Source organism: Puma concolor, chromosome D1 (genome assembly GCF_028749965.1).
Source record: "Puma concolor isolate L17-30 chromosome D1, mPumCon1.1.hap2, whole genome shotgun sequence".
In the NCBI taxonomy this organism is placed as follows: domain Eukaryota; kingdom Metazoa; phylum Chordata; class Mammalia; order Carnivora; family Felidae; genus Puma; species Puma concolor.
The window spans coordinates 53,728,679-53,800,767 of NC_141676.1; the positions used below are offsets into that span (position 1 = coordinate 53,728,679).

At 35.9% G+C, this 72,089-nt stretch overlaps 5 protein-coding genes across 5 annotated transcripts; all 5 read right to left on the reverse strand.

The window, feature by feature from the left end:
- Window positions 1-8,475: 8,475 nt before the first annotated feature.
- LOC112865403 (olfactory receptor 52N4-like) lies at window positions 8,476-9,441 on the reverse strand. The gene has a single exon (XM_025928483.2). It carries the CDS (start codon window positions 9,439-9,441, stop codon window positions 8,476-8,478), a length of 966 nt encoding a protein of 321 aa, XP_025784268.2.
- A 21,627-nt stretch (window positions 9,442-31,068) lies between these two features.
- On the reverse strand, window positions 31,069-32,034 carry LOC112865685 (olfactory receptor 52N4-like). The gene has a single exon (XM_025928766.1). It carries the CDS (start codon window positions 32,032-32,034, stop codon window positions 31,069-31,071), a length of 966 nt encoding a protein of 321 aa, XP_025784551.1.
- A 10,882-nt stretch (window positions 32,035-42,916) lies between these two features.
- On the reverse strand, window positions 42,917-43,882 carry LOC112865399 (olfactory receptor 52N4). Its single transcript, XM_025928480.1, has one exon. The coding sequence runs from the start codon at window positions 43,880-43,882 to the stop codon at window positions 42,917-42,919; it is 966 nt and encodes a 321-aa protein (XP_025784265.1).
- Window positions 43,883-53,883: 10,001 nt separating this feature from the next.
- Window positions 53,884-55,051, reverse strand: LOC147576698 (olfactory receptor 56B1-like). The gene has a single exon (XM_086676410.1). The coding sequence runs from the start codon at window positions 54,865-54,867 to the stop codon at window positions 53,884-53,886; it is 984 nt and encodes a 327-aa protein (XP_086532536.1). The 5' UTR covers window positions 54,868-55,051.
- A 12,742-nt stretch (window positions 55,052-67,793) lies between these two features.
- Window positions 67,794-68,777, reverse strand: LOC112865686 (olfactory receptor 56B1-like). Its single transcript, XM_025928767.2, has one exon. It carries the CDS (start codon window positions 68,775-68,777, stop codon window positions 67,794-67,796), a length of 984 nt encoding a protein of 327 aa, XP_025784552.2.
- Between the last annotated feature and the right edge of the window lie 3,312 nt (window positions 68,778-72,089).

The window sequence follows — 72,089 nt, forward strand, 5'->3', positions numbered from 1 at the left end:
CAGGTCACGATCTCGCGGTCCGTGAGTTGGAGCCCCGCCAGGCTCTGGGCTGATGGCTGGGAGCCTGGAGCCTGTTTCGGATTCTGTGTCTCCCTCTCTCTCTGCCCCTCCCCCGTTCATGCTCTGTCTCTCTCTGTCCCAAAAATAAATACAACGTTGAAAAAATAAATAAATAAAAAAAAGAACTTTTGTAATATGGTAAGTATTGTCTAACAAAGATCATTTATTTAATCAACAGGACAGAGATGCCCACTATCTCAGTTCACATTCATTAATATATTAGAGATCGAAAGGCTAATGTGTTAGTAAAACACAAAAAATTACTTTGAAGAAAAACTGAGTAATGTATTCTTTTTTTTTTTTTTTTTGCATTTGCATTGGCTTGGTGGGTTTAAGTTTTTATTTTAATTCCAGTTAGTGAACACACAGTGTAATGTGTTCTTACCGTGGATTATGTTTATTTATTTACTGACTTGTGCTAAAACTTAATATTTCTGGCCAGACATTTAAGAATAGCTGAGTGTCTTTTCAGTTACAGGGCTTCCTACTGAAAGCTACACACCCGAATGTATTGTTCTTAGAGTTCAGAAAACCTTCAAATATTTTGAGTGAAATGTAGCTCTATGTGGCCCCAATGAACTTGGAAAATTACCTTAGCCTCTAGGATCCTCTCTTCTAACCATGAAATAAGATAATTCATTTCTAGCTCCTGGGTTTGTATTAACAATTAAATTCTGTTAAAATCCTTGCAAAATAGAAGTAGAATTAATATTTATGAGGTCAGTTTAAATGAGGCCGTTGGATGGCTCTTTCCTTACTCAGGACAGTAGCCATCAAGGCTTAATACCATGATTATTAGGAGACTGAAAGCTAAGAGAAACAGGAGTATAAATATGTTACAGAAACCCAAAGGAAAGTGATGACTTCTGATACAGCCAACTAAATCTTGAGTTTGGAAAATTTTCTGAAGAATCGTAAGATACATAACATCTAATAAAAGAAAATTGACAAAACAGTGAATATGATTCTAAACAATGTCAGTACTAATATACTATATTTTTTTTAACATATTACAGCATAGTGGTTATGGAAATTCCATCATTTTGTCGTATCAAGTTTGGTTAAATTTCCCAGGATTTATGTTAATTTGGCACCAAGTGATTTCATGATTTCTATAGAATCACTGGAGATTATTATACAGTTATGCTTATCACAGATGGGTCCTTCTTTTCTATAGAAGACATCCCCATATCTCTGCAGAAGATGAAAAGATTGGCTTTGTCCCCAACTATGTACTTACTGTGGGTGTGCTGTATTTGACTTATCTTAAGTAATGGCCTTCAGGATAACCAGAGATGGGATACCAGTACTGAAGATGAACTTCAGGGTTTTATGATCAGTGGAGAGAAACTCAGTGGCCTGTTCTGTGGCGAGAAAGCCAATTCCCTAGGGCTGGTAAGTCCCAAGTCAGTCTGAAGTCAGTCAAATCCAGCAATGTAATTAGGAACAAGTATTGAAATCACATCATTTAACCAACACCCTAATCTGGGTTTGATGCAGCTAAGCTTTTATTACATACAGGCATAAATGTATTTAAATATCTACATTTTAGCATAGCTTTCTCTTTAAAGGAAGCCTTTTGTAAGTTTTTTTTCCTTCATGCAAGCCAGTATCAGAACTACTTTATCTATTTCACAAAAAAAATAGCAAACACTTGTCTAGTACTTCTTGTATGCCATAAGATATTCTAAACATGTTACATATATTAAAAAATTAATTCTCGGGGCGCCTGGGTGGCGCAGTCGGTTGAGCGTCCGACTTCAGCCAGGTCACGATCTCGTGGTCCGTGAGTTCGAGCCCCGCATCGGGCTCTGGGCTGATGGCTCAGAGCCTGGAGCCTGTTTCCGATTCTGTGTCTCCCTCTCTCTCTGCCCCTCCCCCGTTCATGCTCTGTCTCTCTCTGTCCCAAAAAAAAAAAAAAAAAAAAAAAAAATTAATTCTCGGGGGCGCCTGGGTGGCGCAGTCAGTTAAGCGGCCGACTTCAGCCAGGTCAGGATCTCGCGGTCCGTGAGTTCGAGCCCCGCGTCAGGCTCTGGGCTGATGGCTCAGAGCCTGGAGCCTGTTTCCGATTCTGGGTCTCCCTCTCTCTCTGCCCCTCCCCTGTTCATGCTCTTTTTCTCTCTGTCCCAAAAATAAAATAAACGTTGAAAAAAAAAATTTTTAAAAAAATTAATTCTCATAAGACCTCCATGAAGTTCATTACTATTATTTGCCCACTGTATACATGAGTAAACTGATGTGCATAAATGTGAAGAAACTGGCCTGTCGTCATACAGTTAGAATGTGGTGGAACTAAACTTGGAATCCAAGTGCTCATTACTTCCCATTCATCCTGTATACACAAAAAACAACCCCAACACTAGATTAAAATCTCTATTAGTCATTTTCACCTATTCTCAGGCCTATTCCAAATTCTATTTCTATATCAAAATGTTTCTTTAACCACGAGCATATTTCCCTTCTTTACAAAACCAGCAGTACTAAATTTTAAGACATTTCCCCCTTTATTATCAGCGCATCCTCTTCATAGTTGTACAATTTCTGAGTACAAATCCTCCTCTTATCCAAATCTGTGCCTTGAATATGGAGCCAGATATGTGCTACTTTGTAGATTTTGACTTTATAGGTTTTCAAAAAAGTCCATGTGCTCTTGCAAAATTGAATATTCTATTGTTGTGATTATGTATAAAATGTAAGTATAGACGATCCATTCATTTACTTACAAAAGTACCCACATTTAATGAGTATTTAGAAACTTTAACCATGTTCAGACATTTTCATTTGCTGGAAATTTTAAGCAATGAACCAAAGATCTTGAGTTTGAAGAAATTATTGTCTATCAAATGTGAAAGTCACATTATTAATATAGTATAATAATATAATAACCTATATAACACAACACAATTAATATAGTATTATGTACATTTCTGTATCATAAAAGAGCATGGAGAAGCAAGCAATTATAGAAGCCTCAATTATACATGTGATAAATAATAAAAAAGGCAGAATACATAAATTTTGAGGTGGACTTTGGAGGATGAGCAGGAGCACTCCAAAAAGGTAAAAGAGAAAAATAAGCATATTTCAAACACAAGGAATTGCGTATTCAGGAAGTAGGGTAAGATACACAGTGGTGATATGCAACTTTGGTTAAGACACAGGGGAACTTTAAAATTAAGTTTCTGGGCAAGATGTTAGTTTTATTTTCTCGAGATGATACCAGTTAAGAGTTAAATTAAAAAAAAAAACTAATAAGTATATAAGATGATGAGAAGAATGCTACATTTTAGAAGGTGTTCTACAAATAAACCAGAGGGTGAGAGGAGAGAAAGAAGAAGATAACATTTTCTGTAAATTAAACTGACTTCTTACCGAAGTCACAAGCACGGCCCGTTTTTCACCCCTCTCCACCAGTCAGCCTGCCCTAGCGGAAGAGATTGCTCCTCTTCCTGCTATTGCCTCCAGATGTGCTCCTGGTCTCAGATACTTATCTCAGTATCTCAGATACTCACTTTTTATTGTTTATTTTTTGCCTTTGGGGGTCTGCATTTCAACTTTTACTGCTTTCTCCCTCAAACATTTAAATATGTTTAATTCTCAATCATTAGGAAGAAACTAATAGTCTCATTTGCTTCATAGATAATATTTTTATAAGTGTTGTTTTCTTCTCTTTGCACCTATTGTTAATTCTACTGTAATACAGCTTCTTGTCATTAAACTTCCTTACTAATGAAATCCTCATAGAGACCGCAGCTAATGGTCTGTCAATATTCACACTCTTAGACCTATAAATTTGTACAGTCTCCTGTCTAATATCTTGGGCTCTCTTGCTTTGGTCAATGGGACAGTAGAAAACTAGATATAATTATAGGCTTGCAAAAATGCATATACTTTTCACCTCCTCTCTTGGAACCTGACCAGTAACATGTTACAAATGAAGGAGCTTTCCAGCTTGAAAGGATTTATGACCCATGTGGTAGAAGTGAGTCTCAAATGAGGCTGTCCCCCAGTCTCAACTCATCCAGCCAGCTGACTGCTGGATACATGAACAAACCCAGCTAGGATCAGCAAGATAATTCTAATGTAAATTAACACAAGTCTCCAGGTGAGTCCTTGGCTCATGGACAAAACTAATTTTTTATTGTGTGCCTCTGAAGTTTTATGGTTGCTTGTTATACAATTTTACTGTGACAAACTATATTTGACTCAGTCCTTCATCAGGAAACACTGCCTTCTTGGGAAGGCAGTTGGTGGCTTCCCTGGGTGTCTCAGTCGGTTAGCAACCGATTAGGCTGAGATTATGATCTCGCAGTCTGTGAGTTCGAGCCCCATGTTGGGCTCTGTGCTAACAGTTAGGAGCCTGGACCCTGTTTCTGATTCTGTGTCTCCCTCTCTCTCTTCCCCTACCCTACTCGTGTTCTGTCTCTCTGTCTCTCAAAAGTAAATAAACATTAAAAAAAAAGAAAGAAAGAAAACACTGCCTTCCTTTACTCAGAGCTGTTATACACCAATAATTCTTTTCACATCCCTATTCATTCCTTTCAAGAAAGTTGGATGGTCTTTTATTCTAATGCCCACTCTTTAAGTATTATTGTTCTTCAGAATTTGGACTGAAGTTTCTTTTCCTAAATTCCCTTTTGATAATCTCATCAATGCATTTATTTCTTTATTCAACTAATATGTTTTGAATGTTGTGTGTATGCACTTGCACCTGAGCCATGCTTATAGTTACTGTGCTGAATAAGAAGAACAATGTTCCTGCCCTCACGAACAATTTGGGTAGAGAAAAAAATCAATTTTAAAAAAGCATATATATAAGAACTTTTATGGATTTCGATGATATAGTAACTGGAGAAACCCCTTTACTAACATTGGAGCTTAAACCTGACACATATGAATAAAAAAGCCATGAATAACATGATTAACAAGTATGAACAAAGAAGAGATACAGAACCCTACAACAAAGAGAAAACACACATCTATTAACGAGACCACAAGATATGTACACATAAATCAACATATATTGGGTTCCAATGTCTCAGTCCTCTCAAAATTGACATCAATAAAAATATTATCTGACTATAACAGAAGAAAACTAGAACTTAATAAGAGAGGACAGTTTGGGGGCGCCTGGGTGGCTCAGTCGGTTAAGCGTCGACTTCAGCTCAGGTCACGATCTCGCGGTCCCGTGACTTCGAGCCCGGCGTCAGGCTCTGGGCTGATGGCCCAGAGCCTGGAGCCGGCTTCCCGTTCTGTGTCTCCCTCTCTCTCTGCCCCTCCCCCGTTCATGCTCTGTCTCTCTCTGTCTCAAAAATAAATAAACGTTAAAAAAAATTTTTTTAAAAAAAAAGAGAGGACAGTTTGGCCAGAATCTAAAATATATGCTACTTAATATCTTGTAGGGAGAAAAAGAAATTTCATAAAAACAAATTATATTTAAAGAATTTCATGATAAAATGTGGATGACATATGTAAAAACTATATCCAAATAAGTTCCCCTTTTTTTATTTTTAACCTCTATCAAAAAGAAAAAAAAAACATTTTAACCATAACAAATCAGATATTTTATACAGAAATACAGATGAAGAACAAGTGAATTAAGCCAAAAACTAAAATAATCAGGACAGGACAGAATTTAATGCAAGAAAAACAGGAAAAAAACTATAAAAAATATTGAAGATTAATGAAAAAAACTTATTCTAAAAATATTATTAATATAGATACATTTCATATATATCTGAGTGAGAGAAAAAATTATCAGTAAGATGCAAAGAAACCAAACTTGGGCCCCTAAAAGCATAAGAACCAAATAGTATGCACTCTTTAAAAACTTTTTACATTTTAAGCACTATATGCTAACATATTTGAAAAAAAAATAACAGAAGAGAACTAAAAAATTAAACAGGGCAAAATTAAAGACAATTAATACCATATTCAAACCCTTTCAATCCACTCCATTCCCCCCAACAAGTAAATAATGCTGTAGGCCCAGATTGTTTCTGTTCACAGCAGAAGAGCAAATTTCAAGTGATAGATAATTTTTTAATTATGCAAAGTATACCAGAAAATGGTAAAATAAGAAAAGATATATAATTCAATTTGCCAAGCACTTACAATGTTAATTTCAAAGACATGTACTTTATAGAGATGATATGAAGAAACAAAATTATAGGCACAGTTTCTTCATGATTTATAACAAAAATTGTAAGTAAAAGTTTAACCAATAATAGTGTATTAAAACTATGTAATAAACAAGAAATGTTTATCTCAGTGATACATAAGTGATTTGATGCAGCTAATTGATATACCTCACCATATTAAAAAAGAAACAAAGATCATATAATTATCTTAATATTTGTAGAAGTTATAGAAAGTGATTTTTATGGTTCTATACCAGTTTATCATAAAAACAGTAAAAAAAAAAAAAAAAAGAAAAAAAAGAAAACTTCCTGGCTTAACGAAAGATGCATACAAACAACCCCAGCTTGTATCATATTCAACAGAGACTCCATGCTACTAACATCAAGAACTACTACTGAGTTTTCACATCAGCAAATACGAATAAGGTATTTTATCAATTTCAGTAAACTCAGTCATCTGGAACACATTTCTTGTAGTGTGATGTTTCATTTGTGACCTGTGGTAATAAAATAAGCACTCTGTTTGTATGGAAAAAAAAAGAGCAAGGCAAAGATATCCTATGTCACCCCATGAAACTAGCAGTTGTAAAGAGTGTTCAGCAAAAGTGGAGAAAAACATGACATTTTTAATGATTCTGAAATTAAAAATATATACATATTTCAAAACAGCAGGAATAAATAAATTAAATATATATATATTTTTGGGAGGTAAATGAGAATTTATATGGGACCAAAGAATTGCAATTCAGGGAGCACAGATTCAGGTAGAAACCCAAATAGTGTTCCTGCTTGTAGAGTAAAAGCAAGAAGGTTTTTATGGGGGAAAAAAAGGGAGCAAATACATGAATTGAAGAACAGAAAGAAAAGCTTTTCCAAGGGTGTGAACAAGTTAAGCTACTCTGGGGTATACACATACAATATTTCTGAGAGGTAATGTTAAATGAGATTACAGAATGACCTATTCAATTTACTTTGGAAGGCAATGATAAAATCACCAAAACTAATTCCAGGTGATGGTTAGAAAGACAAACTATAGGGAAAGTGGTTTTGAGAAGAGAAAGTAAATGTTGACAATTTCTTTTATAGAAGGCTTGCTGTTACAGTGAGAAGTGAAAAGATGATACATGGAGAATAATTATATTTTGAGGGGTGGGGCAGATGTTTTGCAGGATTTTATAATGGGAGCAGTATAGGAAACTTGACATAATAAAACTTAATGAGTACCCCTAAATTGAATCACTGGAAGAAATGTGTATTCTTGTTACTTGGATAGGGAGAAATTAAATTAATGAATTTACTCTGCATTATATTTAATTGGCATTATTTCTGTGAAATTCATGTAAAATTACTACTTTTTGGTCTATCCGCTAGTTATTAATTTGTAAGAACATGAAGATGAAAAACAGTGTGAATTTTATTTCACGAATTTCATTCTTGAATGGAAAGAAGACAAAATAAGTACCTTTTGTTCTTTCCTAATCCTGTGCTCATAAAATAATGCATACCATTAGCCTTCTTAATTTGGCTAACAGGTATTTCCACCTCTCCACACTATTATTGAAGCCCATTTTGAAAAGAACTGCATATCCCACCAGTCTGTAAGGAAACAGTTTTGTTTGGGACACGCTAGGAGAGATGTGGTTAGGTGCCTAACTTATTTCCAAATTAAAAATGTAGAGGCTGAAACCTCATTAAACTAATGACCTTATGAACATTTCATAGATTCTCTGTCAGGAAAACAACATTGAGAAAATAGAGGAATTTTGGTAATGATGACAAAAATACAGCAATTCATTTAAAATATAGCAAATAAAGTAACAATATATTTTCAAACTGGAAATTCCAATCACTATTTGGAAATTGGACAAACTGGCATCTGGTTGTAGATGATTGCCTTCCATCAAACATCCATCAAAGCTGATTTCGTGTCCCTCAGTTGTCTCATTATGTTTTTGTTTGTGGAAACCTGATTAATGATGAGACCAGTCCTTCACAGAGGAAGATGAAAACACACAGAAAATGTTGTGGGCATGACAGTGATATTAGGATTCTGAAGACACTGAGTGAGAATGAGATACTCAACACCCTCCGTTTTCTTGGCCCAAATGGTACTTTCAGGAAGGCATTCTTAGATCCTGACAAAACAACCAGCAGAAGTATTTCTTTTATTCTATTTCCTCCTGTAGACTCCCTTCCCTTTCTCTTCTCTTCCTTTTTTCCCCCCTTTGCTTCTCTTCTACTTCACTCCTCCTTCCTTCCCTTACAAATATCCCTTTCATATGCTGTGGGATTTGATGTCCTTAGAACTTGAAAAGATCCTTATGACACAGTCTCGTATCTGTTTGGTTTTCACTCCATAGACAATAGGGTTCATAGTGGGAGGCAGGAGCAGATAAATATTGGCCACAATGATGTGGCAAGATGGAGGGATTGTGTGGCCCCCAAAGCGGTGGGAAAAGAAACAGAAGAAGGCTGGACTGTAGGAGAAAACGATGGCACAGATGTGGGCAGTGCAGGTGCTGAAGGCCTTCTGCCGAGCATCTGCTGAGGAGAGGCTGACTACTGCCCGGAGGATCATGGTGTAGGAGATTGTTATGCACAGGATGTCAAAGCCCCCAATCAGGAGGGCAACCATCAGACCATAGATGACATTGACCTTGATATTTCCACAGGATAACTTGGCTACAGACATATGGTCACAGTAGGTATGGTGTAGTATATTCCCTCTACAGTAGGGTAGCCTCTTGATGATGAAAGTCAAAGGAATGACAAGCAGCACCACTCTCAGGAAAGTGGCAAGCCCAACCTTTGCAATGACAGGATTGGTAAGGATAGTTGAGTAGCGCAGAGGGTAGCAGATGGCCACATAACGGTCCAGCGCCATAAGCATGAGTACCCCAGATTCCATCCCTGTTGAGGTATAGATGAAGAACATCTGGACTAGGCATTCATTAAAACTGATTTCCTTAAGGTGGAACCAGAAGATGCAGAGAGCTTTAGGGATTGTAGTAGTGCACATGACAAGATCAGTTAGGGAAAGCATAGCCAAGAAATAGTACATGGTCCTGTGCAGGGAGTCCTCATAGCGGATGAGGTAGAGGAGCCCACAATTCCCTACCACTGCCACAGCATACATGGAGCAGAATGGGAAGGAAATCCACATATGCACATCCTCCAGTCCTGGGATCCCATTAAGAATGAATGAGGCTGGGGTCAGGTCTGTTTGGTTTAACATTAGCATGATCACGTTACTGTAATCATTAAACAGCTTATAGATTTTTGTGCGTTTCTGTTTTTTTTTGTTTGCTGATCCTCCAAGATAGGGGAAAAATTCTTTTAAAAAAGAAGAGAAATTTTAGCCATACTTTCTCTCTCACTCTCCCTTTCTCTTTCTGTCAAGTGTGCATTTTAATATCAACCAAATATTGCCAACATGAGAGAATACTGAAACATAGTTCAAACCCAGAGTGTGTTTATCATTAATTCATTAATTTAATGATACATTCAAAATGAATATTTAGCACTCACTGGTTTCCAGATTTTGTGACATATATTGTGTCTTCACTATTTTGAAACAAAAAGGAATAGAGTCAATATTCATAAATTCAATACTCAAATTTATAATGAATGATAATTATATTATGATCTTTCTCATGATGTTTTGTTAGCATATGTTATTTAAATGTTAATTACTATGCATATCTCCCTTTGAGTGTTTTCTTAGGGAGAAGTTCATTGATCATTTCTCCAATGAACTAACAGATATGGTAACAATGTTTTTGTTGTTGTCATTACCCTTATTGGTTATATTTATCCTATACTAAATACTATTCCAAGAACTTCACAAATATTAACTCATTTAATCCTCACTACAAGTCCAGGATGTATTTTTATTAATCTGCACTTTACAGTTGAATACATTGAGGCACTATTTAGATGATGCTTCTTCATGTCTGAGTTGCTGGCATGCAATATCAAATTCCTTTTGATAATACTTTATTGTCTACGGCCATACCACCCTGAATATGCCCAATCTCGTCTGATAATACTTTATTTTTGTTAGTATTTGATGTAGATATCTCAAAAATTTTAACTTATTTTCAGAATTGTAAAACATTTTACTATCATTACTTGATAGTTAAACACTATCAATGTTAGTTCATCCCACACCATCTGTCTGTTTCTGGGAAGTCTTTGTCCTGCTTCACTGAAATAGTTTTTTTCTCAGTTAGCCACATAATTCTCATCTAGAAATTCCTCTTCACCTACTGTTTGTGTCATATTGCTATTTGTAAATCTGATTTTTCTTCTTTCTATTTCCTGGACTGCATGAAAAACTTTTTTGGAGGAGTATCAATGTCTGACTATGGTTTAGTCTATTCATCATTTTGCTGGATTTAAAATTGAATTAGGGGCGCCTGGGTGGCGCAGTCGGTTAAGCATCCGACTTCAGCCAGGTCACGATCTCGCGGTCCGGGAGTTCGAGCCCCGCGTCAGGCTCTGGGCTGATGGCTCGGAGCCTGGAGCCTGTTTCCGATTCTGTGTCTCCCTCTCTCTCTGCCCCTCCCCCGTTCATGCTCTGTCTCTCTCTGTCCAAAAATAAATAAATGTTGAAAAAAAAAATTTAAAATTGAATTAAATGCTATTTCCCCCCACCCCGTTTTTCTAAAAACATTTCTATATGGATCTCCTAGCTTCTAGTGAGATATTAAGAGGTGCATTCCAGTTCTTGATCTTGTACATGAACTATTTCCCGCTGGCATTTTTTAAAAATTATTTTTATGTTTTGGGGCCCTGAATTACTTAAGAACATATACATTTTTTGTGCTTTGAAGTTAAATGGTGATGATAGAAGGGTATTGTGCTTGTGTATGTCTAATTGTCGAGGCATTTAATGGGTTTCTGACACTGGAAATCTAACACCTTTGACTTTTGAAATTTACTTAACTTCTAATAATTTATTCCCAATATTTTTTCCTGTTATTTTCTACACATTTTTTAGTCAGATATTGGTTCTTCTGAATTTATTCTTTTTTTTCTTTTTTTTTCTTTTTTTGCTAATTAAAATTGTTCAGGCTGAATCTACTTAATCCACTTTCTAAAAGTGTTCTGGAAGTGTTATATAGCCCAAATATATTGTTTTGGTTGTTGTTGTATAATATTACAAATTTCCAACTTCTTATTTTTCTCTGATTAGTGTGAATGTATAAAAATTATGTACATATATATACATAAACATATGTATACTTACATATATTAAAATTATATATGTATACAGATATATGCATATTTATTTTACTTCTCATCTATTATTTCTGTAACCTTTAAGTTTAATAAATTATTTTTATAGCCTACTTCATTTTTTATCTTTCATTTTGGAAGTGTTTCTCAATTGTCTTAAATTTTGACTTAATTCACACTTAATATGGAGTCTTTAGAAAGCTGATTTGAAACTCCAGGTGATAATTGAGTGTCAGAAATTGGTAATATTTATTTTGAATCTTATGTAAGGACCTCTTTGCTTCATTGTTGACATCCTTAGTTGTCATTGTTTATAGGTCTTTTCTCAGGGGCTTGTAATATTTCTAAAAGAATCTATCAATCTACTTCCTGGAATGAAAATTTTATTGTTTGCCAGCGTTCTTGGAGTTGAATAGGACACTGCAGATGTCACACTTAAAGATGAATGTTGGATTAAACCCTCACATATTTTATAATGCTGCAGCCTTGGACTTCATCACACCTCACATATATGCATTGATAGGACTTGTTATTTTCTTCCCAGAATAAACTTCCAGTCATCCTAAAAGGATAGCTAACACTCCTTAGTATAGTGGATAAATCAGAGATATCAAGTTGTTCCTTATTCTGTTTTTCTACCTACACCCCTGTTTAATCTTTATTTATTCACACTGAATGATGAGAGATTAGGTACTGCAAAAAGGAACTTCCTTTTTTAGAAATAGCAAAGCAATCTAGGATGAGTATGTTATTGAGTGTTTTACCTCATTTGATTATTATAGATATAAGATAACCTTTATATATATAGATGATATAGATATATGTTTTTATTTAAACTCCAGGTAGTTAGCATATAATGTAATATTAGTTTGAGTAGAATTTGGTGATTCATCACTTACATACAATACCCAGTGCTCATCACAAGTACCCTCCGTAGTACCCATTACCTGTTTAACTCATCCCCCCGGCCCCTTCCCTTCTGGTATCCATCTATAGTTAAGAGTCTGTTTCTTGGTTTTCCTCTCTCTTCCGCCCTACCGTGTTCATCTGTTTTGTTTCTTAAATTCCACATATGAGTGAAATCATATTGTATTTGTCTTCCTCAGACTGACTTATTTCACTTATTTGACCAGTATATGTCAAATTATCACAAGCTGTTGAAAAATAAGATCACTACTTGTTTATTCATCTAATACATTTGAACAGTAAACTCTTAATTCTATGTATACATGCAGTAGAAGCAAGTAGAAAATTTAGGGAAAGCACACATACCCATAAACTGGGAATAGGAATTATATCTCAGAGATCATTTGTGCTCTATTTTTAAGAATATATAGGGGCGCCTGGGTGGCACAGTCGGTTAGGCGTCCGACTTCAGCCAGGTCACAATCTCGCGGTCCATGAGTTCGAGCCCCGCGTCGGGCTCTGGGCTGATGGCTCAGAGCCTGGAGGCTGCTTCAGATTCTGTGTCTCCCTCTCTCTCTGCCCCTCCCCCGTTCATGCTCTGTCTCTCTCTGTCCCAAAAATAAATAAACGTTGAAAAAAAAAATTAAAAAAAAAAAAAAAGAACATATATCCTAAATATGAGGTAAATACCATATTTATGGCCCTTGTGTTTCCTTTTTATAACTCTAGTGTCAATGAATAAAACTAGCTTTATTATTACATGAGAAGTTAGGGTACTATCTTCTACACATTTGCAAAACTCTGAAAGATCCATCAAGTTTTTGCCAAGTAATGGTATTAACCACAAATTAAATTACTTCTCCCAAATAAATTTAACATTATTTTCATACATTATAACTTAATTTTTCTGAAAGGAAAATGGGCTCCTATTATGCTATAGATGGGCAGGTTATACTGAAGTAGTAACATCAACACAAGAATATTGCCACTTGTAAAGTACATTTTTATATCATCTGTTGCCTATTTTCATTCCCCAAACCCATAGATAATAAATTAATTCCCTCACTATACTTTTCTCAATTTAAATAAAACAAGTTTTTCTCTCAATATGATGGAGGGTTCCTCCAAATATGTTTTTCTATCTGGGATGGAAGAACCATAATTACAAGTAAATCTCTTTAAAAATGAAGCAAGGAAATTAGGATCTCATTCTGAGAACAAGGGGAGGGCAGGTAAACAGCAAGAGTGTTCTGACCATGGATGAGAACTGTTCTCTTACTCTCTGCCATTTCTTCTTGTCATGGGGGTGATTCATACCTGAAGAGGACCAGTGATCCCTATTTGGTGAGGAAGATAACACAGATATTCATAATCGTGATGGAAAGTTACACTGAATTGCAACCTGAGAAATGGAGAAATAAACATTTTTCCAAGAAAACCTAATCTTTCACAACATTTCTGCCTTCAGATGGGTAGATGGAATCAAACCTGTGTTTCTGAGAGTATAATAATCAATTGTTATATATGTAAAGACTCTCTCTTCTTTATTGTACTGCCTATAAAATAAAAAATCCTGTCTCTAGTCCCACTTTTGTATGTTCTTTAATACCTGGTTTCTGACAGCAAAGCAATAACCTGCATGCAGTCTGTTCCAGGTGTTCTGGATGTTGGTCACAAAACATCACTATTCTACAATATATGTACACGTATAGCCCTTAACCTCTAAATCCCTTGATGTCTATAATATTTAACTGAGCATTTAAAGAATCATTGCATTTTTCTCAAAGGGAGAAAATTATGTATATCTCCAGAGGATATTTTAGAACGTTAAAGACACAGGTGCAGGTATAATGATCATGCTTAGCCCTTCGGGAGGATGAAAGACAGTGGAATATTTTCATGTTTACTAACTATATAATATTACACAAATAAGTGAATAATTTCATATGTTGTGTGTTTGTGAGTGTGTATATATGGGAGGAAACGAGAATAACATAAACTTTTAAAAATGAATATTAGTGATTTTAATATTTGTTGCAAAGCTGTTTCTTTCTATGTAGAATCTTGTAGGACACAAGTTGAAACCACTTAAGATCAGAATGTTTCAGTCATTCACACATCCATCCACTTCTTTTATTTGTTTATATTTTTGTGTGTCTAATTGAATAGCATCATTGAATATTTAGCACTCCCCAAGTCAGGCTAACAGCTATGAAAAAAGAATCGGAGACGATCTGCCCTAGGTTTTTTTTTTTTTTTTTTTGGTTTATTTATTTATTTGAGAGAGGGAGAGAGAGTGGGCAGGGAAAGGGCAGAGAGAGAGAGGGAGAGAGAGAATCCCAAGCAGACTCTGCACTGTCAGCACAGAACCCGATCCAGGGCTTGAACCCACAACCCATGAAATCATGACCTAAGCCCAAACCAAGAGTCGGACACAACCGACTGAGCCACCCAGATGCCCCAGATGTGCCCTAGTTTTAAAGAAATTTACTTCCTCCTAACATAGATGATGAATATTATGGCATTGGAGAAAGTTCAGGCTTGTTAGGCATACATATTACGTTAGGAATAATTAGACGCTGGGGAGGAACTAAGATGGCAGAATAGTAGGAAGACCCTATGCTTGCTTGCTTTATTCCTCAAACACAGCTAGATAAATATCAAATCATTCTCAATACCCAAGAAGTCAATCTGAGGACTGACAGAACAAACTGCACAACTAGACGGAAAGAAAAGGACACATCATGGAAGGTAGGATATGCACAGCTGTGATTTGGAGGAGAAACAGGTCATAGGTGTTGTAGAGGAGAGGAAGCCCTTGTCACAGAGAAAGGAAGAGAGAGAGAGACAGAGAGAGAGAGAGAGAGAGAGAGAGAGGAAGAGAACCACACAGGGGATCACACAAGGAAAACTCTTCCCCAAAGACATTGACTGGGAAAACTAGAGGGCCTGAGTTTCTTGAGATTTTACAACCAGTGGGACTCAAAGACTGGAGTTGTAGTGATCCATGGCATGGCTGGTGTGGAGTCCAGGGGACACTGCAGTGCTCCTGTGGAGAAGGATGCAGAAAGCCTGGGAGCAGATGGCATGATATGAGGATCCCCTGGGACACATTGAGAGAGATGGTTTCCCCTTTTTTGGAGTACATTTGAGAGGGGTGGCATTGCCTCTCTGGGACAAAAGAGCTGGCAGGTGCCATTACCCTCCCCTGCACCTCAGCATTGGAGCAACTAAAGTCAGCTAACCTGGACACTGGCAGGTTTACTCTTTGCTGCAATTTTCTCCAAACTCCACACACCTGTGCTTTTGTGCCACTGCCCTTCTTGGACAAACCTGCATCAGTCCCAGTGTGGCAAGACCCTCTCCAGAGGACCAGCACAAGTCCCTACCATGCCAAGTCCCTAAAGTTTGGAATTTTAAAACTCAGCCAGCTTTCCTGGAATAGAACACAGGTGCATTATATTGCTAGGTGGACAGACAGCCTGGACACAGGGTGAAGGCAGGGATCTGAGTGATGCCTGGGACACACGAGGGGAGATTGTTCACTCTTCTGAGAGAGCTTCCAGGACAATGGCAGACATGAACTCCCTTCTCTGGGGACGAGGGAGGGGGCTGGTACCATTCCTTTCCCCTGTCCCTTAGGATAAACTAACTTCAGTAAGCAGCACAGTGCCAACATTGATGACCTGAACTGCTGAAACCAACTCTGCCACCCTGTGCTCTGCAGTGCTTCTTTATTAGGGCAAGTGTACCTGAGAACCAGAGCAGTGGGCCCCTCCCCCAAAACACTAACACAGTCACCCTCCCCACTGCATTGCACCAAGTCTACTGATCATAGAGTGCTACAAAGCTTTAGATCTAGGAATAGTATTGGGCCTCTTTTAACAAGTAGACCAGAGCACATCTAGTTAAAACTCACCACTGAACAAGTTCCAAACACTCCACTGTAGGCAAGGAGAAACTCTGCAGAGGACTGACCTGAGAAAAAGAACAGCTAAAACAAAGCAGCAGAATGCACACAACATACACCAGAAACACTTCCTGAAGTGCCAGGCTCTAGACAGTATATGACCCCTTCTTAATAAAACCATCACTTTCAGGACCAGGAAATATAACAATATAACAGAGACCTAGACAAAAGGCCAAAATGGAGGAATTCATCCCAAAAGAAGGGACAAGAAAAGGTCACAGACAGGGATCTAATAAATCAATTATAAATAATATGCCTCACTAGAATTTAAAGCAACAATCATAAGGATACCAGCTAGGCTTGAGAAAACCAAAGGGAGTCCTTTACCACAGAGATTTTTGAAAAAACCTAAAAACTCGTCAGGCCAAAATGAAAAGTGCAATAACCAAGATTCAAACTGAATGGTTATAATGACCACAGGATGGAAGACACAGAGGAACAAATAAGTGATATGAAAGATTAAATTATGGAAAAGAGTGAAGCTTAAAAGAAGAGGGAAAGAAAAATATTAGATCATGCATGTAGACTTAGGGTACTCATTTACTCCATAAAGTGTAATAACATTTGTATCATAGGAGTTCCAGGATGAAGAAGAGAGGGAAAAGGGGACAGAAGTTTTATTTGAAGAAATTCTAGCTGAAAACTTGCCTAATCTGGGGAAATAAATAGATATCCAAATCCAGGAGGCATAGAAAACTCCCATCAAAATAAGCAAAATCAGGCCCAGACCAAGACATATTGTGATATGCAATATGCATATCTTAAATTTGGAAAATATAGAGATAAGAAAAAAATCCTAAACACAGCAAGACACAAGAAGTCCCTAGCTTGCAAGGGAAGAAAAATAAGGTTACCAGCAAATGACTCACAGAAACTTGGCAGGCCAGAAGAGAGTGGCATGATTCAATGTACTGAATGGGAAAACTATATCCAGCAAGGTTATTATTCAGGATAGAAGGAAAGATAAAGACTTTCCCAGACAAAGTTCATGAACACTAAACCAGCCCTGCAAAAAATATTAAATGTAACTCTTAGAATAGAAAAGAAAGACCAAAAGCAACACAGACTAGAAAGGAACAGAAACAATCTCCAGAAACAATGACTTTATGGGAAATACAATGGTACTAAATTCATATCTATCAATAATCACTCCAAATGAAAATAGACTAAATGCTCCAGTAAAAAGACATAGGTTGTCAGAATGGATAAAAAAAACCAAGACCCATCTATATGCTGCCTACAAGAAACTCTTCTTAGACCTAAAGACAGTTGCAGATTGAAAGTGAGGGGATGAAGAATGATTTATCATGAAAATGAACATCAAAAGAAAACCATAGTAGCCATACTTATATTAGACAAACTAGATTTTAAACCAAAGAATGTAACAACAGATGAAGAAAGGCACTATATCATAATAAATGGATCAATCCACAAGAAGATCTAACAATTATAAATATTTATGCCCCAACTAGGAACACTCAAATATGTGAAACAATGGATAACAAACATAAAGGAGCTTATTGATAACAACACAATAATGGTAAGGAACTTTAACACCCTATTTATATCAATGAACATATCATCTAAACAGAAAATCAACAAGGAAAGAATGGCTTTGAATGATACACTGGACTAGATGGACTTAACAGATATGTTCAGAACATTTCATCATAATGCAGCAGAGTACACATTCTTTTTTTTTTCTTTTAGAGAGAGAGAGAGAGACAGATCATGAGAGGGGGAGGGGCAGAGACAGAGAGGGAGACACAGAATCCAAAACAGGCTCCATCCAGGCTCTGAGCTGTTAGCACAGAGCCCAACACGGGGTTCAAACTTGGGAATGGTGAGATCATGACCTGAGCCGAAGTCGGATGCTTAATCTGCTGAGCCTCTCAGGCACATGAGTACACATTCTTTTTGAGTGCACATAGGACATTCTTAAGAATAGATCACAAACTAGGTCACAAATCAAGTCTAAACAAGTACAAAAAGATTGAGATCATACCATGCATATTTTCTGAACACAATGCTATGAAACTTCAAATAAATCAGAAGAAAAATTGGAAAGACCATAAATACAGGGAGGTTAAAGAATATTCTACTAAAGAACGAATCAGTCAACCAGGAAATTAAAGAAGAAATTAAAAAATACGTGGAAACAAATAATAATGAAAACAGGATGGTAAAAAACCTTTGAGATGCAGAAAAGCAGCCATAAGAGGAAAGTTTATACAATACAGGCCTACTCTAAGAAGCAAGAAAAATCTCAAATATGCATCCTAACTTTACACCAAAAGGAGATATAAAAGGAACAACGAATGATCCTAAAGTCAGCAGAAGATAGGAAATAATAAAGCTTAGAAGCGAAATAAATGATACAGAAACAAACAAAAAACAAAAACCAGTAAAACAGATCCATGAAACCAGGAGATGGTTCTTTGAAAGAATTAATAAAATTGGTAAACCCTTAGCCAGGTTTATCAAAAAGAAAAGAGAAAGTACCTAAATCAATAAAATCATGAATTAGGAGAGATCACAACCAACCCACAGAAATGCAATTATAAGAGAATATTATGAAAAATTTTATGCCAACAAATTGGGCATTCTGGAAGAAATGGATAAATTCTTAGAAACATATAAACTAGGAGAGGAGTTAAGATGGTGGAGCAGCATGGGCACCCTGAGCCCATCTCATCCCTGAAACGTAGCTAGATCAGGATCAAGCCATTTTGAACACCTAGGAAATTGATGAGGATTAACTCAACAATCTGCATAACTTGAGCCACAGAACTTGGCAGGTATGTGGTGTGGAGAGGTGAACTGGAGGAGAGAAAAGCTGCAGAGCTGCAAAAGGTAGGGAGCTGTTTTCAGGGATAGAGGACAGAGAGAGAAAGAGAAAAAGAGAGAATGCAGCTCATCAGGATCCCTCAAAAAATCATTCCCCCTGAAAGTAGCTGGAGAGAAAGAGAGAAAGAATGAAAACATCCACAAGGGAGTGAACAAGAAATCTGTTCCCCAAAACCATTGATGGGGACAGGGATGTCCATTCTTATCACTGTTATATGAGATAGTGCTAGAAGTTAGCCTCAGCAATCATACAACAAAAAGAAATAAAAGGCATTCAGATCAGCAAGGAAGAAGTCAAACTTTCACTATTCACAGACAATACAATACTCCATGTAGAAAATCTGAAGCCTCTGCCAAAAAAATTTCTAGAACTGGTACATGAATTCAGTAAAGTCTCAGGATACAAAATCAATACACAGAAATCTGTTGCATTTTTATACACAAAAAAGGAAGAAATAACAGAAATCAAAATCAGAGAATCTATCCCATTTACAGTTGCACCAAAACCCATAAGATATCTAACCAAAGTAAATTATCTGTATCTGAAAGCTACAGAAAGTTTATGAAAGCAATTGAAAAGGACACAAAGAAATAGAAAAACATTCCATTCTCATGGATTGGAAGAACAAATATTGTTAAGATGTCAATACTATCCAAAGCAATCTATATATTTAATGCAATCTCTATCAAAATACCACAAACATTTCTCACAGAGTTAGAACAAACAATCCTAAAATTCGTATTGAACCACACAAGACCTCGAATAGCCAAAGCAATCCTGAAAAAGAAAAGCAAAGTTGGAAGCGTCACAATTGTGGTCTTCAAGCTATATTACAAACCTGTAATCATCAGGACAGTATGGTACTGGCAGAAAAACAGACACAGAGATCAATGGAACAGAATCAAACATCCAGAAATGGACCCACTACTACATGGTCAAATAATCTTGTACAAAGTAGAAAAGAATATCCAATGGAGAAAAGATGGTCTCTTCAACAAATGATGTTGGGAAAATTGGACAGCAACATGCACAAGAATGAAACTGGACCACTTTCCTACACCATACACAAAAATACTTTCAACATGGATGAAAGACCTAAATGTGAGACAAGAAACCATCAAAATCATAGAACAGAACATAGGCAGCAACCTCTTTGATCTCAACTGCAGCAACTTCTTACTAGATATGTCTCCAGATACAAGGAAAATAAAAGCAAGAATAAACTATTGGAACTTCATCAAGATAAAAAGCCTCTGCACAGTAGGGGAAACAATCAATAAAAATAAAGACAACATTCAGAATGGGAGCAGATATTTGCAAATGACATATCTGATAAAGTCTTAGTATCCGAAATGTATAAAGAACTTATCAAACTCAACACCCAAAAAGCAAATAATCCAGTGAAGAAATGGGCAGAAGACATGAATAGACATTTTTCCAAAGAAGACATCCAGATGGCTAACAGGCACATGAAAAGATGCTCAACATCACTTATCATCAGGGAAAGAGAAATCAAAACTAATCTAAACAAATCCAAACTAATCTGTAGTGACAGAAAGCAAATCAGTGGTTATGTGGGTCCAGGGTGAAAGGAGGCCTGAACTACAAGTGGGTATAAAAAAAATCGTTGAGGTAATAGAAATGTTTTGTATCTTGATTGTGGTGGTGGTTTCATGAGTATATACTGTGTCAAAACTCATCAAATTGCACACTTTAAATGAACACACTTTGTTGTCGATAAATTGTACTTAATAAAGTTGATTTTTGAGAAACTATGCCTGCATATTTTGATTGATTTTGAAAAATATAAATGTTTGGGAGGAGATAAACAGCATTCCTAAATTGTGTAATGTATTGTTAACTTATGATACTTTTATATATATCCTATATAAATATATACATATATAGCTCATGAGTGTGAATATACATATATATTCATATACATATATACATACATGTTAGCAATATGTGTTTTGGCAAAAGTCTGGATTGTGGCATATTAAAACATAAATTTGGCCATTTTAAATTTATATTGTATAATTAATACATTATAATAAGGATGATTTAGTGTTATTAGGATTGAATAAAAGTTCTTCATATATATTTATACAATTAATTTAACCACTTTCCTATTCTTAGACATGTAGATTCTTGTAATTTATAAGAAATAATATAAAAATGTATATGCAGATACTATTTTTAGTGCAATTCTTTAACTTCATTTGGGTTTTTAAATTTTTATTTATGTATTCATGCATTTATTTTTTTATTTATGTAATTTTAGAGAGAGAGAGAGCAGAGGAGAGGGGCAAAGGGAGAGAGATAGAATCTTAAGCAGGCTCCATGTTCAGAGTGGAGCCCAACTTGGGGCTCGCTCCCATGACCCTGGGATCATGACCTGAGCCAAAATCGAGTCAGACAACCCACTGAGCCACCCAGGCACCCCATTTGGTGTTTTTTAAAGTAGAGGTTAAATTCACAGAATATGCAGTTAACCCTTTAGTCATTTAAAATCATACTTTTTAGTACATTCACAACGCAGTGCAAACATTACCACTATATAATTCCAGAACATTTCCAGTACCTCAAAAAGAAATGCCCCTAACCATTAGTCATTCATTATCACCCCATCCCTCAGCCTCTGACAACTAAATTACCATGTATTTCTATAGACTTACTTACTCTAGACATTTCATGTAAATGGAATCATGCAATATATTTTTGTTTGTTTTTTCCTCTCAGCATGTTTTCAAAATACATGTATATTGCAGCTTGTACCAGTACCAGGAAATAACTAGTATTAGTGAAGATTTGGATAAAATGAGATCCTCAAACTTTGCTGGTAGGAATGTACTACCGTGGGAAGCAGTCTGGTAGTTTTTCAAAAAGTAAAATATGGAAGTATGATATGGTCCAGCAATTCCTCTGCCAGGTATAGAGAATTGAAAACAGATGTTCTGAAAAAAAAATATGTACATAAATTTTCATAGCAACACTATAGCACAATAGCCAGATTGTATTAACAACCTAAATGCACATCAACTGATAAATGGATAAATAAAATGTGGTATACATACAAAAAATATTATTCAACCTTGAAAAGGAAGGAAGTACTGATACATGCTAAAGCATGGATAAATTTTGACAATGTTATTCGAAGAAGTCAGAGACAAGTGGCCATGAATTGTATCATCCTATTTCTATGAAATACTCAGAATGGGCAAATTTATAGAACAAAAGGCAAATTAGTAGTTGTTAGGGCTGGGGAAAAGGTGTGAGAGAGGGAATAGGAGCAACTGATTAATGAGTACAGGGTTTCCTTTTGCAGTAATGGAAATGTTCTCGAACTACATAGTGGTGATAATTGTACAACATTGTTAATGTACAGCAGCCACTCAATTGTACACTTTAAAATTATTAAAACGGTCAGTTTTATGTTGGAAGAACTTTACCACTATTAAAAAGTAATACAGGGTCACCTGCGTGGTTCAGTCAGTTGAGCCCCCAACTCCTGATTTTGGCTCAGGTCATGATTCCAGGGTTGTGGGATTGAGCCACGCATTGAGCTCCATGCTGAGTGTGGAGAGTCTGCTTGGGATTTTCTCTCTCTCTCTCTCTCTCTCTCTCTGCCCCTCTCCCCCACTCACACTCTCTTCTCTCTAAAAAAAAAAAAAAAGTAACATTGGGGTACCTGGGTGGCTCAGTGGGTTGGGCGTCTGACTTCGGCTCAGGTCATGATCTGCCGGTTCGTGAGTTTAAGCCCCACATCAGGCTCTGTGCTGACATTTCAGAGCCTGGAGCCTGCTTCGAGTTCTGTGTCTCCCTCTCTCCCTGCCCCTCCCCCATTCATGATCGCTCTCTCTCTCTCTCTCTCTCTCTCTCTCTCTCAGAAAGAAATATTAAAATTTTTTTTTAAAAAAGTAACACAAAATTCACTTAGTGAGATTCAGCTGTTTTTTTCTAATTTCTAATGTCAGCTCTTCCTCTAATTTCTGAAAACCTCTGATTAGTAACGAGTTCTGAGAATGTTGATTCTTACAATTTTTCATTGCTTTTGTTAAGGACAGACGCTTTTGGAGTTTCAACTTCGCCATTTTGGTTCTCTTATCACTGTTTATTAGTTTTTGTGAGTAATTAAGTATTTATTTTTCTGGGACAAATGCCATTGATAAGTTTTATGGTGTTGTGTATTTAGCTTTTTCAGAAACTGCCAAATGATTTTCCAGAGTGATTGTACCATTTGTAATTCCCACCAGCAATGTATAGCAGTGCATAAGTTATCCAGTTTCTGTGTAACCTTACTAGCTTTTGATTATTGTGATTTTTTTTTTTTTATTTTAGCCATGGTCACAATTGTGTAGTGATATCTCATTATGATTTTAACTTTCATGTAACTAATGATTGACAATAGTAAATATTCTTCTTTGTACCTATTTTTCTTTTTTAATGTTTATTCATTTATTTTGAGAAAGAGAGAGCATTAGTGAGCAGGGCAGAGATAGAGAGAGAGGAAGAGAGAAAATCCCAAGCAGGCTCCACACTGTCAGTACAGAGCTTGATGTGGGGCACGAACCCAAAAACCGGGAGATCATTCATTACCTGAGCTGAAATCAAGAGTCACCTGACTGAAGGGTCAACTGACCAAGCCACCCGGGTGTCCCTATGTATCTATTTTTCAACTGTTTATCTTTTTCAGTGAAACATGTTTTTTGGCTATTTTATTCTAAATGATTGGGATTTATTAAAGTGTTGAATACGCACACATACACACACAAAGACTAGTCCTGTTTTCAGATATGTGTTTTATAAATATTTTTCCCAGACATAGCTTGTCTTACATACTTTTGCAGAGTAAATTTTTTATTTTTATAAAGACAAATTTATCAGTTTCTTTTTAAAGATTATTATTTTGGTGTCAAGTTTATATTGCTTAGCTATAGACCCTGAAGATTTTGTCCATAGTTTAAAAACTGTTTTAGAGCTTTGCATTTTGGGGCACCTTGGTGGCTCAGTTGGTTGAGCATCTGGCTCTTAATCTCAACTCAGGTCATGAAACCAAGGTTCACGAGTTAGAGACCCACATCAGGTTCTGCACTGATGGCACAGAGCCTGCTTTGGATTCTGTTTCTCCTTCTCTCTGCCCTACCCCCATTTGTGTTCGCTTTCTCAAAAAATAAATAAATAAACTTCAAGAAAAAGAACTTTACATTTTACATGAGCCACTTTCAGTTCATTTTTGCATATAGGTACTATTATAAGAGTTGGTTCAAGGTTTGGTATTTTTGTTTTGTTTGTGTGTTTTCTATTTCTGACTTCTCTATTCTGTTGCATGGATCTATGTGTCTATCCTCTGCCAATACCACACTTTTTTAAATTTAAATTTTAGTTAGTTAACATACAGTGAATGTTGATATGATGGCTATATAATAAATCTTGAAATTGAGAAGAGTGTTTTTTTTACTTTAATTATTTTTCAATTATTTTAGTTATTATTTTCGACTTTCTCTCTATATTATATATGTACTAAATTATATATATATAATTATATACTTTAAAATATATATTAATTATATTTAAATTTAAAATATTTAATATATTTTTTAAATGTTTATTTTTGAGAGAGAGAGACAGAGCACTAGTGGTGGAGTGGCAGAGAGGGAGTCACAGAATCTCAAGCAGGCTCCAGCTCTAAGCTGTCAGTGCAGAGCCTGATGCAGGGCCTGAACTCATGAAGTGTGAGATCATGACCTGAGCCAAAGTCAAATGCTTAACTGACTGAGCCACCCAGGCACCCCTAAAATATTTAATATTTAAATATAAAATATATAATATTTAAATACAAACATATATTTTTTTAATTTTTAATGTTTATTTATTTTTGAGAGAGACATACCACAAGCGGGAGAGAAGCAGAGAGAGAAGGAGACACAGAATCTGAAGTAGGCTCCAGGCTCTGAGCTTTCAGAACAGAGTCCAATGTGGGGCTCAAACCCATGAACCATGAGATCATGACCTAAGCTGTAGTCAGATGCTTAACTGACTGAGCCACCAGGTGCCCATCAAATATATTTTAATATATGTATTAAATAATAAATAATATATAATTACATGTTATATATTATATATATAATTTAAAATAATCTTATTCAATATAAACAAAAAATCTTGATGAGCTTTTTGTAAGAATTGCATTAAACCCATATCAGTTTGGAAAGAATTGATATCTTTACATCAATAAACAATAAACAAGGTATGCCTGTCCATTTATCTACTTTATCTTTTATCTCATCGAGTCCTCTAAAATTTTGTTAGATTTACATCTAAGTATTTTCTTTTGTTCAGCATTTGTAAATATCATTGAATTTTTTATTTAATTTTTTATTGCTAGGTTATGAAGCTACAATTGATTTTTTGTGTGTGTTTATTTATTTGAAAGATAGAGAGATAGAGTGCAAGGAGGGGAAGGGCAGAGAGAGGGAGAAAGCCCTGCATTGTCAGTTCAGAGCCAGATGTGGGGCTCAAACCCACAATCTGTGAGATCATGACCTGACCCAAAACCAAAAATCAGATTCTTAACCAACTGAGTTTAGGATATTTTTTTGTAGATTCCTTGGTAGTTTCTTTTCTTTCTTTTTTTTTTCTCTTTTCCTTTTTTTTTATTAAAGGATAGTTGACACACATTGCTACGTTAGTTTCAGATGTATAATACAGTGATTCAAGAAGTCTATATGTTATGATATGCTCACCACAAGTGTAAATATCATCTGCCACATTCCTCAGTAGTTTCTACATAGACAATCATAACATCTGCAAATAGGGACATTGTAATTTCCTGCTTTCTAATTTGTGGCCCTTTGTTTTCTTTTCTTGCCTTATTGCAGTGGCCAGCATTTCAATTAGTTTGTTGAATAATAGTGGTGAGACCAAATATCCTTGCTACGTTCCCAGTATTAGAAGAAAACGTTCCATTCTTTCATCATTAAGCATAATATTAGCTTTGGGAGATTCATAGATGATCTTTAGCATATTGAGGACATTTCACTCTTCTTATTGGAGGCGTTTTTTTTTTAAGAATAATGAATGAATATTGAGGACATCAGCACGATGGAAAAATAGAAAGCCCCAGACCTCATTCTCCTATAGGTAAACTGATTTAACAACAATATGCGGTCCAAAAAACCTCTAGAAGAACTTCAGAAGCCGTTTAAGAAGTCACAACACCCCACAGAAGCCTAAAGCCAAGAACAGGTTCATTGAAATAAGTAAGAAATATGTTTTATTTCTTTTTATTTTGTTATTTTTATTTTTTGTTTACAGTTTTTAGTTAAATTCTAGTTAGTTAACATATAGTTTAATATTGGTTGCAGGTGTAGAATTTAGTGATTCATCACTTACATATAGCACCCAGTGCTCATTCCAACAAGTGCCCTCCTTAATGTCCAGCATCCATTTAGCCCATCCCCCACTCTCCTCCCCTCCAGGAACCCTCAGATTGTTCTCTATAATTAAAAGTCTCTTATAGTTTGCCTCCCTCTCTTTTTTCCCCCCTTACCCTAAGTTCATCTGTTTTGTTCCTTAAATTCCACATGGGAGTGAAATTGTATGGTATTTGTCTTTCTCTGACTGATTTGTTCCACTTAGTATAACACACTATAGCTCCATCCACATCATTGCAAATGGCAAGATTTCATTCTTTTCTGATGACTGAGTAATATTCCATTGTATATATATGTACTACATCTTTATCCATTCATCAGGTGATGGACATTTGGGCTCTTTCCATAATTTGTCTATTGTTGATAGTGCTGCTATAAACATTGGGTGCATATGTCCCTTCAAATCAGTATTTTTGTCAGGTCTCTGAGTCAGGTGAGACAGAAACAGTTTCTCTGGTGATTCCCTGAGAAGTTGGAACATTGGATGCATACTTTGCTTTTCTCTTTCTCTCTTATTTCTGTTGTTTAATTTCAATTATGTCAGCCTGTTCCCCAACCTGGAATCACTCACTGCAACTGGGGGGTGGGGAAGCTCACTGGCAGCTTTTTCTCTGGGAGAAAAAGAGAAGAGAAAAGTATGCATCCAATGATCCAACTTCTCAGGGGATAACTGGAGAAACATTTCTGTCTCACCTGATTCAGAAACCTGACAGCACCAGCATACTTTGGATGTCTGGGAGCAACTAAAAACAATATAGAACTCAGTTTCTTGTTCAGTTGAAGAGAAATTGTAATACTGTAGACATAAACTAGTACTACTCACCACATTCATGATAAGTGTCTAGCTCATGGCTCCCACCTTGGAAGGGAAAAATAGAATGGAATATATGCCCAATGGTCTGGTTTTCAGGGAGCTGCCTAAGGGACTGGTTTTTTTCCTTTCCTGACTTGGAACATTGGCAGACTCAGGATACTTTGGATGTCTTTGGGGCCGCTGAAAATAAAAGAGAACTCTGTTATTCATTTTAGTGCCTGAGTATGTCCTACTAGTAGACTGATACCAGAGGAAGCAAGAAATTGCAAGTTCTTAAAAAGAAACCAGCCAACCTTTATAACTGAGAAATGACATACCCAAGCCCAAGAAAATGCATCCCCATAAAATGTTCAAAAGGCCATCAGAATTTCTAGTCATTCACTCGTATGAGGACTTTAAGAGACAAAACAGATGAATGTAAGGACGGGAAACAAAAATAATATAAAAACAGGGAGGGGACAAAACAGAAGAGACTCATAAATATGGAGAACAAACTGAGGGTTACAGGAGGGGTTGTGGGAGGGGGGGATGGGCTAAATGGGTAAGGGACACTAAGGAATCTACTCCTGAAATCATTGTTGCACTATATGCTAACTAATTTGGATGTAAATTTTTAAAAACTAAAAATAAATTTTTAAAAAATTAATTACTTAACTAAAAAAAAAGAATTTCTAGTCAGATGATCAGTGAAGACCTTTCACTATACAAAAAAAGTTCATGAAGACTACGAAAAGTAGTTGCTTTTTCAAATCACAACAACAACAACAAAAAGCACAAGAACAAAATAAATCTTCAAAATCTGACCCTAAAGAAATGGAGATCTATGAATTACCTGACAAAGTATTCAAATTAATCATTGAAAATAAACTCAATGCACTTCAAAAGAAGACAAACACAACCAAACAAAATCAGGAAAAATGTGAAAATACAATAGTATCAACAAAAAGAAACTATAAAAAAGAACCACAAAATATTGTGGAGTTGAAGAATACAATAATACAATTTAAAAACTCTATTACAAAGCATAAACATCAGTTTTGATGAATCAGAGAAAAGAAAGTGATCCCGAAGACAGGTCATTTGCTGTTATTAAGCCAGAAAAAAACAAAAAAGAAAAAGCAATAGGAAAAAAAGTAAGGAAAACCTCAGATATTTATAGGGAATAAGGAAGATAATCAGGGAGTCCTAGCAGGAGAAGAGGGAGAAAAACGGACAGTGAGTTTGTTTGAAGAAATAATGGCCAAAATTTCCCAAACCTGAGGAAGAAAAAAAAAAAAACCTCTAACTTCAAGAAGCTTAAAGGACTCCAACTAAGATAAACCCAAAAGGATCCAAAGACACATTACAAACAAATTTCCAGAAACGAAGACAAAGAGAAAATCTTAAAAGTGGCAAGAGAATCCATCATGTTCAAGTGAGCTTCCATAAAATTATCAGTTGATTTTCAGCAGAAATGTTATAGATCATAAAGGAGTCAGATGATCTATCCAAAGTGCTGAAAGGAAAAAAAAAAAAAACTGCTATCCAAGAATACTACCTGGCAAAGCTCTTTCAAAAATGAAATAGTAATAAGGACCTTCACAGATAAATGAAAGCTAAAGAAGCTCATCAATACTAGATCTATCTTGCTAAGAATTGCTACAGGAACCCGAAGTTAAAAGGACACTAGACAGCAACATGAAATTATATGAAAATATAAAGCTCTTTGGTAAAGCATAGATAAATACAGAATCCTGTAATACTGTAGTAGCAGCACATAAATTACTTTTAATTCCAGTGTAGAATTTAAAAGATAAAAGCACAAAAAATAACTATGAGACTGTGCTAATGGTACAAAATATAAAATAATGTAATCTGTGACATCATTAACAGAAATTGGGGGTAGGAAAGATGTATAAGAGTAACATTTGAATAGATTATTATAACAATATGTAATTTTATGCAGTCCCCACAATAGCCTCAAAGAAAATATCTATATAAGGTGCGCAACAGAAATAGGAAAGAAATCAAAACATGCCACAACAAAGAAATTAATGAGACACAAAGAAAGGAAATAAGAGAGGAAAATAACTAATTAAGGGACAAACAGAAAATAATTAACAAAATAAAAATACTAAGTCCTTTCTACCATTAATACTTTAAATGTAAATGGATTAAATAAACATAATGACAAGACATGGAGTAATTGAATAGATTAAAAATGCAAGATCCAACTATATGCTGTATACAAAAGACTTTAGATATAAAGATATAAACAGGTTGAAGGGAAAAGGATGGGGAAAGATACTTTTGCAAATGGTAACCAAAAGAGAGCAATGAAGTCCATACTTGTATCTGACAAAATAAACTTTAAGTAAAACTGTCATAAGAGACAAAGAAAGATGTTAGATGATGATAACAGGGTCAAATAATCAGAAGGATCTAACATTTCTGCCATTTTGTAGGTCCTGAAAGTATTTTTAGAAGTCCATTTTTATTTATGTATAACGTTTTTACAGTGTATCTCTTTGCATAGATTCTTTAATGGTTATTCCACATTTTATATTTATATACATAGTATCTCAGCCTCCTGATGTCCTCATTTGACCAGTTCAAATGAAGTATAAAAACTTTACCTCCCTTTAAATTCTTTTGCCCCCCTGAAAAAAACTGTTAGAGAGGGAGGGAGCCAAACCATAAGAGACTCTTAAAAACTGAGAAGCCAAACCATAAGAGACTCTTAAAAACTGAGAATAAACTGAGAGTTGATGGGGGGCTATGAGGGAGGGGAAAGTGGGTGATGGGCACCTGTTGGGATGAGTACTGGGTGTTGTATGGAAACCAATTTGACAATAAATTTCATATTAAATAAATAAATAAATAAATAATAAATTCATTTGCCCAATATCATTTGTAATTACCATAAACATTTCTTTAACATAAATTTAGAACCATATCAACAAGGTTATAATTTCCCTCCAATACTCTAACATAATTTAGAAATTGAAGATGAGAATAAAAGATTACTGTATTTATCTTTTTTCCCCCTTACTATGTGTTTTCTTCTTTCCAGATCCCGAGGTTTCTTCTTTTATGTAATTACTAGACGTTGGCCATTTAGGAGTTTTCTATAGGAGACATAGTCAGATGACTAACTTATTTCTGAATTACAGTCCAGAGGTTGAAATCTCATCAGACTAATGACATCATAGTATATTTACTAGTTTCTCCATCGGGAGGACAATACCAAGAAAATAGAGAAATTTTGGTAATGATGAGAAAAACATATCACATATTTTCCAGAGGAAAGTAACAAATGTCCTTCAAACTAGAAATTCCAATCACTATTTGAAAACAAGACAAAATGGCACCTGTCAGCAGAATATCTCTATGATTTATTCATTTCTTTTGATAATTTACTCAGCTTCCCATTGTTTTTTGCTCACGGGAACTTGGGTTAATGATGAGACTACTTCTTCACTGGGGTGAGAAGGTGAAAAATTCAGAGCGTGCAGGGCCACATCAGTGACTTTGGGATTCTGAAAACATTTACTGTCCTTCTCAGGTCCTATCTTGGTCAAGAAAAAAATAGTATTCTTAGAAAGGCATCTTTAGACCATGACTAAACAGCCAACAGAGTATTGTTTTCCTTCCTCTTAACCTAAATATCCCCTCTATGTGCTGTAGGATTTGATTTTCTTCGAACCTGAAAAGATTCTGATGACACAGTCTCGTATCTGCTTGGTTTTCACTCCATAGACAATAGGGTTCATAGTGGGAGGCAGGAGCAGATAAATATTGGCCACAATGATGTGGCAAGATGGAGGAATTGTGTGGCTCCCAAAACGATTAAAAAAGAAGCAGAAGAAGGCTGGACTGTAGGAGAAAACAATGGCACAGATGTGGGCAGTGCAGGTGCTGAAGGCCTTCTGCCGAGCATCTGCTGAGGAGAGGCTCACCACTGCCCGGAGGATCATGGTGTAGGAGACTGTGATGCACAGGATGTCAAAGCCCCCAATCAGGAAGGCAGCCACCAGACCATATATAACATTGGCCTTGATATTTCCACAGGATAACTTTGCTACCGATAGCTGGTCACAATAGGTATGATGTATGATATTACCCTTGCAATAGGGTAGTCTCTTGGTGAGGAAAATCAAGGGAATGATGAGGAACACCGCTCTCAGGAAAGTAGCAAGCCCAACCTTTGCAATGACAGGATTGGTGAGGATAGTTGAATAGCGCAGAGGGTAACAGATGGCCACGTAGCGATCCAGGGCCATAAGCATGAGCACCCCAGACTCCATCCCTGTGAAGGTATGGATGAAGAACATCTGGACTAGGCATTCTTCAAATCTAATTTCCTTGAGATGACACCAGAAGATGCTGAGAGCTTTAGGGATTGTACTAGAGCACATGACAAGGTCAGTAAGGGAAAGCATTGCCAAAAAATAATACATGGATCTATGCAGGGAGTCCTCATAGTAGATGAGGTAGAGGAGCCCACAATTCCCTACCATTGCCACAACATACATGGAGCAGAATGGGAAGGAAATCCACATGTGCATGTCCTCCAGTCCTGGGATCCCATTAAGAATGAATGAGGCTGGGGTCACATCTGTTTGGTTCAGAATTATCATAATTAGGCTGGTATGATCATTAAGATGCTTGTAAGGTTGTAATTTGATTTTTGTTTTGTTTTGTTTTTTGACCCTCCAAGATTTGGAAAAAATAGAAAAAAAAAATCTTAGTTGTGCTCTCTGTCTCTTCTCTCTGTTAAATATTGTATTTTAATAATAAAACAAACATTTGGAATGTCAGGAACTGTTTATTTAAACATTGTCTAAACTCATTTAAGCCATTGTTAATTCATTAATTTATCAGTTCATTGAAAATACATACTTAACACCCACTATGCATCAGGTTTTATCACAGATATTGCATCTACATTACTTTAAAACAAAAGGATATAGATACAATCCCTCTAAACTTATAATCAAGTGTAATTGTGTTACACCCATGATCTATGTCATTATGATCTTTCTGATTGATATCTGATATAATATCTCATTTGAATGTTAATTACTATACCCTCTCCAGTTTAGGTATTTTCTTAAAGTAGAACTCATTGAATACCTTACCAGTAACACAACGGATATGATTAAGGTGCATTGTTATTCTTTCTTTTATATTTTATTGTTTTATGTTTAACAATAATTTATATTTATGCCTACTATGTACCAGGTAAAGTTCTAAGAAGTTTATAAATATATTAACTCATTTTATCCTCATTAAAAGCCTAGAATGCATTTTTATTAATCTGCACGTTATTATTAAGTAAATGGTGGGTCTTTGTGGATGAGGTTTCTAAGGTCTGAATTTCAAAGACATTCTCAATCTCCTAGCTTAAGGTATAGATAGTAAGAGGACCACTGATACCTTTTTATTTGAACTATTCTTTTGCTTTTCTTCATTTATTTGTTTTTTGGTTCTGAAATATTTAAGAACGTTTTTAAACTTCTATGCTTTCAAATTCAGTGGTAGAAGTTATGATGATAGAGATGTCCGTGTGCATGTCTTTTATTGTGCAGGCACTTATTGGGCTTTTTGTGTCTGGAAATCTGCAACCTTTGGTTTTGGAAATTTTCTTGCATTAATTTTTGATATTATCTTCACAACCACATCCTTGTTATTTTACTACTGTTACTTTTAGTTAGATCTTCTGGGCTTATTCTCTTTTCTTTTTTCTCTCTTAAAACGTTTATATTGGGGCACCTGGGTGGCTCAGTAGATTAAACATCCAACTTCAGGTCAGGTCATGGTTTCACAGATTGTGGGTTTGAGCCCCACATCTGGCTCTATCCTGACAGCACAGAGCCTAGAGCCTGCTGCAGATTCTGTGTCTCCCTCTCTCTCTCTGTCCCTCCCTCAGTCCCGTTCTGTCTCTCTCCTTCAAAAATTTAAAAAAAAAATAATGTTTATATTGGATATATTTTTATAATCCATTTTCCACAAAAATTCCTGAACTCTATATCCCAAATATCTTGGCATTGTTTGTTGTCGTCTAATATTACAAATTTCCAATATCACATTTTCTTCTGAATCTTGCGTATCTGGTGGTAATAAATATATATTTGAAGGTATACACATTACATATAATTTCCATATCATTTAAGTTTCAATTATTTATTTTTATGTAGCTTTTTTACATTGGAGGAGTTTCTCACATATCTGGTAAATTTTGAATATTAAATCATACTGAAGAAAGAGGCTATAGAGGAGAGCACAGGTGACTGGCTCAGTTGGCTGAGTGTGGACCTGTTGATTTCAGCTCAGGTCATGATTGCACAACTCATGAGATCAAGCCCTGCATCAGGCTCTGCACTGACAGCACAGAGCCTGCTTGGGATTTTCTTTCTCCGTCTCTCTTTGTCCTTCTCTGCCTCAAAATAAATAAATAAACATTAAAAAAAAGAAGGAATGAGAATGAAGTTAACTTTGAGGCCTATCAGAAGAGCTGCTAAGAGGAATGGACAAATGCTTTTAAACATGAAGTGTGGTTAGGTTTATGACAGGCCAGATGGGCAGAGCAGTGTTCTCTCTTGTGCTTATAATTTCCTCCTCAAATCATACTGATATTTTTAGCTTCATGATTTTGCAATCTTCTCTCCTTTTTGTGTTCTCCCGTAACAGCCTCTAGTATAACACATTCCAGGAAGATTCAGCTGTCTCTTGGACAGTTTAGAAAGCCAACCTCTAAAGCCTGTTAATACAGTGTAATTAGCAAAGTACCAGGCTTACAGTAAGGAATGGATATGTTGATGGAATCAATGTCTTTCACTATTTCAATATCATGGCATTATAAAAATCTTATTCTATTCTTGAATCATCCACAATTTAATAAAGCCTTCACATTAAGACAGATTGTATTTTACACCTGCAGTCTATAGCAAGACGCTTAGTACATATTAAATGTCAATAATTTTGGAATAAAAGAGCAGATTAATGAATTAATGAATCATAGTCTGAACTTGATTTTAAGCATTATTAAATTAAATGGTGTAATATAAATATTATTACTTGGAAAACAGAAAGGAACTACCAGAGGAAAAAAGCTCATAAATCACCAGAAACCATTAAGTTTAAATGAAATAGAGAAAACAAAGGAAATCCCAAGGAAGCAGGAAAAAAATAATGTCCTAAGTAAAATAAATATATTGGTTTGAAAAACAAAGATCAACTATTTGAACTACGCTACGAATTAGTCCTAATTCAGAGTGATTTTTAAAAACAATATTGTATAGTTTTGAAGAAGAGGTATATCGGAAAGTAGACCACACACAAAGTATGCACAAAGTTTTTGCTTTTTTGCTTGTTTGTTTTGTAAACATGAAACATACCAAGAAACAAAATATACCAAAAAATTTTGGATAAAATATTACTTTGAGATAATGCAGAAACAAAAACAAGAAAATATTGAGTCAATATCACTTTCGAGTAAAATAAAAGGCTTGACACGGGGAAATTAAAGCTGGTACACCAAAGTGTGTCACCCACCTCTAGCTTTGGCAAAGTTTTTCCACAACCAAACATTGTACAGTACTGCAATAATTCTCTGGTTCACTCTGTTAGTACACAGAAGTTTTAAATTGAGACACTGAAAAATAAATAAGTGAAAAATAAAATGAGACACTTTAATTATATCACAGCTTATTAGCTCATCCTCCACTTCTCATTTCAGTGTCATTCGTTTGGCCTTCAAGCGGGCTAACAAAAGCCTTACAATTTGCATTTTGGAAAAAGGAAAACTGTGGGTTCACAATGTAAGTGTTGTGTTTCCACGGGTAACAAACTGCTATCAAGCTTCATTCGATCAGGCTTGTAAATGTGTACCTTACGCTTGAATAAAAAATATGTTTATGATTATTTTCACAGCTATCATTAAAGGATATTTTTTTAAAGTATAAAATTCTTATGTATGTATGTAAGTGCATATATGTTTATCCATATATGCGCATGTTTACCATTAAAATAGATATTGAAATTTATTTTTTATAAATGCGTGGCTAGGGTGTAATAAATTGTCATAAGTTGTTGAAAAAAATAATATCACTACTCATTCCTCAATACATTCAAATGTCAACTCTTAACTCTATGCAACAGAAGGAGATGCACTTAGGAAAAGTATCTGTACGTGTAATTTAAAAATAGGCAATATATTTTGGAGATTACTTTTGCTGTGTTCTAGAGACTATCTTTCCTAAATATGAAGTAAATATCCTGCTTATATCTTGTGCTTTCTTTATATAGATGTATCTTTAATTACTAAAAGTGACTTTCATGTTACACAATAATTTTAGGTCCCATGTTTAATATATTTGCAAAACTGTCAGAGATCCACACTTATACACAGGTCGTATACTATTAACCACAAAATAAGTAAGGAAATGTCCAAAACAGGTTTAAAATGATTTCGATATATCATAATCCAATTTTTCTAACAAGGAAAATTAACTAATACTATGTCGTGGGTGTGGACAGGTATATTGGAAGAGGAACACAAGCACATATATGTTATTTTTAAAGTACAACTTTGATATCAACTTTTGTCTATTACCATTCCCAAACCCCATACACAATAAATTTGCTCTCTCGTTATGATAGTGGGTCCCTCTCAGCAAGTGTTGTTATCTAAAATGGATGAAATTCAGTCTCAACTAAGTGTCGCTAGATAATTAACAAGAAAAATTAGATTCTCTTTCTGAGAACAAGGGGAGGGCAGGTAAGAAGCAAGAGTGTTCTCACCATGACTGAGAACTCTTCTCTAGATGTCCCCCATTTCTTCTTGCCATAAGCATGATTCATACCTGACTTCCACTACAACAGAAACAATGATTCCTATTTGGTTATGGAAATGGCCTAGATATTCATAATCATGATGCAAAGTTATGCTGAATTGCAATCTGAGCATTGGGTAAACATTTTCTAACCTCCCAGCCTCCCACAACACTCTTGCCTGCAAACATGATGAATGGACTCAAATCGTATTTCTGAGAATATCATAAACAATTCATATGCATTCAAAACCTCTACTTTATCTTTCTGCCTAAAAAACAATAATAAATCCTCTAGTCCCACTTTTATGTTCCTTTAATACCTTAGGTTCTAAAGAACAGACAGTGAGCTGAATGCAATCTGGTCCAGGTGTTCAGGATCGTAGTCAAAAAACATATGATATATATACATGCACAGCATTCAATTTCTGAATCCCATGGTATCTGTACTAGTGAAATGGGTATTTAAGAAAAATGTCCTATCTATCCTAAAGGGATACTTCAAAACATTAGAGACACAGGTGTTTGTGTGGCAATCAAGCTAATCTTTATGAGAGGAGGAAAAGAATGGATGGTTTCCATTCTTACTGTATACGATGATACTGAATAAGTGAATTTTTCATGTGCATGTATGTTTGTGCATACCCATGTATTTAATGGAGAGGAATTAAAATGAGCACAAGTTTTAATAAAAGTGAGTTGTTTTAATACTACTGCAGTGGTCTTTCTTTTTGTATGAGGTCTTGTAGGATACATGGTAAAAGCACTTAGCACAGAATGTTTGTCACTCACATATCCATCCGTTTATTTCATTCACTTATTCGTTAATGTCTCTAATTAAACGACATCATTGAGTACTTAGACATCCCCAAGTCAGAGTAGTAGGTCTTAAAAAGGGGTCAAACAACATGAACCTTGGAAATTTTATGTTAGATCAAAGATTTCAGAGACAGATAGCCACATATTGTGTTATTCCCTTTACATGAAGTATTAAGAATAGGCAAATCCATAGAATAGAAAGTAAATTTTTGGATACCAGCAGTATGGGGAAGTAGGTGGCTGCTTAAAATGTATAGGCTTTTTTGGGGAGATGACTAAAATATTCTGGAATTAGTGGTGATGGTTGCACAACACTAGGAATGTACTAAAAGTCACTGAATTGTACCTTTAACATAATTAAAATGGTAAATTTTGCATTATGTGACTTTTACCACAATTTTTTAAAAAGTCACAAAGCTTTCTTAGATTCTTCTACTTTTTAGGCTTAATTTATTATTATTTATTTTGGGGCACAGTGTAGTTTTAAAGAGTTTAGCATAAATCCATTCCCACAGGCTTCTACACATAAGTTTACAAACATTTATATCTTAATGAATGATGATGTTACTTGAAAGACACATTATACCCAATGTAGGTTCAGTGAGTTAAAAACAGGCTATTCCCATATGCTTCAACACATAAGTTTATATACACTTAGACCTTAATGAAAAAAATGCTGGTTGAAAGATGGTTTATACACAGTATAGTTTAATGAGTTAAGCATATAGCTATTCCCATATACTTCTACACATATGTGTGCAAATGCTTTATTTTTTATTTCCTTTTAATTTTTTAATTTGAATACAGTTGACACACAATGTTACATTAGTCTCAGGTGTACAACATAGTGATTCAACATCTCTATACATTATGCTATGCTCACCACAGATGTAGTTACCCTCTGTCACCATACATCAATTACAGTATCATTGACTGTATTCCCTATGTTGTACCATTTACTCCCTATGTTGTCCCATGACTTACTCATTCCATAACTAGAAGCCTGTATCTCCCACTCTCTACCCATTTGGTCCATCCTCCCACCTTCCTACCTTCTGGCAACTACCAATTTCTTTTCTGTATTTACGGGTCTGATTCTGCTTTTTGTTTGTTTATTCATTTGTTTTGTTTTGTTTTGTGTTAAGATTCCACACAAGAATGAAATCATATGTATTTGCCTTTCTCAGTCTGATCTATTTTACTTACCATAATACTGCCTAGATCCATCCATATGTCTCAAACGGCAAGACTTCATCCTTGTTATGGCTGCGTATCTTATTGTGTATATATACCACATCTTTATTCACCTGTCAATGGGCACTGAGATTGCTTCCATATTTTGGCTATTGTAAATAATGCTGCAATAAACAGAGGAATGCATATACCTTTTCAAATTAGTGTTTCTGTTTTCATTGTATAAATACCCAGAAATGGAATTAATGGATCATATGATATTTTTATTTTTAATATTTTGAGGAAATTCCATACTGTTTTTGCACAGTGGCCCAGCTATTTTTTTTATTAAGCATTCCCCTAATTGCTGAAAACTTTTAATTAGCATCAAGAAGGTGAGAAAGTTGATTTTGACAGGGTTTTGTTTTTTTTTTTTTTTTGTATTGCTTGTATTAGGGACAAACTTTTAATATTGTCATTTTGCCATTTTCATTCATGTCGCTCACAGTTTACTGCTTTTTTGTGTGTGAACCCAAGTATTTCTCTAGGATAAATGCTCAGGAGTATAACTGCTAAGTTGTATGATAGCTCCAGTACTGTGTTTTTAAGACACTGTCAAAATGTTTTCCAGAATAGCTGTCCTTTTTTATATTGCTACCATCACTGTATTTGTGATTCTGTTTTTCCATATTCTTACCAGAATTTCATGTTTTTAGTATGCTTTATTTTATCTTATGTCATGGTTGTATAGTGATATTCTATTCCAATTTTAATTTTTATTTGTATATGGCTAATGATATCGAACATTTTTTTATATGTCTATTTGCCATTTATATATCCTTATCAATGAAATGTCTGGGCTTTTTTGTTTTTGTTTTTTTTGTCTTTTCTAATTGGATTTTTTTTACCATTGAGTGTGTGTGTGTGTGTGTGTGTGTGTGTGTGTTGGATATGTCCTGAAAGTATTTTTCACAGTCTGTAGCTTGTCTTTTCATCCTCTTAGTAGGGTCTTTTGCAGAGCAAAATTAAAAAAAAAATTCTAATGTGGTTTAATTTTCATTTATTTTTTTTCTATTTTGAGTTGTGTTTTGGTGTCAAGTCTAAGAATTCTGCCTAGTCCTGGATCTTAAAGTTTTATCCCATAGTTTTTAAAAATGTTTTAGAGCTTCAAATTTTACATTTAAGTTTATAATGCATTATTTTGAGTTAATTTGTGTATAAGGTATAATCAAGGTACAATCTTGATTTAGCTCAAGAGTGTTTTGGTTTTGTTTGCCTATCAATGCCTAATTCTTCTAACAGACGTTTTTTGAAAGGCCACATTTCCTTTATGGATTTCTTTTGTTTATTTGTCAAAAATCATTTGGGCATATTTGTGGGGTTCTATTTCTAGGTACTCTATACTGTTCCATTGATCTATGTTCTATGATCTGCTAATACCAGTCTTGATTATTGTAGCTGTGTAAGTCTTGAAATTACAAAGACTACTTCCTCATTTCATTATATATTTTCAATTTTTTTTAAGCTACTGTCATTCCTTTGATATTCCAAATAAATTTTAGAAAACAATTGTCTATATCAACAGAAAATCTTGCTGGGATTTTCATAGGAATTGCATCACACCTGTGTATCACTTTAGGAAAAACTGGTATCTTCTCATCCGTGAACATTGTTTGTCTCTTCATTTAATTGGATTTTTAAAAATTTATTTTATTGGCAATGTGTAGTTTTATTAGTATATATTAATTATTATATTATCATAATATATCTTATTATAATATATAAAGATAATTACCATTCAACCTTCTACTTCTATAAGCTTAATTACATTAAAATGCCTATTTTAATTGGAATCATAAAACATTTGTTTTATGTCCTTGTGTGGTTGAGTTATTTCACTTAGTATAATATATTCAAGGGCCATCCATGATATAGCATATGACAGCTTCCTTGTGTTTATGCCTGAATAATATTACACTATATGTATATACTATATTTCTTTACCTATTCATCTATTTATGGACCTTTAGGTTACTTGTATATCTTGGATGTTGTGAGTAATGCTGCAGTGAACATGAGAGTACATATATCTCATTGAGATCTTATTTTTAGTCCTTTTGGGTAAATTCTCAGAAGTGAGATTTTTGGATTATATGGTAATTCTATTTTTAACTTCTTGAGGAATTTCTATACTGTTTTTTATTGTGGCTGAACAAATTTGCATTCCCTCTGGCAGTGGGCATGGGTTCTAATTTTTCCACATCCTCACCAACAACTTTTTGTTTGATTTATTCTATAATTGACATCTTAATAGGATGTGAGATGATATCTCATTTTGGACTTGATTTGCATTTCTCTAATGATTAATGATATCGAGCATCTTTTCCTACCTGTTGACCATTTAGTACATCTTCTTTTTAAATAGGAGTGAAGAAAATCATACAATGTGTCATGCTTCTGAAGTAAAATAATGGAAATGTTTCAAGATTTCAGAAATACAGAATTTCATTTCATATTCCTAAGTCATACAGTTATATGAGCCCAGAGAGAGGCCTATTTAATTTCTTAAAATGGAAGCCACGGGTGAAATTGCAAAAGCAATTTCAGGTGATGGATGTGATGACCAAAAGGCAAATTAGTGGGAAAATTATTTCAAGTTGAGAAAGTAAAAGGAAAGAAGATGACAACTTGTTCTTTGACTAGGTCTTCAAGATGGCATGACCCCAGGTTGATCTGAGCACTGGACCTAGGAAATTGTAGGCTCCTCATGCTCTTCCCTGTCTTTGGACTGTGCATTGTACTTGCCTTACCCACACCAGAAGCTCCCTTAAAGACATAGCCTCAATATGTAGCAATATGTTGTTGAGACTATCTGGATGGTATATGTGACTGAACCCAGTTAAGGTTTCCATATAAACTCTTAAGATTCTGGCAGGCAGGTGTGGAGAGCTACTCATCTTGCAACCACCCAAGACAAGACTTGTGTGTATGATACCTTCTTATTAACCCTGATGCCTACCAATCTGGAGTGGTCTGCCTCTCTCTTCAGTCTCTCTTTGCCCTCTGTTTACAAAAGCCACTTTATAACCAACACTTGTTGGTTATAACAAGTTGGTTACAACTTTTGAAATCAAGGTAAGCAAAGAAATAGGGTAAAAAAATGGAAGATGGTTATATATTAGGGGGTGGTGTGGTCTGTAAGATTTTAAAAAGTGATATTGTATCTCATTATGGTTTTGGTTTGTATTTCCCTGATGATGAATGATGTTGAGCATTTTTTCATGTGTCAGTTGGCCATCTGGATGTCTTCCTTGGAGAAGTGTCTATTCATGTCTTTCGCCCATTTCTTCATTGGGTTATTTGGTTTTTGGTGTTGAGTTTGATAAGTTCTTTATATAATTTGATACTAACCCTTTATCTGATATGTCATTTGCAAATATCTTCTCCCACATTGTCAGTTGCCTTTTAGTTTTGCTGATTGTTTCCATCGCTGTGCAGAAGCTTTATATTTTGATGAGGTCCCAGTAGTTCATTTTTGCTTTTGTTTCCCTTGCCTCTAACTAATTGAGATGTAAATTTTATAAAATAAAAAATAAAAAAAATTTTAATAAAAAATAAAAGAAAAAGAAAAAAAATAAAATGTGAAATTGTAAAAGACTAATTAAATAATTAAATGTAATTTGATTGGTATAGTTAACCAAAATTGGGCAGAGACAATATGTATTCTTTTAAGTTGAACAAAAAGTTATAAGAATAATAATTCAGTTTATTCTATATCCCTTAAATAATTGGCTTAGATCATGAGACATTAATATAAAAACACCATTTCCACCAGTCTAATGAACCAGACTTGTTCATTAATTTAAAAGAATCTTGAATATTAGACAGAGATATTTCATTGTATTTATTAGATTCACAATTGCAGATAAGAGGAAACAAGTTGATTTTGACCCCCTCTCATGCTGTTCTTATGAAAAATTATATTGTTTGTTACATTTGGGTAGAGAGATCTATCTACCCCAACCTCCAGATTGTGTGCTTTCAAAAGTCCTGTTGAAGAAAACTGCATCACAGATTAGTCTGTAGTGAAATAATGTGCCTGTCCTAGCTAGGAGAGATCTATGCAGCCACATTCTCTCAGATGCCCAGAGACTGAAAATTTATTATCTTAATGACTCCATACAAAGGATACTTTATAACTTCTCTTTCAGAGAGAAGTCATTGAAAAAACATATTAAGCAGTGATTAAAAATATACCGCACATATTTTCCAGGGAAAAGCAACAACTGGCTCTCAACCTAGAAATCATAATAGGTATTCAGAATCAGAATCACCTACTTCTACTTTATTATTTATTTATTTATTTATTTATTTATTTATTTATTATTTTAAAATATAATTTATTGTCAAATTACTTCTACTTTATCTTTTAATGGAATGGGCTAATCAGGCTTTGCTCAAGGATATGTATTAATTATTAGACTCATTCTTCACAAGACTGAGAAGGAAAAAAATTCATGGAAATCTCAGTTGGCAGGCCAGTTGAGATTTTCAAAACATCTATTTAGAAATGCACCAATCAACAAGCTCCGTTTCCATGACCAAAACAGTACTTCCCAAAACATTTTACACCTCTTGACTAAACAGGAGCTCCTCTCTGTCATGAAAAACGGTTTTTTTTTTTGGTAACTGTCCTTTATATGCTGTGGGATTTGATGTCCTTAGAACCTGAAAAGATCCTTAGGACACAGTCACGTATCTGCTTGGTTTTCACTCCATAGACAATAGGGTTCATAGTGGGAGGCAGGAGCAGATAAATATTGGCCACAATGATGTGGCAAGATGGAGGAATTGTGTGGCCCCCAAAGCGGTGGGAAAAGAAGGAGAAGAAGGCTGGACTGTAGGAGAAAACAATGGCACAGATGTGGGCAGTGCAGGTGCTGAAGGCCTTCTGCCGAGCATCTGCTGAGGAGAGGCTCACCACTGCCCGGAGGATCATGGTGTAGGAGACTGTGATGCACAAGATATCAAAGCCCCCAATCAGGAGGGCAACCATCAGACCATAGATGACATTGACCTTGATATTTCCACAGGATAACTTGGCTACAGACATGTGGTCACAGTAGGTGTGAGGAATTATATTCCCTCTGCAGTAGGGCAGGCGCTTGGTAAGGAAAGTGAAGGGAATGATGAGGAACACCCCTCTCAGGAAAGTAGCAAGCCCAACCTTTGCAATGACAGGATTGGTGAGGATAGTTGAATAGCGCAGAGGGTAACAGATGGCCACATAACGGTCCAGGGCCATAAGCATGAGCACCCCAGACTCCATCCCTGTGAAGGTGTGGACAAAGAACATCTGTACCAGACATTCATCAAAGCCAATTTCTTTGAGATGACACCAGAAGATGCTGAGAGCTTTAGGGATTGTACTAGAGCACATGACAATATCAGTTAGGGAAAGCATAGCTAAAAAGTAATACATGGGCCTGTGCAGGGAGTCCTCTAAGTGGATGAGGTAGAGGAGCCCACAATTCCCTACCATTGCCACAGCATACATGGAACAGAATGGGAAAGAAATCCACAGGTGCATGTCTTCCAGTCCTGGGACTCCATTAAGAATGAATGAGGCTGGAGTCCAGTTTGTTTTATTCAGCATTAGCATGATCAATTAGGCTTAACATTCATGTGTGTTTTCCTAGAGTAGGCAAAAAAGAGAGGAAAAATATAGCTTATATATACTGCCTCCCTCTCACCTCAATATTTTAAAATTCCATAGTGCATTTTAATGATCAGTCAAAATTTCTAAGGTCCAAGGATTAGTTTTTATTGTCTATTTGTTTTGCATTGATTAAGTCATCTGTTCATCTAACAATTTCTTATTAAGCAACTCAAGTTCTCATCACTGACACTGAATCTTCATTATTTTTAAAATATTTCCATCCTCATAATTTATAATTGAGTATAACTCTGTTAATGACTTCTCTAAAGAAATTTTTGTTAGAATACCTTACTTACCTATTAATAACTATATGCATCTCCCTATTTTTTCCTAACTTTTCCCCATTTTTTCCTAACTTTAGCAATGGGACACATTTCAGTTGGGTTCTAGTGGGAGACAACATAAATGGAAATTTAATATTTCTAATCACACATCAAATTCATTTCTCATCCAAGAGAAAAATTAATTAATCCAAATTCTCTACTTAAAATTAAACTTCATTTTCAAGTTAACTAAATATTTGGGGTAGATAAATGGCATCTCCTTCTTTCATTAATTTCTCATAAATATTTACTGAGCTCTTACAATGTGATCCTGTGGAGAATAAGACACAATTTCATCCTTTAAAGAATTGAGAGTCTAATGGAGAGACCAAGTGCACAGAAATAATCACAGTAAACGTAATAATTACAGTAAACATAAAAAACTGAAATAGAAGTATGTACATTGTCTTAAATAAGCAGTATGTTATTAAAATGGATGTGTGTTTTTGTTGGTCGGGTGTTCGGAGGAGGGATTGGTGATTGTCAAGAAGGACCATGTTGAAGAGAAGGCGTTTGGTATGTATTTTGAAGGAAGACAAGTTGTAAGGGAGATACATTTGTAAAAGAAATTCCAGAGGAAAAAGTAAATAAGTACAAGTAGAGAAATCAAAACAAACACATAAAGAAATCAATAAAAAGAAATCAAAACGATCAAGTCTATGAGAATTCACTTGTAAGAAAGGAACAAATGATAACCTGGACATTTGCCCAGGAGCTAGATCATAAAGAATCTTGTAATGATAATACCGAATTCCTTGATAATGGAAAGTAAATACTAAAGAACTCACAAGAATCCAAAGGGTCAGAATTTACTCCAAGGTGCTTTAAAAACTTATTAAGTAGGGGCACCTGGGTGGCTCAGTTGGTTGGGCATTGGACTTCAGCTCAGGTCACGATCTCACGGTCCGTGAGTTCGAGCCCCGAGTCGGGCTCTGGGCTGATGGCTCGGAGCCTGGAGCCTGCGTGGGATTCTGTGTCTCCCTCTCTCTCTGCCCCTCCCCCATTCATGCTCTGTCTCTCTCTGTCTCAAAAATAAATAAACATAAAAAAAAAAATGCCCTTAAAAATAAATAAATAAATAAATAAATAAATAAATAAAATTAAAAAAAAATAAAAACTTATTAAGCAACGAGAAAATCATAATCTTCCTCCTACCCCTCATGGGAATACTCTCTACCTCTACCACCACCACCCCATCCCCAGCAATGAGGACAGAAGAAGGATATGAAAAACTTTGAGATACTGTGGTCTTTGCTCAATAGGTAAGCAAAATAATAATTAATGGAAGACTGAAGCTGATTAAACTTGCAGGTAATCATTTATTTAGCAGACTCCACAAACAAGCAATTTATGTAAAATTTCTGTTTCCTGAAAGGAAAGGACCTCTGGCCAAAGTTGCCAAACAACCTGATTGGTTTTCTTTAATCACCTTCCCAGTAACCCTATAATAATTAGAAATAGGAAAAGGTGCATATGATTTTCCATAGAAAATTGTCAACTAATATGGTAGAAATTTCACCAATTTATTAGGCAGAACACCTGGACCCCAGAGCTGATTTTTGTAATTCACTTAATCTCCTTGAGGTGTTTTTGATCTTTCAATGTCTCTAAGATCATGTCAGTACAATAAAGTAGGGTCTTGGTGAAATACATGGATTTTAACCCCATCTTTCCAATTCCTAAAGGTATACATGTAGACAATTTATGTAACTTCCTTACAAATAGATTACCTATCCTTTTAAATACTGATAAAAATATTATTGTAAGAAATACAGAGTCCAGAAACCAAATACTGAAACACACATTAAGCCACCTAATTAATGACAGAGGAAACAGATTAAGAACAAAAATGGCATTTTCAAGGGTCATCTGGCTAGCTCAGTCGGTAGAGGTTGAGAGTCTTGATCTCAGAGTCGAGAGTTCAAGCCCCATGGTGGGACTAGAACTTACTTTAAAAAAAGGTATTTTCAGTATTATATTTTCAATATTATTGAGTCAATGGATGTGTGTTGAGAGAAAAAAGAAACACACCTTGTTCCCTAAATCATGTCATACACAAAAACAGGTTTAGAAAAATATAAGAGCTAAATGTGAAATGTAAAATACACATCCTCTTTGGTATTTGGAGTAGGGAAAAATTTGAAAACAACACAGCTGACCACTGCCAGCATGAAGCCTGCTTGGGATTTTCTCTTTCTCTCTCTCTGCCCCTCCCTCTCTTTCTCAAAATAAATAAATAAACATTTAAAAAAAATATGTACCACTAAATTGAAAACTGAAAATATTTTTATGAGATTACAATTGCACTTTTTGGAAAGATGTATTTTTAAAAAATACTAGATAAGCATTCCTTTGATAAGCATTCCTTTTATACTCCTCAATCTCCTTTTTATCTGTATAGCTGTAGTCACTAAAACTGGCTTTATACTCACACAATAACTGGTTCCCATTTTCAATATATTTGCAAAACTCTTCAAGATCCAAATTAAATACTTAAGTATTAACTACAAATTTAAGCAGCTTTATTATTCAATCCAAATAATTTTGATACAACCGAATTCAGTTTCTTCCACAAGGAAATTTGACTTATGCTGGCTTATAGACAGGATTACTGGAATAGTAATATTAATACATGACTATCACCAAACTTATAAAATGTAGTTGATATTACCTGTAGTATATCCTCATTCTTCAACCCTATAGGTAAGAAAATTTGTTTTTATATCCATGTTTTTCTTTTCATATGAGAGTTGTTTGCTCCATGTGGCTTTTACTACCCGGACACAATGGAATAAAGTCATAGCTCAGTCTCACTAGAAAATAATAAAAGAAAATTGCACTCTGATTTTGAGAAACAGGGGCAGGACAGGTAAGAAGCAGGAGCATTCTTGTCATTGATCTAATGGTGGAGAACTATTTTCTAACTGTTCTTCCATTTCTCATTGTCATGAGAGTGATTCATGCCCAACTTCCACCACCACTGAAATAAAGATTCCTATTTATATAGAGATATAACACAGAAAATCATAATCACAATGGCATTATGCTGAATCTTAATGCCATAGTTTGAAAAATACATATTTAATAAAAACACCCAATCCCACACAATATTTCTGAATTCAAATTGTGTGAATGAAATCAAAGATTTATTTCTGGAAAAATAATAAGCAGTTGATATATACACAAACCCTTCTCCACTTTATCTTACTGACAATCAGAAAGACAGAAACAAATACAGACAGGAAGAAAAAAAGAAAGAAAGACAAAAGGAAGGAAGGAAGGAAGGAAGGAAGGAAAGAAAGAAAGAAAGAAAGAAAGAAAGAAAGAAAGAAATCTTGTCACTAGCCCCTCTTTTGTATGTCTTAAATACCTTAGTTCCTGGATAGCAAAACAGTGGGCTGAACGCAGTCTAGTCCAGGTATTTAAGATCTTGTTAAAATAAATCGCAATCCTAGAATGACTGTGCATGTGCAGCAGCCTATCTTCAACTTCCTTGATATCTGTACTATTGAACCAAGACTTTAAAGGAAAATGTGTGTTATGTGTCCCAAGGGACCATGTCAGAGTATTGGAGACACAAGTGTTGGTGTGGGGATCAAGCTATCCTCTGTGGGAGGAAGAAAAAGAGCTATAACTGTCCATTATTAGTGCCCAAATATTGATACATAAATAAGTGAATAATCTCATATGTGTGTGTTTGTGTGTTAGCATGTATGTACAGGAAGGTAGAGACTGAAAATGAGCACAAGTAATTTTTACATAAAACTAGGACTTGATATTTATCACACATTTATATTTTCTTTTCCCCCCTCATTGTCCTATGGAAAAAATAGATCAAAAGCACTTAAGCAGAGAAGTTTTTCATTCACACACTAATTCATTTTATAATTTCTTCTTTTATTCATGTATTATTTCATCTTTCCTTTTGATGACTGTTTATTGAAAACTTTCTATTTTCTAAGCTATGGTAGGAAATATGTAAACATGATCCCTGGTTTATTTTTTGTTTGTTTCAAGATTTTATTTAAACTCTAGTTAGTTAACATATAGTGTAATATTGGCTTCATGAATAGAATTTACTGATTCATCACTTACATATAAGTGATGGCCCCTGGTTTAAAAGCTTACTTTTAAGGGAGACAAATGATGACTGTTATGGCAATCTAAAAAAGAAAGTCACCAAAAGATTAGGCTTATTACACCCACATATTAAGTTAGGAAAATTAGATCAATATAAAACCCTGAAATAATCATGACGGTAGTGATAATTTTTAAAAACATAACTAGTTTTAATTTTTTATCTATTTAAAATAGATAAAAGTAATACCAGCATACATTGAATAATTTGGCAAAATCGAAAGGTGTTTTAAAGGAGATCAAAAAGCACTTATAGTTCTACAACCTAGATGAATCTGGTATATTTTTATCCTGATCTTAAAACTACATATATGTAAATGTATTGATATGCATGTATTATGTATGTTTTAACAAAAAAAATGATGATAATATACTATAACATAGGCTGGTATTTTTATCTAATATTATATAATTAGTCATTCCAAAATTGAGTTATTTTGATTGAATAAAAGGTCATCCAACAAAACTAAAAGGCAACCACAGAATGAGAGAAGATATTTGCAAGTGATGTAACTGATAAGGGTTAGTATCCAAAGTCTATAAAGGACTTTTCAAACTCAACCCCCAAAAAACAAATAATCCAGTAAAAAAATGGGAAGAATTGGAGTTTCTGGTGGTGTTCTCTGGTCCTTTCTAGTCTTTGTTGCTTTTGGTCTTTTTTTATATTGTTTTGTCTTTTCTCCCGTCACAGAGTCCCCCTTAAAATTTGTAGCAGGACTGGTTTAGTGGTCATGAACTCTTTTAGTTTCTGTTTGTCTGGGAAACTCTGATCTTTCCTTCTATTTTGAATGATGGCCTTGCTGGATAAAGAATTCTTGGTTGCAGATTTTTCTGATTCAGCACGTTGAATATATTCTGCCACTCCTACAGCTTAAGTTTCTGTGGACACATCTACTGCTAACCTGATCTGTCTTCCCTTATAGGGTAAGGACTTTTTTTTCTCTTGCTGTTTTCATGATTCTTTCCTTGTCTGTGTATTTTGTGAATTTGACTATAATATCCCTTGTTGATGGTTGGTTTTTGTTGAATCTAATGGGAGTTCTCTGAACTTCTTGGATTTTGATGTCTGTGTCCTTCCCCAGATTAAGACAATTTTTCCACTATAATTTGCCCATATAAACCTTCCCCCCTTTTTTTTCTCTCTTCACCTTCTGGGACTCCTATGATTCAGATACTATGCCTTTTTATAGGTAACTGAGTTCTCTAAGTCTTGTATCATGCTCTTTTGTTTTTCTTTCCCTCTTTTTTTTCTGTTTCATTATTCTTCATAATTTTGTCTTCTATATTTCTCATTCACTGCTCTGCTTCATCCATCCTTGCCATCATGGCAACATTTGAGATTGCATCTCGGTATAGCATTTTTAATTCTTTTAACTCTGTAGAAAGAGATTTAATGCTTTTTTCAACTGTAGCTAGTATTCTTATTATCATGGTTCTAAATTCTAATTCATACATTTTGCTTACATCTGTGTTGATTAAGCTGCTGGCTGTCATTTGTTCCTGTTCTTTCTTTTGGAGTGAATTCCTTCATTTTGTAGGAAGAAAAAATTAACAAAATAAAAAAATACAATTAAAAAATTAAAAACAGGGCACCTGGGTGGCTCAGTTGGTTGGGTATCCGACTTTAGCTCAGTTCATGATCTCATGGTTTGTGGGTTCAGGCCCCACAAGGGCTGTTCTGACAGCTCAGAGCCTGGAGCGTGCTTCAGGTTCTGTGTCTCCCTCTCTCTCTGCCCTTGTCCTGCTCATGCTCTGTCTCTCTATCTCAAAAATAAAATAAACATTAAAAAAATAAAAACAAACCACAACATCAAATAAAGGAAGCTACATCCTAGTAGCGTTTTGGTTTTCTTGTTGAAAGAAGCTTGATAGAATAGAGAAAAAGGGGAAAGAGAAGGAAGAAAGGAAAAAAAGTAAGAAAAAAATTTTAATTAAAAAATTGTATAATAAAATAGAATAAAATGGGGCTCCTGGGTGGCTCAGTTGATTAAGCGACCAACTTCGGCTCAGGTCACAATCTTGCAGTTTGTGAGTTTGAGCCCCATGTCAGGCTCTGTGCTGACAGCTCGGAGCCTGGAGCCTACTTCAGATTCTATTTCTCCCCCTCTCTCTCTACTCCTCCCCTGCTCATGCTCTGTGTCTCTCTCTCAATAATAAATAAATGTTTAAAAAAATAGAATAAAATGAAATAAAGAAAATGAAATGGAATGAAAAATTCAAAAAATAAAAATAAAGTAAAAAATAATAAAAAAGTAAAATTTAAAAAAGAAAATAAAAATAAAATTTTCTATTTCTGTATCCAAGAAAAAGAAAAGAAAGGGAAAAAACAATTTAAACCAAAACAGAAGCAAAAAAAAAAAAAACAACCCAAGAAAACAAATGAACCAGCAAACAGAATGAAACCTAAATAAAGTTAAATTCAGTTTCCCCTAGAATTGAAACTATGAAGCTCTCTATAGTTCATATATCAAGCAGGTGGAGGGATTTGTGCTTGTTTTCTGGATGTCTTGGAGGGCACAGTTGGATGGGGCTTGGATAAACAGCTCTGTTCTCCACTAGATGGTTCTGCTTAGCTTCCTGGGATAGATCAGTGTGGTGCACATGCCCATGCATGTGCATGTGCGTGCATGTGTACATGGGAAAGGTGGAAGTGGCTTCTCCCAGCTCCCTAGTCTCTGGCATGGGAACTTCCTGCTCTCATCAACCCACCATAAAGCAGCCCTTCTTTGTGTCAGGACTCCATCCACTCCCCAACTCTATCTTATTCCTGTCCAAACCATCTGCCTACCAGGTGGCACCTCCAGAGTTTTATCTTAGATGGTGTTGTGTTTCAAAACTCCATACTTCAGAGACCCCTGCAGCTTAGACCCATGTTGGTTCTCCGGGGGAGGGTCTTGCTGAGCAATGTCTTGTGCTGTTGCCCAGTGGTAGAGAGTCAGAGATTATGGCATAGCACAACACACAGTCAGTGCCTGGTTTCACCACACTCTGGCTTCTTCATCCAATACCAGCAAACCTGGCTGCTTTCAGGGGTCCCCTGGGACTTTTGCCTGTGGGGAGGCCATATGGCCTCAACCAAATGCACTCCAAGCAGGAAAACCACTCCTCCCTTCATGGCAAGTGGACCCCTCACACCACACAAACTGGAACCTGAGGATTCATCCTACTTCCTCACCAGAGCACTGCCAGACACTGAATTCTAAAACTTCAGACTCTGCACTCCTGGGAGAAGTGAAACCCCCTCCTTTCTCCCCATCAGTGGCTTTGGGGAACAGATCTCTTGTTCAATCACCTGCAAGTGTTTTCACTTGTTCTCTTTCTTTCTCTCCAACTACTTTCAGGGAGTGTTTTTCCTACACTCTCCTGATGCACCACACTCTCCCCCATTCTCTGTCCTCTCTTCCCCAAAACACCTCCCTACCTCTGTGGCTTTTCTCTCCCTCAGTTCACCTCTCCACACCACGCACTTCCAAGCTCTGTGGCTCAAGTTATGCAGATTTTTGTGCTATCCTCAGATCAATTTCCTAGGTGTACAAAATTGTTTTGTGTGAATCTAGGTAACTTTCAGGGATGAAACAACCTGAGGGTCTCCATGCTGCTCTGTCATCTTAACCGTAAAGAAAGTAGTTTTATGAGTCCTCTGGAAATTGGGTATTTTTTTCTATCAGCATTTAAACTGATTTTTTTTTTCAACGTTTATTTATTTTTGGGACAGAGAGAGACAGAGCATGAACAGGGGAGGGGCAGAGAGAGAGGGAGACACAGAATCGGAAACAGGCTCCAGGCTCTGAGCCATCAGCCCAGAGCCTGACGCGGGGCTCGAACTCACGGACCGCGAGATCGTGACCTGGCTGAAGTCGGATGCTTAACCGACTGCGCCACCCAGGCGCCCCAAGCATTTAAATGAAAATAAATAAATTCAAGTTTATGTGGGAAGCCAGAATTTACTTTTAATATTTAACTGTAAAATGAGTGACAGTATATGGTATGGAATAGAACTATTAACATGTGGTAGGCCTGTGCCCCAAACTAATCCTCAATTTTTATGAGATAATCCATAAAATATGCCAGCTACTTAATGATACTTTAATCATAGGATCAGTGGAAACAAGCCCAGATCATAATGAGATTCATGACATATTAAGGTAAGCCTTATTTTTGCTCTTCATTGGTTTTAGCATCATGGAAAAGAGAAGAATATTTCCAGGGAAAGGTTTTTCACTGGGATAAATATCCTGCACCTGCCTGTTGCCTTACAGACTCTTTATTTCTATCTGTAGATCTGCTTCTCACCTCCTCATGCTGCCTACATCCTATTAGTCATGGCAGAGGAGTAGTTGCAGTAGATGTGGTGGTGGTTTAAGTAAAGCTCATGAGTCATTCAGAGTCTCAGCAAGAGACAAAAGGTACACACAAATGAGAGTCTCAGGAGAATTAAATGAAGTTGCCATTAACTGGCTTGTAGTTGGGGTGAAGGAAACAAAAATGGATGTTGAAAAAAATAGTGGAGACCAACATAATGACTTGATTGTGTTCTTGTCCAACATAAGGGAGAGAATTGTAAAAATATTCTTGGGTAAAACCATACAAGCTATAGCTATTGCAGATGGGCTACGTGGCAAATGCTTCATTGGCACATCCAGCCAGAACCCCAATGTCAAAGTGGGCTAGGAGAAGAATAAATAACTGAAACTCTCTTCTTGCACTCGAGTCTCCTGCCAGTGATTCCCATTGGTACAACCTAAACTGGTGCTGGGAAAAAAGGAGCCCAGGTTACACAGTATATGAGCTTAGGACCTTTAGGGTATAGAACACTGCAGAAAGGGTGGATAGATCTGGAAAGGCAAATGGAACAAAAGATAGATTCTTGTGTGCATCTATATTTATCTTTCTCTCACTCTCTCTCTGTCTCTCATTCTCTGTCTCTGTCTCTGTCTCTGTCTCTGTCTGTCTCTCTCTCTCTCCTCCTCATATCTGCCTACTCATCTGTATCCTTTGAGTTATGTTTATCCAGGTTTGGTCATATGGCCCTGTTCTATCCCAAGCCGCATCATAGACTGATTGGGCTTTGCTCATCTGAAGTATTTTCTATTCCTCCCTCTGCAGGCACATTATTGGAATGACACCTGTTCACACAGACAGACGTTGCTCCTAAGGAATGGTTATCAATAAACAAACATGATCTATAACTCAAGTTATAGATCATTTATTTCTTTGGTCGTATGTGAGTGTGCTTTTGTTATTATATTACATTTTAATTTAGGAGAGAGATATAAATATTATATTCTAGTTTTTATTCCATTTGTTTTGGTAGAAAGACTTTCCTATTCTCAAATTTATCCAGCTCTTATCAATATTTTGGAGCTACTGTGAATATTTTGTTGTTCTTGTTGTTGTTTTCAGATGGTTTTACAATGTGAAAAAGATATCTCAAAGGCATTCACTTTTCCCATCATATTTGAAATTAGCTGAAGTTCATGCACATCATGGAGAAGGTCTCTGGTGCTTTGTTTTCTTTTCTAAGCTCAAACAAAACACCTTTTGGAAGCCTGCCCTAAGTTCTTTAGTCCTAAGTGCATAAACCATAGGGTTGAGGGAAGGGGGGATGATGTTGTGCAGCACATTGAGTAGAACTGGAACCAAAGGGGCCTTAGTTTCTGCCAGATGAGTTACTGAAATCACTACAACAACAGTATAGAAGAATAGGATAAGGATCAGATGGGAGCTACAAGTGCTCAGAGCTTTGGAGGCAGCTTCAGCAGAATTCAGTTTAAGTACAGAGCGCAGAATCAAAGTGTATGACAATATTATAAGACCGAGGTCACTCCCCATTCCAAGCCATGCCAGAACCAATTGGAAGATGCTGTTTGGCCTCCAGTCGTCACAAGCCAGGCTGGTGACCCCAAGGTTAGAGCACAGGCAGTGCTCAATCTCATTCCTGGAACAATAATTACGCTGGGCTGCTAGCACTGGCACTGGAATGACAAACAGGCCATTTCTTAGTACCATGAACACAGTAGCTCTTAAGATTAAGGCCTTGGTGACAATTGATGGGTAGCGGAGAGGGTGACAAATAGCTATGTATCTATCAAAAGCCATGCAGAGGAAGATACCGGACTCCATGCCCACAAAGCAGTGAATGGCATAGATCTGAGCAAAACACTCAGGAAGGCTGATGACCTTGGCATCAAACCAGAAGATGGCCAGGATCTTGGGCATGATGGTGGTGGCCAGGCCCATGTCCACCACAGAGAGGATGCCTAGGAAAGAGTACATAGGCTGCTGAAGAGCAGGGTCCTGGCAGATGGTGACGAGGATGAGGATATTTGCACCAATTGCTGAGAGGTAGAGTATTGCCAATGGTAAGGAGAGCCAGTGTTGCCAGCTGTGAATGCCTGGGAGTCCCATCAAGATGAACTCAGACACCTGGAACTTGGAGCTATTAGAGCCTTTCAGAGATGCAGACATTGTTTCCTAAGAGAAAAAAAAAAGATGGGTTTCAACGTTGCTTTCTTTGAGCCATATTATCATCACACATTATTTTTAACCTATCTCCACGTCGCATAGTTGGTGCTGTAACCAAATGAACTCTGTAGTACATCCCTTACTATAATTTAAGATAAAGTACCATGAAGTTCTGGGGGTTTTAGAGTAGAAATTAAACTTATAAGGAGCAATTATCACGGTTGACTATTGAGGGACAATTCAGCATGCATCTCAAATCTCTATTTGCCTTATCCTTATTTATTTCAATTCGGGACCATCACAGCATTAAGGAAGGCACTTGTTGGGATGAGCACTGGAGGTTATATGTAAGTAATGAATTACTAAATTCTACTCATGAAACCATAGTTACACTATGTTAACTAATCTGGATTTAAATAAAATTAAAAGAAAAGAGAAGAAAAGAAAAAAGAAAAGAAAAGAAAAGGAAGGAAAGGAAAGGAAAAGAAAAGGAAAGAGAAAAGAAAAGAAAAAGAAAAGAAAATGGGACCATCACATAAATAAGATTCTAGTTTTTTTTTCTTTTGAACTTTCTTCATCTCTTCAGAAATTTTGTGGAATCAAGTGGATATGTGTTGTCTTCCTATTGTCTCAATACTGCTTCAGATTTTTATTAACTGACAACAAGGAGACTTTTTAAATGCAGAATTATCGAAGATGAAATTTTGTAGTTTCACCATTCCTAGTTGTTATAGATGTCCGTTAAGGTTTTATGTAGCCTCCACAAATTTTATATCACAGACTTTAAGGATTTTCAAACATAAGTATGATGCAAAATAGAAGAGGAATAACTTTTTTTAATATTTGACTTTATATCGACTTCTAAGAAGATCACAAAAGACTAGCTTGAAAAATTAAGTGATCATGACTGAATTTGTTGATTTAAGGAATGACTTAATAGAGACAGATCTTAGAAATTTTTTTCTAATTTAGTCCTAGAGAATCTACAAAGCTATATAAATACAGGAATTAGACACAGATAGTATAATTTTGATTTTATTAACAAACAAGAATTATTTGCCCTTATATTGAAGAAACTGTCATTGTATATTCAGATTCATCATGTTTAAAACTAGACTTATCTTTCTTCCCGCTGATGTTTTTCATGTACTTTTTATTCTATTCAGGATCCCAACCAGCCAAGCCTGAAAATAACAAACGAGCCTTTTCTTTTGGCCAACAATTGCTCCCTTCTCCTGTGGTTTCTTCCTCTTACTTCATCACGCAGCCCGTCTCCTGAGTGTTGCTGCTTCTGAGTCTTACCTGCTCACTCGTGCCTCATGCTTCCTTCCTTTGCTCAGCCATCTGAAATTCCTAAAACTGGTATTCTCTTGCTTAGAATGATCCATGCCCTCATCTTTTCTTTCAAATAGTTTAAATTCCTTCTAGCACATAAGGCAGTTATGGATTTATTTTTGATATAATTGCTTTTCAATATAGAAAAACAATCTGAAGAAATATTAAAATTCTCTCATATTATCACCAACCAAAGAAGATTCATGTTAACAACTAGATGCATTTTTTTTTTCAGAAATGTCTTGCTTCCTGTTTAGATAAACATGTACCGCCTAATTATGGGGAAATCATCCTTCTTTAACGGTAGTGTAATTTGGTGAACACAAAAATTATCTGTATGTATTCGCAGGAGATTTTAACCAAACAGACACAAAGAGGCTTGGAGGTGAAACTGGTTTGACTCTGGACTTTTAGGTCAGAACTCCTGAGGAGGTCAACTTCACAGCTCCATCTCGAGAACTTGGACGTGTGTGACCCACTTGACTGTATGGGGTCTGGGTTTTTTTGTCAAATACTCATTATTATATATCATCATATCAAAGACACAGCCTTGTATCTTTGATGTTTTCTCTTGATTGATATTAGTGTGATATCGTTAAGAGAAGGAGCAGATTTGAGTTCACAGAAAAGAAATAAGTGTTTTCCATTTTTTTTAGCACTTAAAGGTTGGCAAGACATGGAGTGTGATCCTGCTACATAAGACAGTTAATATATTCATCCTGAAGACAATCTAGCAGCTGTTTTAAAAATGAGGTCACTTGTAAACCACCACACAAACCCTATCTTCTCTAATTCTAGCCCTAATCCCTTTGAAAAGCTTCTCCAAGCCTTTATTTCCTCCTAAGACAGAGAAAAGAGTAAATCCCTTGTACAAAATATTGCCAAAACAACATAAGAAAAGATTAAGGATGAGCCATTGGAATAAACTTAAAAACATTTTTTAAAAAAAGGGGTACCAGGGTGGCTCAGTCGGTTAAGCATCTGACTCTTGGTTTCAGCTCAGGTCATGATCTCATGGTTTCATGAGTTCAAACCCCCCATTGGGTTCTGTGCTGGCAGCACATATCCTGCTTGAGATTCTCTCACTTCCTCTCTCTCTGCCCCCACTCCGCCCCCCATCATCATGTCTCTGTCTCTCTCAAAATAAATAAATAAATTTAAAAATAAGTTGTTTTTTTTTTTTTTTTTTTTAAAAGGGATGTTCCATGGGATGCTTTGGGATTTAGCCAGTGTGAACATGCCAAGGTTTTAGTACTTAACTGTGGTCAGGGGCAGAGACTCATAGTCTGATGTCCTGGCAATGGCAGGAGTATTTCCTGGGAAAGGTTTCCTACCTGGAGCCTGCTTGAGATTCTCTCTGTCCTTTTTCTCTGTCCCTACCCCATCATTCTCTCTCTCTCTCTCTTTCTCTCTCCATCCTCAAAATAAATAAATAAACATTAAAAAATGATTAAGATATTACTGGGATGCCTGGGTGGCTCAGTTGGTTAAGCATCCTACTCTTGATTTCGACTCAGGTCATGATCTCATGGTTCATGAGATTGAGCCCTGCGTTGGGGTCTGTGTTGACAGTGCAGAGCTTGCTCGGGATTCTCTCTCTCTACTCATCCCCCACTTGTGCACTCTCTCTCTTTCTCTCTCTCTTAGAAACTAATACACATTTAAAAAATGAATAATAGATGGATAAATGACTGCACAAATAAATAAACAAATAACATTTACACTTGAATTTTATAATTAGTAACTATAATCTAAATATTATTACTTGGAAGGCATAAAAGTAACTACTATAGGAAAAGCAGTAAAGAACAACTTACTGAAGACTATTAGGAAAGACAAATAAATAAAGCATTCCCATGATAAACTATGGAAATAAAGGAAATACAAAGAATGTGCAAAGAAAAAAAAAGATGACAAAAGTGGAAGAGACATATTGGTTTGTCAGTAAATATAAATTATTTGAACTACCCATTAATTAATTATAACTCTAATTAACTTTAAAACTTATATATGCATTACAAAAAAGTATACCAGAATGAAAGCTATACACAAAAGTTTAAAATCTGTATTCTTTTTAGGTAAACAAGATACCAAAGAACTGGGGAGAATATGTTAATGTCAGGAAAAGAGAATTCAAAGCAAAACATGTTGGTCAATATCACTTTGGGAAAATAGAAATCTTGACAGTGTGTAATTAAAGTTAATTGTATCAGATTATTTCATTTCCAGGTTTGATAAGGTTTCTTTACAACCCACACCATAAAAACAATTAAATTCACTTTCTCAGTTTAATAATACAAAGGGAAAGTTTTAAAATGAGGGCTTCTCGGGGCGCCTGGGTGGCGCAGTCGGTTAAGCGTCCGACTTCAGCCAGGTCACGATCTCGCGGTCCATGAGTTCAAGCCCCGCGTCAGGCTCTGGGCTGATGGCTCAGAGCCTGGAGCCTGTTTCCAATTCTGTGTCTCCCTCTCTCTCTGCCCCTCCCCCGTTCATGCTCTGTCTCTCTCTGTCCCAAAAATAAATAAACGTTGAAAAAAAAAAAAAGAAAAAAAAAAAAAAGAAAAAAAAATTTAAAAAAAAATTTAAAAAAAATAAAATGAGGGCTTCTCAAATTTACACTTAAATCATATGTCGGCTTGTTAAGGTGACTTTCAATTTTCTGTTTAAGAGAAATGTTTTGTTCATCATTTTAAATTTTAACTTTGGAATTTCAAGGAATGTATTAATTTTCATTTGTATAAAAACCACAAATACGACCTTTGCAATTTAAAAAAAATGTTTCTCTGAAGAACAGAACTGCCAAGAAGCTTTTATCTTTAGACTTAGTAAATTTATAACTTATATTTATAGTTAACATTATATACTCTAAGTTTTGTTACACATATGTCATTAATAAAAATATAAATTTAATTTTGTAATGTTTTTTTATTTTTGAGAGAGAGTGAGACAGAGTGTGAGTAGGGAAGTGGCAGAGAGAGAGGGAGACACAGAATCTGAAGCAGCCTCCAGGCTCCGAGCTGTCAGCACAGAGCCCAACACCAGGCTCAAAACCAGGTACCATGAGATCATGACCTGAGCCAAATTCAGACACTTAACCACTTGAGTCACCCAGATGCCCCAAGAAAAATATAAATTTAAAACAAATTATACACACACAGTTACACTTGTAATCAAAAAAAGATTTAAAATTTTCTTTGAATAACTTATTAAAATTGAGTGTAAACTAGTCTATAAGGATCACTATTCTTTTCTCCCTCTATCCCATTTTAATACATTGGACAGTCTCTCTTGAATGATTGAACTGTGATGTTCAGTCATTGGTTACTATACTTGTATTGTAAATAGCAGGTGCACAATGCACTATTACAGCTTTTGAAGTTAGAGTCTCATAACAAGAGTGAATGATATTAGTTCAGTGTCTTGATTTCTACCCAGAAAGAACTGCTTGGGTTGGAGAAAAAGTTACTATGTTTTTTTATCCAAGTATATTTCCTTACATCTATTACATTTTAACTATATATCTATGTATAAGAGGCAGGTAGAGAAAACAAGAAAAACATAAGTACCACTAGGTCTATCTGGGTGGCTCAGTAGGTTGAGCGTCCAACCTTTGATATCAGCTCAAGTCCTAAACTCTCAGTCCTGAAGTCAGGCTGGGAGAGAGGGTCTGCACTGATGGCTGATTGCTCACAGCATGGAGGCTGGTTGGGATTTTCTCTCCCTGCCTCTCTCTCTCTCTTTCTCTCTCTCTCTCTCTCTCTCTCTCTCTCTCTCTCTCTCGCTGTCTCTCAAAATAAATAAATACTTTAAAAACTCATAAGTACCACTAAATTGAAAACTAACAATATTTTTCTGGGATTACAAATGCACTCTTTGGAAGGATGTATTTTATAAAAAATGCTAAACATTCGCTTTACACTCCTCAATTTCCTTTTTATCTGCATAGCTTTAGTCACTAAAACTGGCTTTATGCTTACACAATAATTTGGGTTCCAACTTCAATATATTTGCAAAACTCTCCAAGATCTAAGTTAAAGAACTAAGTATTAACTACAAACTTAAGCAGTTTTCTTTTCTCAAAACAAATTTAAAAAATTTTTGATACATCAGAATTCAATTTCTTCCACAAGGAAATTTGACCTATATTATGCTGGCCTGTAGACAGGGTTACTGGAATGGTAATAGTAACACGACTATCACCAAACTTACAAAATGCAGTTTTGATATCACCTGCTGTCTCATTCTTCAACCCTAGGTAAGAAAATTTGTTTTTCCACGAGACCATCTTTAATTCTTTACATCCATGTCTTTCTTTGCCTATGAGGGTGTGGCAAAGGCACACCCATGTGCTTTTTGCTACCCAAAAACAATGAAGTAAAGCCATAGCTCCGTCTCTCTAGAAAATAATAAAGGAAAATTGCACTCTGATTTTGAGGAACAGGGGCAGGACAGGTAAGAAGCCGGAGTGAGCGGGTCATTGATCTAATGGTGGAGAACTATTTTCTAACTGTTCTTCCATTTCTCCTTGTCATGAGAGTGATTCATGTCCAACTTCCACGACCACTGACATAAAGATTCCTATTTACATAGAGATGTAACATAGATGATCATAATCACAATAGTTGTACTGAATTTTAATGCCCTATTTGGAAAAACACATATTTAATAAAAACACTCAAACCCACACAATATTTCTGCATTCAAATTATGTGAATGAAATTGAAGATTTATTTCTGGAAAAATAATAAGCAATTGATATATACCCAAACCCCTCTCTGCCTTATCTTACTGCCTATTGAACAAAAAAGGAAAGAAAGAAAGAAAGAGAGAGAGAGAGAGAGAGAAAGAAAATTCTGTCACTAGCCCCTCTTTTGTATGTCTTAAATACCTTAGTTCCTGGATAGCAAAACAGTGGGCTGAATGCAGTCTAGTCCAGGTATTTAGGATCTTGTTAAAAAAAAATCACAATCCTAGAATGAACTGTGCATGTGTAGCAGCCAACCTTCAACTTCCTTGATATCTGTACTATTGAACCAAGACTTTAAAGGAAAATGTGTGCCATGTGTCCCAAGGGACCATGTCAGAGTATTGGAGACACAAGTGTTGGTGTGGGGATCAAGCTAAACCTCTGCGGGAGGAAGAAAAAGAGCTATAACTGTCCATTCTTAGTGCCCAAATATTGATACATAAATAAGTGAATAATTTCATATGTGTGTGTTTGTGTGTTAGCATATATGTACAGGAAAGTAGAGAATGAAATTGAACCCAAGTTATTTTTTTAATTTATTTTTTAATGTTGATTCTTGCCAGAGAGGGAGACAGAGCACAAGTGGGGGAGGGTCAGAGAGAGGGAGACACAGAATCTGAAGCAGGCTCCAGGCTCTGATCTGTCAGCCCAGAGCCCAACGCAGGGCTCTAACTCATGAACTGTGAAATAATGACCTGAGCTGAAGTCAAAGCTTAACCAACTGAACCACCCAGGCGCCCCAAACACAAGTTATTTTTAACTAAAACTAGGACTCGATATTCAGCACACATTTATGTTTCCTTTTTCTCCCCTGTCCAATGGAAAAATAGATCAAAAGCACTTAAGCAGAGAAGTTTTTTTCTCATTCACACACAAATTCTTTTTCTAATTTCTTCTTTTACTCGTGTATTATTTCATCTTTCCATTTGATGGCTATTTATTTAAAACTTTCTACTCTCTAAGCTATGCTAAGAAAGATGTAAACATGGTCCCTAGTTTAGTTTTATTTTTGTTTCAAGATTTTATTTAAACTCTAGTTAGTTAACACATGGTGTAATATTGATTTCAAGAGTAGATTTTAAGAGAAGAAAAGACGACAATTATGGCAATCTAAAAAATACGGGGATCAAAAGTTTAGACTTATTACACCTACATATTAAGTTAGGAAAAAAATAGATCAATATAAAACCCTGAAATAATCATGACGATAGCAATAATTTTTTGGAAAATTACTGATTTTAATTTTTTATCTGTTTAAAATAGGAAAAAAAGTAATACCGACATACATTAAAAACCTGAGAAAAAAGAGTGGAGATCAAAAAGCACTTATAGTTCTCCAATTCAGAAGGAATCTGTTATATTTTTAACCTGATTTTAGAATTATATATATGTAAATGTGCTGATATGCATGTATTATATATGTTTTAACAAAAATGATGATAATGTACTGCAACATATACTGATATTTTCATCTAATATTATATAATTAATCATTCCAAAATAGGGTTATTATGATTGAATAAAACATCATTCAACGAAACTGAAGGCAAAGAATGGAATGAAAGAAAATATTTGCAAATGACGTATTGGATAAAGGGTTAGTATCCAATGTCTGTAAAGAACTTATGAAACTCAGCACCCATAAAACAAATAATCCAGTGAAGAAATGGACAGAAGAGATGAATAGCCACTTTTATACAGAAGACAGAAGACATCCATATGACCAACAGACACATGAAAAGATGCTCAACATCACTCCTCATCAGGGAAATACAAATCAAAACCACAAAGATACCACTTCACAGCTGTCAGAATGGCTAAAATGAACAACTCAGGAAACAACAGATGTTGGTAAAGATGTGGAGAAAGGAGAACCCTTTTGCACTGCTGGTGGAAATGCAAACTGGTGCAGCCACTGTGGAAAACAGCATGCAGGTTTCTCAAAAAATTAAAAATAGAACTACCCTACAGCCCAGCAATTGCACTACTATGTATTTAGTAGGATACAAAAATGCTGATTCAAAGGGGCATATGCGCCCCAATGTTTATAGCACCCCTATCAACAATAGAAAATTTATGGAAATAGACCAAATGTCCATCAACTGATGAATGGATAAAGATGAGGTGGTATACTACTCAGCGATGAAAAAGAATGAAATATTGCCATTTGGAACAACATGGGTGGAACCAGGCTATATTATGCTAGCCAAATAAATCAGTCCGAGAAAGACAAATATCATATGAATTTACTCACATGTGGAATTTAAGAAACAAAACAGATGAACACAGGGGAAGGGAAGGACAAATAAGATAAAAACAGAGAGGGAGCAAACCATCAGAGACTCTTAACTACAGAGAAGAAACTGACGGTTACTAGAGGGGAAGTGGGTGGGGGATGGGCTAAATGGGTGATGGGTATTAAGGAGGGCACTTGTTGGGATGAGCACTGGGTGTTATATGTAAGTGATGAATCGCTGGGTTCTACTTCGGAAGCCAAGACTGTGCTGTATGCTAACTAACTTGAATTTAATCAAAATAAATAAATAAATAAATAAATAAATAAATGAACTGTGAGATCATGACCTGAGCCCAAATCAAGAGCCAGATCCTTAACCGAATGAGCTATCCAGATGCCCCTTCTCCTGTGCTCTCATGTCTTATGTTCTGGTTTCCTCGATCAAGCACCCTTAAATTCCAATATCTTGACTCCTGTTAAGACATACTATCTTTCTCTTGCAACTCACTCATAGTATAATCACAACGAGATTTAACCTTAGTTACCAGCTTGGAAACCTTCAGAAGGTAATAACCGTACCAGGAGACACACATCTTCATTGAGGTGTCTTCCTTCACCTTCCCGCATTAAGGTAGCACTAGCTCTTACAAATAAAGGGGTGGACCAAACTCTTTAACGATTCAGAGATATGCAGAGCCAAATCCTCAATGGGCATCCATCCAGAATCCACATCCCATTTTTCAGAATCCCAGGTTTTCCAGACCAAGAACAAGTCCTTAGTATAAGATACCTGTCTTGCTGAGCATTAAATGACTATTGAGTTTTGCAATTCCATTTTCAAGGCCAAATTTACTCCTCAGCTATGTTCTTTTTTTAAAATATTTTTTAAAGTTTATTCATTCATTTTGAGAGAAAGAACACAAGCAGGGAGGAACACAGAGAGAGGGAGAGAGAAAGGATCTCAAGCAAGGTCTGCACTGTCAGCACAGAGCCCAAGGTCAGGCCCAAACTCACAAACTGTGAGATCATGACTTTAGCCAAAATCAGGAGTTGGACGCTTAACTACTTGAGCCCCCCCAGGCACCCCAGCTGTGTTCTTTTTAATTCAGGGTATAAGAGTCTCTGCAAACACTTTGAAATCTATCACACTCAAATTTACCCTCTGTTAACTGTCTTTGTCTTCTCATCATTGCTTAACACGGTCTTCAACTTCCACAATAATAATAAATGGGGTGGGATGGGACAGATTACTTACACTTTTCACAAAAGAGGAGCAAAAAGGTACCACTAAACATGTAAATAGGCACCAACTTCTCTGGTCATTAGGAAAATGAATGGAAATTGAGTCTCTCATGACATAGCAATACATATCAAACTAAATCACTGAGATGAAAAAAGACTAATAATACCAAGCATTGATGAAAACATGGAACCACTGTGGGTAGGAGTGTAGATTTAAATTATTTTTGGCCTATCTGCTAATGATGAATATATGTATGACCATCAGGTCCATTCCTAACAAAAATGCGTATGTAGTTTTATGAAAACACATCCATAAGAATGTTCTTTGCAGCATAATTGTAATATATTAGTAATCTAAAACTGGAAAATGCCTAAATGTCCATTATTGCTAGAATGGGTAAATAAAACCCCACAATGAAATTCTAGATAACAATGAGAATAAATAATCTACAACCACCTGCACGTATGGCTAATGTAGAGAGCTCTTGTGAAGTGCTGTGAATATTCTTTTTCCATATATAGTCAACAGGTATGTGAATTCCAGGTCGTTAGGATTCCTCAAACTGCAATTGTGAAATTGTACCTGTATATTATAATTTATCAAGAACAAAATGAAATATATTGCTGAGAAAATGAAGGAGATAGTATGGTAAAACATGCTACAACATTTCAAGTACTCAATACCTATATTTATATATTCTTTCAGACTGACTGCAATTTTGGCATGTTTTCAAAAGTAAATGCCATGGAAAGCAACTGAGTTTGCCACTAAACAAATTCTCTTCTATGTGCCATCAGAGGAAATATTAATTCTACCCTCCATCAAAAAAATTTGACTATTTTAAGATCATCAAATAGGGGAAATAGTCACATGGAAATTCTGCATCATGTATGATGCCAAGAGAGGACAGATGAGATTTGCCAAAGATAACATGATTTGGAATAGCAAGGAAACACAAGTTGGACATGTGATGAGCATGGTCTTCAAGGGCCTCTTATGTCGTTGCAATCTTAAAGTTATACTTGGTGGCATAGGAGCACGTGGGTATCCAGGCTCATCTCAGGAGAAGCTTCTAAGAGAAAAGAACAAGTGCTCTTAGACCTGAAGCATTAATAGGATTCTGAAGGATTGAAACGAAAATGACAGTGTTGCCTCTTGTTGCTATTTGCTATTTCCTACTCACATCTCACTGATACCCTTGGTTTTAGGACACAAGGTCCTCTGTCCTTTTGTTGCTCCCTGCCGGTCCCCCTCCAATGTAAGTAATTCCTATTCATTCTTCAAGGAAAACCTTCAGAAAGACTCAAATGTCCCTTGGATGTGATAATACTGACACACCCTCTAAATAATCTTTAAATGATGTAGTTACAAAAACAGCCATGATTAGAGGTAAGGAATTGATTTGTTTGAAGAATTATTCTTTCATTTTATTTACCTCATGATACTATAAAAATCAATATAAATGTAGAAATTTCCAAAATTCAATGAAACTTGATATTGAGGGCATTTTGTACTTATAATTACATCCTCAGTGTCTAGCAAACCATATGGAACATATAAGATACTCAATACATTTTTAAAAATAAATAATAGATGGAGGGGCACTGGGTGGCTCAGTTGGTTAAGTGAGTGACTCTCAGGTCAAGATCTCATGGTTGTGAGATTGAGTCCCGCCATCAGTCTCTGCACTGAGCATGGAGCCTGCTTGGGATTCTCTCTCTCCCTCTCACTCTCTCTCTGCCCCTCCTCCGTTCATTCTCTCTGTATCTCTCTCCCTCTCTCTAAATAAATAAACACAAATTAAAAGATTCAGATATTACTGGGGTGCATGGGTAACTCAGTTAAGCATCCTACTCCCGATTTTGACTCAGGTCATGATCTCATGGTTCATGAGATCGAGCCCCTCATGGGCAGGGTAGAGCCTGCTTGGGATTCTCTCTCTCCTTCTCTTTCTGCCCCTTCCCCACTCTCTGTCTCTTAAAAATAAATACATAAACATTAAAAAATAACTAATAGATGGATAAATAAATAAATAAATGACATTTTATACTTGAATTTTATAACTAGGAAATTATCACCAAAATATTATTACTTGGAAGGCATAAAAAAACTATTACAGGGAAAAGCAATACAGACATCTTCCTCAAGATTATTAGAATAGATAGATGAATAAAGAATTCCAAAATTCCAAAATACAAAGAAAGTTTAAAGAAACAGTAAGATGACAAAAGTGGAATATTTGTCAGTAAATATAAATGATATAAAGTGCACAGTAATTTAAATATAATTCTAATTAAGTTCTAAAATATATATGTAGTACAAAAGAGTATATCAGAATGAAAACTATATACAAAAGTTTAAAAACTTCCACACACAAACACACACATTTATTTTAGGTAAACAGAATACCAAACAATTGGGGAGAATATATTAAGATCAGAAAAAGAGAATTCTAACAAAACTCTTAGGTCAAGGTCACTCTGGGGAAATAAAAAGCTTGATAGTGTGTACTAAGCTAATTGTGTCATATTGTTTCATTTCCAGCTTTGATAAGGTGTCTTTACAACACAAACCATAAAAGCAATTATTCACTTTCTCAGTTTATTAATACAAAAGGAAAGTTTTAAAATGAGAGTTTCTCAAATTTACACTTAAATCATATGGCAACTAGCTAAAATGACTTTTCCATTTTCTGTTTAAAGTAAATGGTTTATTCATAATTTAAAATTTTAGCTTTGGAATTTCAAGGAGCGTATTAATGTTCAGTGTGTATAAAAGCATCAAATATGACCTTAGAATATAAAAAATGTTTTTCATTGAAAGCCAGAATTGCCAATAGGCTTTTATCTTTAGACTTAGTAAATCTATCTGTATCTTTTGCGTTCTGTTTATCGAAGTCTGGTCATCTTGCCCTATTCCATCCCAAGCGCCATCATAGTTTGATTTGGCTTTGTTCATCTGAAGTATTTTCTATTCCTCCCTCTGTAGACACATTACTGGAATGACACTTGTTCAGTCAGACAGACATTGTTCCCAAGGTACAGCTATCAATAAACAAGCATGATCTATAACTCATGTCCCAATCACTTATTTCTTTGGTTGTGTGTTTTTGCTATGTTAATTTTTATTTGCGGGGAGAGATATAAATCATAAATTCTAGTTTTTATTCCATTTGGTTTGGTAGAAAATACTTCTCCTCCAATATATTCAGCTCTTGTCAATATTTTGGGGCTAATTGGAATGTTTTTTGTTGTTGTTGTTTCCGGATGCTTTTACAATGTGAAAAAGATATCTCAAAGGCAATTCACTTCCCCCTTCATATTTGAAATTCTACTATCCGTCTTAGAAGGAGCTGAAGTTCATGTACATCATGGAGAAGGTCTCTGGTGCCTTGTTTTCTTTTCTAAGCTCAAACAAACCACCTTTTGGAAGCCTGCCCTAAGTTCTTTAGTCCTAAGTGCATAAACCATAGGGTTGAGGGAAGGGGGGATGATGTTGTGCAGCACATTGAGTAGAACTGGAACCAAAGGGGCCTTAGTTTCTGCCAGATGAGTTACTGAAATCACTACAACAACAGTGTAGAAGAATAGGATAAGGATCAGATGGGAGCTACAAGTGCTCAGAGCTTTGGAGGCAGCTTCAGCAGAATTCAGTTTAAGTACAGAGCGCAGAATCAAAGTGTATGACAATATTATAAGACCGAGGTCACTCCCCATTCCAAGCCATGCCAGAACCAATTGGCAGATGCTGTTTGGCCTCCTGCCGTCACAAGCCAGGCTGGTGACCCCAAGGTTAGAGCACAGGCAGTGCTCAATCTCATTCCTGGAACAATAATTACGCTGGGCTGCTAGCACTGGCACTGGAATGACAAACAGGCCATTTCTTAGTACCATGAACACAGTAGCTCTTAAGATTAAGGCCTTGGTGACAATTGATGGGTAGCGGAGAGGGTGACAAATAGCTATGTATCTATCAAAAGCCATGCAGAGGAAGATACCGGACTCCATGCCCACAAAGCAGTGAATGGCATAGATCTGAGCAAAACACTCAGGAAGGCTGATGACCTTGGCATCAAACCAGAAGATGGCCAGGATCTTGGGCATGATGGTGGTGGCCAGGCCCATGTCCACCACAGAGAGGATGCCTAGGAAAGAGTACATAGGCTGCTGAAGAGCAGGGTCCTGGCAGATGGTGACGAGGATGAGGATATTTGCACCAATTGCTGAGAGGTAGAGTATTGCCAATGGTAAGGAGAGCCAGTGTTGCCAGCTGTGAATGCCTGGGAGTCCCATCAAGATGAACTCAGACACCTGGAACTTGGAGCTATTAGAGCCTTTCAGAGATGCAGACATTGTTTCCTAAGAGAAAAAAAAAAGATGGGTTTCAACGTTGCTTTGAGCCATATTATCATCACACATTATTTTTAACCTATCTCCACGTCGCATAGTTGGTGCTGTAACCAAATGAACTCTGTTGTACATCCCTTACTATAATTGAAGATAAAGTACCATGAAGTTCTGGGGGTTTTAGAGTAGAAATTAAACTTATAAGGAGCAATTATCACGGTTGACTATTGAGGGACAATGCAGCATGCATCTCACATCTCCATTTGCCTTATCACCAGTTATCTCAATTTAGGACCATCACATACATAGGATTCTACTCTTTTTTCTTTTTGAATTTTCTTTATTTCCTCAGAAATCTTGTGGAATCAAGTGGATGTGTTTGTTTTCTTCATATTTGTCTCAATATTACTTCAGGTTTTTATTAATTAACAACATGGAAAATTTTTTAAAATACAGAAATATGGAGATGAAATTTTCTAGCTGTACTATTCAGGTTGTTATAGAAGTCCATCTATGTTTTATATAGCCTCCTCAAATTTTATACCACAGACTATAAAGATTTTCACACATAAGTATGGTGCAAATTGGAAGATAAATAACTTTAAAAATTTTTTTAATGTTTATTTATTATTTTGAGAAAGACAGACAGAGTGTGAGCAGGGAAGGGGCAGAGAGAGAGTGAGACAGGGAATCCGAAGAAGGTTCCAGACTCTGAACTGTCAGCACAGAGTCCAATGCTTGGCCCGGACTCACTAACCGCAAGATCCTGACCTGAGCTGAAGTTGGATGCTTAACCGACTGAGACACCCAGGCACCCCTAACTATTTTTTTTTTATATTCTGATTTGTATGGACTTCTGAAAAATTCAGAAAAGGATAGCTTGGAAAGCTAAATGATCATGACTGAATTTGTTGATTTAAGTAGTGACTTAATAGAGACAACCCATAGATTTTTTTTCTAGTGTAGTCCTAAAGAATCTATAAAGGCATATAAATACAAGAGTTAGGCACTGGTAGTAAGATGATTTTGATTTTATTAACAAACAAGAATTACTTGCCCATATGTTGAAGAAACTGCAATTGTATATTCAGATTCATGTTCAAAACTAGACTCATCTTTCTTCAGAAGTTGGTGTTTTTCATGTACTTTTTATTCTGTTCAGGAGCCCAACCAGCCAAGCCTTAAAATAACAAGCAAGCCTTTCCTTTTGGCCAACAATTGCTCCCTTGTCCTGTGGTTTCTTCCCCTACTTCATCATGCAGCCTTTCTCCTCAGCAATGCTGCTTCTGAGTCTTACCTGGTCACTTGTGCCTCTACTCATGCTTCCTTCTTTTGCTCAGCCATCTGATCTTCCTAAAACTTGTATTCCCTTGCTTAGAATGATCCATGCCTTCACCCTTTCTTTCAAATAGTTTAAATTCCTTTATAGCACAAAAGGCAGTTGTGGATTTATTCTTCATATAATTACCTTTAAATATAGAAGGACATATCTGAAAGAAATTAAAATTCTCTTGTGTTAACACCAACAAGAGAAGATCATGTCAGCAACTAGATGTATTTTTTCTTCAGAAATGTCTTGCCACCTGTAAGTTTGGGTAAACATGTACCCCTTAATCTTGGGGGAAAATCTTCCTTCTTTAACAGTAACGTAATTTGGTGAACACTAAAATCATCTACATGTGTTCACAGCAAATTTTAACCAAACAAACACAAAAGAGGCTTGAAGATGAAGCTACTTTGACTCTGGACTTTTAGATCAGAACTCCTGAGGAGTTCAGCTTCATAGCTCCATCTTGAGAACTTGGACGTGTGACCCACTTGACTGTATGGGGTCTGGTATTTTTGCCAAATATTTATTATTATATATTCTCATATCAAAGACACAGCCTTGTATCTTTGATGTTTTCTCCTGATAGATATTAGTGTGATACAGTTAAGAGAAGGAGCAGATTTGAGTTTACAGAAAGGAAATAAGTGTTTTCAATTTCTTTTAGCACTTAAAGGTTAGCAGGACATGGAGTGTGATCCTGGTACGTAAGACAGTTAATATATTCATCCTGAAGACAATCTAGCAGCTGTTTTATAAATGAGATCACTTCTAGATCATCACACAAACCTTATATTCTCTAATTCTAGTCTTAATCCCTTTGAACAGCTTCTCTAAGCCTTTATTTCCTCATAGCACAGAAGAAAGAGTTGATCTCTTGTGCAAAACAACATAAGAAAAGGTTAAGGATCAGCCTCCATTGGATGCTCTGGGCTTTAGCCAATGTGACCATGCCAAGGTTTTAGTACTTAACTGTGGTTAGGAGCAGAGTCTCACAGTCTGAGGTCCTGGCAATGGCAAGGGTTTCCTACCCGGAAAGAAGACACAACTCTTTGAGAATGAAGCTTTCACATGAGGTGAGGATGTGTTTTCAGCTCACACATGGCATAGAAATTATGAGATTCTGGATTTTATGGGGAGTAGTAAACAGCTCAGTGATCTAAAGATAATAGATTTCCCTTGGAGACATGAAGAGAGAACAGCCCATAGAAAAAGCAGAATTCCTAAGATATTAAATCCCAAAAGGTTGGAAGGGAGATGGATTCAGAGACACACTTCCTATCGATGTAAACTGAGAACTTACATAAGCAGAAAAATGTCTTCATTTATGAAATCAAAATAGCCCTATACAAAGTGGACAACTTTATTAATGTTTAAATTTTTCTTAAGTACAAAATTTCAGGGGATTTTAAATTCTGTGGTTATGTTGTTATGCTTAAAAAATAAACTGTTAAAAGAGAAAGTATTTATTCACCCCATATATATCTATTGAGTTCCTACTGTGTTTACAAAATATGGCAGGCATAAAATCGTCAATAAAACTGCCATGGTCCCTGTTCTCATGGAAACAGTGGCCTAGTTGGGGCAACGGGGTTAAACACTAAGTAAAGAATCTAACAAATCTACCTATAGACTGGGAGAAGTGCTTTGAAGCAAAAGCCCCCAGAAATATGAGAGCATATAATGGGGAGAATTAATTTAGTCTTGGTGTCAGAGAGGGATTTCCAGAAGAAACACCGGTTTGTGTCAAGGCCACGTGTTTGAAAAGGACTTAACTATGGTGTGGATTTGGTAATGGGGAGGAGGGGGAGGCAAAGGAGCCCAAGAACTTTAAGATGCTGAAGTGAGGGGATCACGTGAAATTCAAGTAATAAAAGAGGATAAATGTGGCTGGAGCACTAAGAAGTGACAGAAATGAGATATGGTGTGAAACAGAGTTGTTGAGCTGACAGAGGCCAGAGACTTGCAAGCAAATTCATGCAGGGTTATAA

Bases quoted from the DNA above. Each gene is read 5' to 3' on its own strand.
- LOC112865403 (XM_025928483.2), bottom strand. From the start codon at position 9,441: ATGCTAATGTTAAACCAAACAGACCTGACCCCAGCCTCATTCATTCTT.
- LOC112865685 (XM_025928766.1), bottom strand. From the start codon at position 32,034: ATGATAATTCTGAACCAAACAGATGTGACCCCAGCCTCATTCATTCTT.
- LOC112865399 (XM_025928480.1), bottom strand. From the start codon at position 43,882: ATGCTAATGCTGAATAAAACAAACTGGACTCCAGCCTCATTCATTCTT.
- LOC147576698 (XM_086676410.1), bottom strand. From the start codon at position 54,867: ATGTCTGCATCTCTGAAAGGCTCTAATAGCTCCAAGTTCCAGGTGTCT.
- LOC112865686 (XM_025928767.2), bottom strand. From the start codon at position 68,777: ATGTCTGCATCTCTGAAAGGCTCTAATAGCTCCAAGTTCCAGGTGTCT.